General features: G+C 44.7%; 2 protein-coding genes across 6 annotated transcripts; both read left to right on the forward strand.

The window, feature by feature from the left end:
• The first annotated feature begins 6,554 nt into the window (after positions 1-6,554).
• On the forward strand, positions 6,555-30,897 carry ZFX (zinc finger protein X-linked). 5 transcript variants are annotated; one of them, XM_077781651.1, is made up of 9 exons: positions 6,577-6,649; positions 10,978-11,047; positions 12,230-12,318; positions 12,764-13,330; positions 22,530-22,679; positions 22,873-23,016; positions 23,106-23,240; positions 25,349-25,489; positions 26,809-30,897. In XM_077781651.1, the coding sequence occupies exons 3-9, from the start codon at positions 12,258-12,260 to the stop codon at positions 27,993-27,995; spliced, it is 2,385 nt and encodes a 794-aa protein (XP_077637777.1). In that variant the 5' UTR covers positions 6,577-6,649; positions 10,978-11,047; positions 12,230-12,257; the 3' UTR covers positions 27,996-30,897. The 5 variants fall into 5 exon arrangements, with proteins under 5 accessions (XP_021408705.1, XP_077637777.1, XP_021408709.1 ...); XM_021553030.2 differs by lacking the exon at positions 10,978-11,047 and having other exon boundaries at positions 6,555-6,649; XM_021553034.2 differs by lacking the exons at positions 6,577-6,649; positions 10,978-11,047 and adding an exon at positions 6,840-6,858.
• A 27,568-nt stretch (positions 30,898-58,465) lies between these two features.
• Positions 58,466-69,949, forward strand: LOC110483226 (organic solute transporter subunit alpha). Its single transcript, XM_021552936.2, has 8 exons — positions 58,466-58,587; positions 61,843-61,994; positions 62,113-62,186; positions 63,531-63,689; positions 66,219-66,330; positions 67,237-67,383; positions 68,724-68,829; positions 69,314-69,949. The coding sequence occupies exons 1-8, from the start codon at positions 58,509-58,511 to the stop codon at positions 69,499-69,501; spliced, it is 1,017 nt and encodes a 338-aa protein (XP_021408611.2). The 5' UTR covers positions 58,466-58,508; the 3' UTR covers positions 69,502-69,949.
• The last annotated feature ends 1,023 nt before the right edge of the window (positions 69,950-70,972 follow it).

Below are 70,972 nucleotides of genomic sequence, written 5' to 3' on the forward strand. Positions count from 1 at the left end.
TGTGAAGACTACGCAATGGACAAGAAAACCTATTGTCTATTAAGAGTAACTAGGCCTGAGCATGTTTTGATAGAGCCAAAAACTGATTTGAAACTATTCTTAGATAGAAAACATCAGTCTACTAATAAACAGGACTCCAAGAAACTATATTCTTCTAAATACCTCTACCTGCTTCCACTTGTGAAAAGGCAGAGGAGGATTATAAAAGATGGCCTAATATAAATTTCTTTATAGTATAAGCCATTAAATTTCACTCACGCCTTTGTGAATCAAAGGACTTGGACAGAAATGCCAGGAAATGCCATCCAATCTGGAGGTAAAGGCATCACAGGGAGGAAGACCCATCCCATCCACTGTTTTGCTTGTGGTTGATCACCATTTATCACTTAGGAAGCCAAGTCTTTTTTTTGTTCAAATATATCTTGTTTAAACTCCAGCTATCCATGTCTCTCTCTAGACTGAAATGAATTCCTATTACCAAGAAAGGACTATATAGTTAATGTCTAATTTGTTTTTGGTTCTTATTGGTATTAAACAGCTAACGACTTTTTAAGCATCCATATTATTTTATAATTCTTTGTGGCCTCTCCAGTTTTTGGTCTATTTAAAAAACATGACCCAGCAGATACAAACTCACATTATTTCTACTACCTATTCCACTGTGAGCATCCCCAAACAGCACCAGCCCTTTTTGTCCCACATGTACATGAGGCTGTTTTGAGGTGTCTTGTGATTGAGTTCCTTTAATCTTTTCTAAAGTTTCGGCTTTCCAGGATTCAGAAATATCCTCCAAGTACATGATTTGCATTCATTAATCCTAGACACTTAATTTTGCACTTGGACAGATTAAGACATAACATACTAAGTGGTTCAATTTACAAAGTAATCCAGTCTGTGTGATGTTTCTGCATTATCATCTTTTCCTCATCATCTCTATGTACTTATTCCAGCAACTTCATCACAGTCACAAATAAAAACAGGAATGACTCTATGATGACTTCTAGACCACGACGGAAGTTTTGGGCCATAACTAAGGTCCCACCTCTTTGAACAATCCAATTGTTAGGTTATTTCTGCAATGTTATGTTTTTCTTCACAACCGTCAGTCCATCAGCTTTTATGCCATATAACACATGATCCTAAAACTAATGGAGGCAGTGTGTGTAGCATGAAGCACCTTACCCAAGTCTGCTCCATCTAAACAATTTTGTTGTGCTGAAGCTTCTCACCTACTCAAGTGATGAAGTTTGGTGTGTCTGCCAAGATAATTTTTCCCTAAGCCACACTTACTCGTACTAGTTACATTTCTACTCTTTTATTCCTTATGAAAGAAATCCCATGTTTTCTTTTCCATTATTTTAAAAGAACTGACTTTAACATGACAGCCATCTTATTACCCAACTCAGACAAATGGGCACTGGCTGGTATCACCCTTCCTGAAGTGGCTCAAGATTTTTGAGATTTATTGTTATAAACAAACCAGCTACCTCCTCTGCTGACAAAGGCAGGCAGGAGGCATTTTAAAGCACGTAACTCCACATTTCCCTATACTTTTACTTCTCACTAGGCATTTCCTACTGATTAGTGACCAGAAACACTTTATGAGGACTGACAGCTTCTCCTTTGTTGCACTCAACTTTAAGTCTCCAGGGTTATCTGGACCTGCAGATTAAACTATCAATAGAAAGACTCCTTATCCCTCATACTTCCTTCATTTTGGGGCCTATTTTTACAAGGATTCCTTTTCAGTGTAACTGTCCTGAATACACTATGCATGAAAATCAGCAGCTACTACAGTCATGAAGTAGACTTTTATACCACTGCTAGGAGCAATCTTGTTAATCCTCCTTACTCCTTCCTTTTTAGCCCAATGATTGCAGGTAAATATCAGTGCATTTACAATATTATTAACAATCAAAAGAGAACATTATGGGAACATTAGATCCTTGGGTAAAATGGCAGTATTTCCTTTTTATAGACAAGTTTCAAATAGAAGCTAAAAGACAGAAAAATTATTCCAGAATTTCCATGAGAATATATTGACACAGAACTATTCTGGGAGAAATTAGAACAATTCCCCTTCACTTTCTTTCCTACCCAACCTCCACCACTGTGGTTGCATAGGAAAAATATGAAAAGGTAACTTCAGCAGGCTCATGTTTACTGTACAGTGACTTAGCCAGCTCACAACGAACCCTCATCGCCAGCTGAGAGGTTTGTCAAGGTCAAAAAATGGTTACTGAAACATGATCAGGTAACTGCATGGTAAAATATTTAATCTCTGTCACAGATGAAGAAGCAAACACATCTCCTTAAAGATCTTCAAAACAGAAAGCTGACAAAACTCAAGTTACTCTCCTATAACCTGGGGCTTGGCAATAGAGGAGCTACTGCTTAAGAAATCTGGGAGTGTTACTGGGCACAATGGTGTTTGCTACACATGCTGCCAGTACCTGGAAAAGGTAATTCTAATCTAATTAACACACAATTCTAATCTAATTAACACACAAGCAAAAAGGAAGGAACTGTGACTTGAAAATGTCTCATTACATATGTTTATAATTTATTGACGAGTAAATTATCAGCAAGACAGATAAAAACATCAGCCATACTCACTTGGAGCTGTAACCCATTTTTCATGACTCAACAAAGTAACTCCTTTTTAGATTACCAAGCTGGAACCTGATCACAACATTGTAATAGCCATTGTGATAAATAAATGTCCAAGTATTAAATTAGCAGCAGGTATCTCCAGAACTAACTCAATGACTGCTACATTGAAGCATGACTTTAAGAGGAGACTGAGCAAAAGCCACTGACTTCGTTTGCTTTTGTGAGGAAAAAGATATAGCACAGTACCTACTCCTGTGTGACACCAAAATAAACTCTAGGGAAAAATACAAAGGAACAGTAGATCACAAGTAAAATTAGAGTTGGACTGCAAGGCCTGTATTGAGAACAACTGAGCTATAAAATCTAATATACAAGCTGTATGCTCTCTCTGGTGTACCAAACCTGACACAACCTAACCACTAGTGAAGGTCAGAAATGCTACTGCTTACAATATAGTTTTACCCTTTGCCTACTGAATTCCAGAAAAGTGCAAGTTACAAAAACATTTCTGCAGCTAAGTTAACCTATGTTGTCCCAAAGTGGTGCCAGCATAACTATGGTACCAAGTTTCCAAGTGTGTTCTGCCCTCAGATACCTCTGCTGGCTGTGGGAGCAGTAAGGGCTGTATCAGCTGCAAACACGACTTCCTTCCTGGCAGCTGCACCCATGGGAGTTACCCTGTTTCTGACCACACCAGGGTGCCTGTGGCCTATTGGAAACCAGAGCGCTAGGGAAAACATTGAGGTAATGGCTCCATCAAGACCAAAATTACACAAAAGATTCAAAACATGCTGGTATCTTGCTCCCAAGTGGTGAAGAACAAGGGGGTAAATGTGAAACAGTTACATACAGACAGGATGAATGGCCAGCCAGTCAAGAAGTTAGCAAATAAGTTTGCAAAGAAGATTGCAAAACATCCAGCCATTTGCCTTTTAATGGCATTATAGTTTTCTGAAGCTCTTCTCCTGCAATAATATGAAAGCCAGCTATGCTGAATCTTCGAGGGCAATGTGCCCTGCATTCTGGATTTCCATTGCCTATGTCTACAAAACATTGAATAAAACGTCCTTGGAATCAAAGACCTTAGAGTATATTTTGTTGTTCACTGGAATTTTCTACTTTTTTTTATGTTTGTTAGAAAACTGGCTTACAAATCATAGAACTGTTCAAGCTGGAAGTTGTTTCTGCAGATCATCTTCCCCAACCCTCCTGCTCAGAGCAGGGTCACCTATAGCAGGTTGCTTAAGGCTGTGTCCAATTGGGTTTTGATTATCTCCAAATCCAGAGGTTTCACAATCTCTATGGGAAACATGCTTCACTAGTTCAAAGAAATTCACAGTATTAAATTCAAACATAAGGACAAATAAATAATTTTTCCAGTTTTGACTTATCTATACTAGAGTTACCTTGCTGTTGATTATGAACTAACCATCACCTTTCTCTGTTCTTTCCCTTAGCCTCTTCCATACTGGCAAAAGTATTTACTTAAGACTTTTACATTATTATCACATGTATGGTCAAGCTCAGAAAACATTGTGAAGGACCCCTTCCTGAAATCCAAGTCCAGGCTAAGTCTACAGAAGTTTTACTATAACTTTAATGGAATTAAATAAATTAAATTTTTGAAACAGTAATATTATTGTTTCCCTTCTGTTCTAAGTATCACTGTGTGTTGGGTTTATGCAGGTAGGTCTTGGTAGCAGGGGTGCTACAGGAGTGGCTCTTGTGAGAAGCTGCTGGAAGCTTCCTCCATGTCCAGAAGAGCCAAAGCCAGCTAGCTCCAGGATGGACTCGCTGCTGGCCAAGACTGAGCCCATCAGGAATGGTGGGAACATCTCTGAGATAATATATTTGAGAAGGCAAAAAAAACCCAACCTCTTTTTTGCAGGTGTAATTGCAGGCAGAGAAAAGCAGGATGAGAACATGTGAGAGAACAACTGCGACACCAAGGTCAGTGGAGAAGGAGGGGTAGGAGGTGCTCCAGATGCCAAAGCCAAGGTTCCCCTGCAACCCATGGAGGACACCCAAGCTGGAGCAGGTGGACACCTGAGAGGAGGCTGTGAGTCCATGGGAGGCCCCTGCTGCAGCAGGCTCCTGGCAGGGACCTGCAGACCCGTGGCCTGAGGAGCCCATGCTGGAGCAGGCTTCCTGGTAGGATTTGTGACCCTTTGGAAGGCCCACACTGGAGTAGGCTGTGCCTGAAGGACTGCAGCCCATGTGCAGTGTAACCCACCTTGCAGCATTTTGTGCAAAACTGTTGTCTGTGGGATGCTGGAGAAGTTAATCAAGAACTTCCTCCTGCAGGAAGGACCCCGTGCTGGAGAAGGTGAAGGACGCCTCATCCTGAGCAGTGGGAGGAGAAGTCTGTGATGAATTGATCATAACCCCCCATTCCCATCTCCCTGCACTGCTAGGGGAAAAGGAGGTAGAGCCTGGGAAGAAAAAAGAGGTCGAGGGAATGTGGTTTTTAAGATTTTACTTCTCATTATCCTACTCTGATTTTGTTGGTAATAAATTAATATCCCCAATTAAAGTCTGTTTGCTATTAGGTATGTCTTGAGTGATCTCCCCTGGTCCTTATCTCAACTAAAATTAACCTTTGTTATATTTTCTCTTCCCTGTCCAGCTGAGAAAAATGACAGATCAACTTTGGTGGGTGCCTGGCATCCAGCCAGGGTCAACCCACTACACAAGGTTAAAGTTTGCAGGATGCATGTTTATCAAATGCTGTACTGAAATAAACTCCAAACACCGCCCAACTTATATTTTGTGCCTGTGTGCTAAGATAGAAAAGACTAGTGCATAAAATTAAAGTGGAGTCAAAGCTGAACCAGAGGCTGATTGGCAAAATAAAAACGACACATTTGCATCATTTGATAAGTGCAATAACCAATTTCCTTCCAGTTTCCTTAAACGTTAAAAACGCCTCTTGAAGAAATCTCCTGGAGGTCCGGCCCCGCAATTATGCAACCAATTTGAAGGTACCTCCTCATATCCCTGAGGTTACCCACTTAATTTCTAAGGCCTCGAAAACTTTAGGGTACATCTTTCATGGATCAACAGCAACTCTTTCCTTAAAAAAATTTAAAAATTAATTCTTATTAACTTTTATGACAAGGATGAGAAAACAGCTCTAGACAGGCCTTAGATTCCAATACCAAATTATTTCCAATTTTCCATAGTCCCCAAAATACGAACCGCTCCCCCCCCGCCCCAGTACTGCTTTTACGTGAGTGCCAGTGACCCCGCGGAGCGCCGTCCGTGTTCTCCGTGGGGACCCGCGGTCCGGCACCGCGCCCCGCTGCTCTCCGCGGTCCTTCTTGTTCCCAGCAACTCCCGCCGCAGCCGCGCCCCGCGCCGGGGTGACCAAGGCCGCCCAAGCCGCGGCCCTCGCCCCGCGTCCACCCCAGAGCGGAATCCCCGCACCCTAAAACCGCTCCCCGCCGCGCAGACCCGAGGCCAAGCCCGCGGCCGGGCCGCGGAGCCTCGGGCCCGCACTCCGGGGCCGGGCCGGGCCGCGGGCCTGGCGGCGCGGGGGGGCTGGCCCGGGATGGAGGGGTCGGGCGGGGAGGGGGTCCCGGGGCACCGCTGCGCTCCGCGGGCGCACGCCGAGCCCCGGGAGGCGCAGCGCGGCCGAGCCGCGGCGGAGGCGGCGGCAGGAGGAGCCGCGGGACCGAGCGCCGCCGCGCTGCCCCCGCCCCGCCGCCCCGACCGCCGCCTCGCCCGCCCCGCACAGGCCCCCGGCCCGCTCGGCCGCACCAGCCCCCGCGGGCGGCCGGGCGGGCGGCCCGAGGCGGCGGTGGCGGCGCGCTCCCTTCCGCCTGCTCCTGGGCTCTCTCGGGCAGTGACGTGACGTGCTGACGGCGGGCCCGGCCCGGGGAGCTTGGCCGCTTCCACTCAGCTCCGAGCTCGGCCCCTCCCTCCCCTCCCGCCCGCCCGCCCGCCCCGCCGCAGCCGCCGCCGCCGCCGCCGCGCTCGGCCCAGTCGCGCTGAGAGAGGCCGCGCCGAGCGAGCGCCGCCGCCCGCCACCCGCACGGTAAGAGCCGCGGGCCGGGCCCTGCCGCCCGCCCGGCCCGGGCCTCCCCCTGCCCGCACAGGCCGCGGCGCAGGCCGCGAGGAGGCCGCAGCTAGGCCGCGCCAGGGCTCCGCCACAGGAGCGGGCCGCGGGCTCTGCGCCGGCGGCTCCCGCACGCCCGGCGCGGCCCGGGGCGGCGGGGGAGGTGGCGTGAGGAACGCGGAGCGGAGGTGGGTGGCCGCGGGCCCGGGGGGAGGCGAGTGGGGCCGGTGAGGGGCCGCGGGCCCGGCCGGGGGGGGCTCGGAGGTGTCTGGAGGAGGAGACAAAATGGCGGCGCGCGAGGGGGGGGGCGGAGGGCGCCGGCGCCATCTTGAATTAATCGCTCGCACAGCCGGGGCCCCGCGCGGGCCGGGCCGGGCTGGGCCGGGCGGGGCGGGGGAGCCTCGGGGCTCCGGCAGGGACCGCCCGCAGCCTCCACAGCCTCCCCGCCTCCCGCTGCCACACTGCGGGGCGCAGCGGCGCCAGGCGCGTTCCGGCTCGCCGCGGCTCCCTGCGCGGCCGCGCCGGGGCTCCCGGCCGGGTGCTCTCCTGCCCCGCCATCTCCTTCCTCGCCTCCGGCCGGGGATTCGGGCTCGGCAGCGCCGGGAGCTCTCCCGCAGCCGCCTGCGCCCACTCGCCCCGTAAGCAGCCCCCTGATCCCCTTGGGGCCCCTTGGTGTTGGTTCAAAGGTGCGCCTGGGTTCGGTCATGTCCCTAATTTAGGGTTCGTTAAGAATTAGCTTATTTCCTTTGCAATTACTGTCGTCTGGCGCACAACATTCCAGTGAAATCTGGAGAAAACCCTTTTCTTTAACCGGTTTCTGCAAATACCCCAGCACTGAACTACAACAAAGAGGAGAATGACTTGAGGGTTTTTTGGTTTTTTTTTACGGAATCGAAATGAGAACAGCAGCACTGATTCTCCTGCCAAAACTGAGGGAGATGCGTCAGGAAATAAGCAGCTGAACGATCACTTTGTTACACTGTAGTTTTGATTCTTCTGTTTCTCCACCTGGTAATCACTGGGGTTATTTTCAAGGCAGGAATGGAATCCTTATAGAAGTGTAGGGTTTTTTTTTTTTTGCCTTTCGTGTGTGTGCGGCTGAGAGCAGTGTGTGTGTGTGTGTGCCTTGCGTTTCCCACAAGTGGGTCACGTCAGGCGAGCGGTGACACTGCAGCCGTGGCTGGACTGAGCCTCGGGAAGCCTCGGGCTCGGGGTCTGACCCAAATGGGACATGCCAGGCGTGCCGCAGTTTTAATGGGATGTAGCAAGGCACGACGGGAACATGGTTGTGGCTGTACACTAAGTCATCCCAGCGTGGGGAGAAGCCAGCACTTGCACGTGGGGGGATTTTGATGCTTTATGGCTTGATCTGTAAGAGTTTTGTTGCTTGGATATTTGGTTTATGGCCTTACCGCAAATTAGGAGTAGGCAAATAGCTATACTATGTATTTCTTTTTCACAAGGATAGCTTTTCTGAAGTTTCTCCTTTTTTCCTTTTTCCCCTTTTTTTTTTTTTTTTTGTGAGAGCAAAGGAACCGTTTCTGCAGAATATGAAACCTCTATTAATGATCTCTGTTTTTAAAGTTGGTCCTTTAAAACATGACAGCTTGTCTATTTCTTTTTATTTCACCTTGATTACCTTGCTAGGTCTCTTGAGTCAAGGATGTGTAATGTGGCAATGAACTGTCTGCATTGCTTCTCTTGACTCATTGTTCTCATGATCATTTTTATGTTGGAAGATTATTGCTAATATATTAATACCATGTCTTCCATTAATATGTAATTTACCATCTGTCCTTTGACTTGAAAATGTTACTTTGACTTCCGTAAAGCCAAAACCAGCCAAGTCTCTGAGTAAATAGGTAAAAATCAGTTTGTAAAAATTAACTGTATGGACAAAATTAAGTATATTGCAGAGTGGTATTAGCCCTTGATCCATGTGAAGCTGGCATGGATCCAAGCCAAGTAAAAGGTGTAGATGTTTAGTTCTTTTCAAAGGTTATAAAACCTGATTCTGGATCCCTCTGAATTTTTTGTCCAGTGGTAGAAGAGTGTTACCAGAATTCTTGAGATTTGGACAAAGAGCCACATAGTTGAGAAGGACTAACTGTAGGGACATGGCTGGGCACCTGCTTTTCTTGGAGAGTTTGGGTTCCCAGCATGGAACTGAAAATTTGATTATGTTGGCTTTGATGCTAGAACTGGGTCCTAAGTTAAGTGTCAACTAGAATGTTTTGGAAGGCCTGAGAGGAGTTTCTGTCCTTCTTGAAATCTTGCAGAAAAGTGAACAGCTGGAATTGTTTCCTAGCCTTTATGGTAGCACAGAGCTTGGGGTGCTTGCCAGGGAATTGAAGATGTTCTCTGTGGTGCTTGCAAGAAGCAGCTCTGGTATTTCTTGTGTCACTGAGCTGCTGTCACAGGTACGGAGCCCTGTGGTGTTCCTTCCTTTGTGTGGCTGCATCTTGTGCCCCTGTGCTCACCCTTTGCTTGGAAGAGCCAACAGGAAGAAACAGTGTTTTCTCATCTCCTGGTTAGAATGCTCAAACTCTGAAGTAATTTCAGGAATCTTTTTGGGGTTTTTTTTGTTGGTTTTTTTTTTTTTTTTGCCTCAGCCATAGACAAATTACTTTATGCTTTTTTGGACTGCAGATTCTGATTTGGACACTTCTCTTATTTGAGATAGTTTAGTTAATTCCTATTTTAAGTGCCTGCATCCTCTTTTGGTCATCTTCTTGTGGCAGATTTCTGTGGATGTGGGGCCTGTGCCCTTGTGAGCACTTCCAAACTCTTTATGGTCCTGCACAGGGGTAAGAGTTGGCTGGGTCTGTATGCTGAAGCACATTTTGACAAACATTATTTAGTAAGAATAAAAAAAAAAAAGAGAGGAAAAAAAGAGAAAGCAGTGAAATTTTTTTCTACTCTGGAACAAGCACCAAAGCAATTGGTTGACTTTTTAAGACTCAGACTTGAAAGCCCAAGTGCCAGGAAGTGTCTTTGGTTTGTTGGAGCCTGAGCCTTTGTTCTGAGCACATTTTGCCAGTGTAGGTGAGAGGACCTGACCAGCGCAGAAGAGGCCAGAATTATGTGGTGTGCTGGGTTGTCACTGCTGTGAAACTGCAGCTCCTGAACACCACAGGGATATTTTGGGTTTCAAATCCAGAAAACAAGAAAAACAGGGAAGAGATGGTGTCAGTGGGCACTTACAGGAAGCTGGAAAGTAGTGATGGAGACCTCTAAATCTCATGGGTGAAGAGGATAGACAGAAGGACAGTGGAAGAGTGCCTCACTTAGTGAAGTGAGGAATTTAGGGAGCAGATAGGATAGCGAAAGTACAGGCATGAATCATAAGAAGTAGGAATTTGTGGTGGTCAGGTAGGAGGTGAATGCAGGAAGCAGAGAAAATGAATGCCAGTTCTTCAGGTGGTGAACTGACACTTCAGGCTGGTCAGGTCGCAGCAGATGGCAGGCTGGTGTGTGATAATACAGCCCTCAAAAGCACAGGCACAAAGGGCATCTGAACTTTTCCCAGAGATCTGGGCAGAGAGCTCCATCTTCTTACTTGTGTGTAGTCTGAGGAGAGAGGCAATTTTATTTCTGCCAGCCCTTAGTACCCCTTTGCCTCCTACCAAAAAAACACCTTTCCTAATTGCTGATAACAATCTTTGGTACAAATTGATGAGTAGGAGAGGTTTGTGTGGATGATGGGAGTGTGCTGTAGTTAGAAGCTGGAGGGATGAAATGAGCGGGTGACGTAATGGACAAGATAGTGATGCAGGCACACCAAAATTTGGAAAATAAGCAACAGAAGAGAAGAAACTAAACAGTGAAGGCAACATAGAAAATACAAGATGAATAGGAAGGACATTGGCAGTAGACTGATGGGTGGATACCAAAGAGATGGGAGGAAAGCAATTTGGGTATGAATAATTCTTGCCAGAGTTACTGTATGGGATTTTGGTACTCTGTTCTTTGTTCTCTGTTTCTGTGACATGGCAGAAGTTGATTGCCATCAGTCAGGCTATTTCTTGCATCTGAGGCTGAGAAACTCTTTAGCTCTAGGTTTTGAAAAAAAGCATTGGGTGAAGAGCTGTTCCTCTTAATAGTGAGCACTTTGGGTGGAAGTGCTTGCCAGAATAATTGGGAGGTAATTTATGTCCAGTTGGATACCACAATGACTTGTTAGCACAGCTGTCTAAAATACGAGAGCCTTCCAGCTGAGCATCACACAAATACAGAACACCTTGGAAAATTATTAGTGTTCCACTATTTTTCTTCCAGTTCAATATCGGGCTATATTTCTCCCTCAGCTTCTGTAAAAGAGACCGCCCAAGTGACTGCACTGGGGGCTGGACAACACCCCAAAGGAGAGTTCCAGAGGTAAAGACTTGAGAAAATTTGAGCTAAAAAGTGGGGCAAGTTTAGAAAATACTTGTTTTAGATTTGTATTTTGGACTAGTTAATTTTTTCTTTTGTATAGCAATTTCCCTGATAAAGCCTTAATGAATGTAAATGTTAGTTGGTGTAATTTGGAAAGGCTATGATTCTTATGGAAACCTTGGGTAGAATCTTGATATTTTGTCTGTCTTTTGTGGAGGTATCACAGAAATGGGGAGTTGGACTTCAGTGCAAGGGAGTAGTACAAGTTTTTGTTATACTGCATTTTACCTAACTAGCTTTGCCTGCTCCTAACTGTAAAGCACATAGCTAAGCAGCAGAATTTAGATTGCAGCTTTACATTTTTGCCAGTATTTTAACTCTGTGGTCTTGTTTGGTTCTTTCATTAAGAAGACTGAAATCCTAAGTCATTAAGCATTGAAATATTGATATGCTGTTCAAAAATTTTAGTAGAACATGACATTTTATAATTTTTGAGAACTAATTTGTTATACTTATGGTACTTTGTCTTAGGGCAAGAGTTTTAAAAATATTTACAGATCTAGGTTTGAAAACATTTGATGTTATGCTCTGGAAGTAGTTTACATTGATGATTTCAGTTCCTGAAGTGACATAAGAGTGAACTCTTCCTGACTATCCAAGAATGAACATGAGGACATCAGAACTGGCGTGCATTTCAGCTAACGAGCTCTTTGTGTTTAACTTACCATATTGAACCTTAATGATTTCAAAGTTCTATATTCCTCCCCATCCAACAGGGACTTGACTTTCTGGAATAGGAATTTGTTGGATTAAGGTTCTCAAAGGAATATGTCTAGGCTTTGTCTTAATTTCTTTTTTTTTTTTAAGATCATATGGCAGTCATATTTTCACATTCCTTTATGAACTGCTTCTGTGTTTGTGAAGCCATAGGGTTTTGAGAAATGGACCCAGTGTTGGACCCCACACTCTAGTTGAAACAGTATGTTTTGCTCATCCAGAGTATTAGTGCTAGAATCTCAGACTGAGGGACCCCGAGTAAAATCTGATTCATTTTAAAGTCATGAGGTGCTGTGTGTTAGCTTCCATTCACCCAAAATTTCAACTTTCCAGTGCACAGAGAGAGGCAACCTTCTAGAATCGCCTCATACAAGTGAAATAACCTTTCTTCTTTATCTTCTGCAGACACTGTGACTGATGAGAGTTAAAGGCCATGGATGAAGATGGGCTTGAATTGCAGCCACATGAGCCAAATGCATTTTTTGATCCAACAGGTCTGTAAGGAGATAATACATAGATAAGTGTTCACATTCAGTGCAGTTGACTGTTGCTTCTTGTGCCTTTGCTTAGAAGTGCTGTGCTGCATCAATGCTTTTGTACAGAGTAGTCGCTTTTGAGTTTGGGTTGTTTTTATTACTCACAACAATATGAATGAGCTACCGTTCTTTCAGTCAAGTAATAGTTGCTTGGGTGTTGGGGGAGTCTTAAAATTACAAATCTTTTTTTTGGGAGAGAAAATCTTGTTCATCTTAATTATGGTAGCATCTACTGAGAATTTGCTTTATCTACCTGTCTTAATAGTTCATAAGCTGTTATGCTTGTTTTACTAAAGTGCAGCACAGTGTGAAAGTTGAAGTGAAACAGAAGTAATTTCAATTATTAACTACCTCATATGAGATAGTTTTACAATTTAAGTGTTATTTTAATTGTGTTTTTCAGGAGCTGATGCAGCACATATGGATGGAGATCAGATTGTTGTGGAAGTACAGGAAACAGTATTTGTTTCAGATGTGGTTGACTCAGATATAACTGTGCATAATTTTGTTCCCGATGATCCAGACTCCGTAGTAATCCAGGATGTCATTGAGGATGTTGTTATTGAGGATGTTCAGTGCCCAGATATCATGGACGAGCCAGACGTGTCTGAAACAGTCATTATTCCTGAACAAGTGCTGGACACAGACGTAGCCGAAGAGGTTTCTTTGGCTCATTGCACTGTCCCGGATGATGTTTTAGCTTCTGACATAACAGCAGAGACAATGTCTATACCAGAGCACGTGCTGACAACTGAGTCAATGCATGTACCTGAAGTTGGACACGTAGAACACGTAGTTCATGATAACGTTGAAGAAGCAGACATTGTCACTGATACTCTGGGAACAGATGTTGTTTCTGAGGAAGTCTTGGTGGCAGACTGTGCATCAGAGGCAGTGATTGATGCCAATGGAATCCCTGTGGAACATCAAGATGAGAAGGGCAACTGTGATGATTACCTTATGATTTCCTGTAAGTGTTTGGGTAAAGCCATCAAAGTTCTTATGCTATGGGCTTGAAATATATGAGGGAGGGCTTAAAACAATACCCAAAGCAGAGTTTCTGTATTTTTTATTGAAATGTAGATCTCACAGGTGTACTCACATGGAGAGATTTTTAGGAACGTGTACCAGCTAAAAGTTCTGGTGAAGCTAATGGAGAGAAATACTGGCAAATGCATGTCTGATTATAAGTTATTTCTGTAGCAATTTATAGGATATGAACAAAAGAGTAAGAATTCCAGTAAACCATATGCCATATATTTAATAAGAACTGAAAGAAAATTAATGTGACAATGTTTAAAAATGCTTATATGTGCAGGTTACTATGATGACTATCAAGACATTAATGAAACAAAAATATTTCGTGGAAAAGAGTAAAAAACCGTGGTTTCTGAAAATCCAATCCTTGTCTTGTTTTTTTGCTAAGCCCTCACCTCTTGCACTCTATTTATTGTGGATACAGACAGCATTATGGTTTTCTTTGCTGTTAGGATGTGTTTTCTTCTCTTGATTAAGCAAAGGACAGAGGTATGCAGCTAACAAAAAGAGTAGCTATTGCTGCTCATAGCTGGGAAGTGAATATTTTAATCTCCCTTAGGAGTAGTGGCACAATCTGTTTGAATTGTATTTCAAAAGGCTTAAATAGAGGGTGGAGAAAAATAGAGCATATCATCAATCCTTTTTCTACTGAGGATATCCATTTGTGTGAATTAGAGCTTACTCTAAGTATGTTACTTATTATAGTGATTACTCAGTGCAGCACCTAGGAACATCACAGTGAAATAGTGAACATTTATTTATTGTAGAAATAGAAAAGCCTTGATAGGCTGGTTTGTTTAATTGCCATTTCAGGCACTTCACTTTTGTGTGGTGTTAAATGATTCCATTGATGAGGTGTACTTCATGCTCTGCTTCAGTTACCTTTTTTCCTTTTTTTTTTTTTCCCTTTTTCCCCCCTTCTTTACTTTTGGACATATTTTTGAAATGTTTAATAACTTGTTTTAATTTTATATTCTGTACTTACAAATTTTAATGTTGCTTCTCCTTACCTAGGATCACTGCATTTCTTAATTTATCATCTCTTGAGTTCCTTGAGTAACCTTGTTGCAGCCATGTTTTGAGTTTATATGAGGTACAGTTAATTCTCTATTATCTGGGAAAACAATGAAATGGGATAATGCAAAATATGGATCACACAAAATATTGTAAATTAAACTGTAGGATTGTACTGAGGTGAAATAGGTCAGGGGATCTGTCCTGAAATTGTATTGATCCAGACTGATAAATGCACTCCTGTCTTGTGTGGTACAGATAAAACTTTGATTCTGGACCCAAGTTAAGTCTGATGAAAGCAGCTCAAATGTTTCTGAACCTGCTGCATAGTTAGACAACAGACTGGATAATCTGCCGGTGGATAATTGAGGCCTGATTCTGGTGGTGATCCTTCCCTCTTCCCTATCCATGGCTGGAGCTCTTCAAGGCACTGTTGCTCCTGTGTCTGCTCACCCCTCCTGTGCAAGTTTTCCTCCTGCAACAGAGCAGGGCCTCTGGGGCTGCTGCCATGGAGCATTTTGCAAACCATGCCTGTGTAAATGCACAGAGAGGGGTGGTGGATGTGTATCCTGTTCATCCCTGGCAGTGGCTGAACAAGGACACAATGTCTTGGTAGAGGTCATTTTGGATGATCCCTGCCTAGCTGGGAGGGCTTCTTAGATGTACCGGTTGTTCACTTGTGCTGGGGTATTCTCCATCTTCAGTCACGTATTTCTGCAGTTTCATACTTTATTTATTATTAAATGTTTCTTGCAATGTACTTTGTTGAGATTTAGAACCTTAAGTAAGCCAGCATTTAAAATAATCGTTATGCTACAAAATATGCATTCTACTTGTGTTTAATGTTCTACAGTTCATTCTAAAGGGAAGTTCCTACTACCACCTACTGTGTTTAAAGCCTGCTTAACGAGTTCTTCTGGTTGTGAAAGCAGAGTCTAGTGCTTTTCCATCAAGTAAAGGCTGTCTTGCCAAACAGTCTCTTTGTTGTATGAAAAATATTATTTGATTTTTTTTATTATTTTTTATTTGCATCAGCAGTGCATGTGTTCACTGATCTGATGCCTGTCTCAGTTCTTCAGTTGAACTTAGTTTTCAAAAGTAGTAACATCAGCCAATCCAGTTTTGGGTTTTTTTTTCATCCTAACTTGTAAATTTGTGTTTGATTCTGTCAAACCTTCCTGAAATGCAGGGGCAGATTTTGGAATGTAATCTCGTCTGCCATTGCATTAGCCAAATGTTGCTGTTTTCCAGATCTGTGAGCTAGACTGTTCTTCAGAATGCCTTTGCCTGTCTTCTTTTAGATAGGCACTTGAAAAGCAGGGGACGACACTTTGTGTTCTTTGTGTTGTAGGTTTCTCCATCTGTTTTCTTCAGTGGAAACTATTAGCAAAATCTTTTTGCTTTTTCCTGTTTTGTGGCTTTCTATTCCATTTTTGTTCCTACTAAGCTGAGTATACATATATTTTCTTAAGGTCCTTTTCTTAGCTTTATCCTGAAAATATGTGATTTGAAATTACTAATCTGTGTGTACATTTATTTTTAATGTTGTGTTTCTACCTTCTTTGTTGGTTTCAGGGTGGTTTGTCTTTTCAAAAGAGTACAGTTCCTGTGGGTTTCATTCTGTGACTTTGCTTCAGTGAGCTCACTATTTTCATACTTCTTTTCCCAGTTACATTTAATTTAGCTTTGGCATTAATATGCCTTTGCTGTCTTCATTTTCAAGTCAATGCTTCTTGGCACAATTTTATATCACCAGTTACTTTTTGATGCACTTAATTTTTTTTCTTGGATACTTTGTCTTTGCCCTTAAGATTCATTTTTGTTCCATGGTAGATTCGGGGCACTTACAGCAGAGCAGAATCAGACATTCATTCAACTAAGAATGCAAACCTACCAGCTAGTGGCTTGAAAAAGATGAAAGGAGGTTTGATAATTTGTTTTTCCTTTTGCATGTTCCATAACAAGCCAGTTCACGATTTGGGTCAGGAAAGTATAAATTGTGCTGTGACTCACACTGGTACTAATTATTTGGTAGCTTGGAAAACCATTTCTCCTTAAGTGAAACAGTGGTGAGATTAACTGGTGTTTGTCAAAACAAAACAAACATCCTACATTTACTAACCCAGGAAAGCAAAACCCAGGAAGCCCTGTGCCTGGCAATAAGATGGAAATGGATTTTTTTTTGTCTGATTTCATTCTACTTGGCAATGGTAGACACATCTTCTGGCATTAATTGATTCTGTACGATGAAAAGTTGTATCCTGATATACTCTTACCGCAGTAAAAATAGTGAGGCATAAAAGTCTGGCAAGAGGAGTCTGGAAAGGGTAAAGGGCAGCCTCACAAGTCTTAAACTGCAGCTTTAAGAATTCAAATATTTACAAATATGGGAGCTGTGTTATGTCCGTCCATCCACCTGTCCATCCCCTTGCTATTCTCTGAGTTAGACATGTCCCTTGTTTGTTTTATCTGAATTAACACTTTTCATTACAGGAGTCCAAAGCCATAGTAACTCACAGAGAGAGAAATGTTTCACCTAGGCCTATGAAAATCAATCTTTTTTCATCCTTGTTGGATGTTTAAGTTGAAAGCAATGGATCTGATGAACCGAGCCATAGGGTTCATGCTATTCCTTAGGGCCATCCAATAGACTTTGAGTCAACAAAGCAAAATGCTTTTAATTGGTGTTTTAGCTTAAATATCTCCCTCTTTTCCCCTGGAGGTTGCTAAAGATGCAGGAACTCACATTTTTCTTTCTCAGAGGTAGAACTTGCTGCCATGCCTCTGGCTGACCACTGGAGTGGCACCAACAGTTGTTGCTGCTCGGGAGGTTGCCCTGAGAGGTGATGGAAATAAGAGTTACCTTGGGCTGACGTCTCAGAGCTTAGTCTGGTTTGTGTGCTAGGGGCAGAGGACAGGAAGGACAAGTGTTAGATCCCAGTTGGGAGCTCAGGAATTACACCTCTACTAGATTACTACCCTGGAGGGACCTTTAGATGCATAGGCTATACTCCTGTGTGAAGGTAGTGGACTAGAATGAAAATAAGAGCAGATTTCTCTTTTCTAGTAGGTTAGGAAACCTGCTTTGCCATTCAAGAAATAAGTGTATGGTAAAAATAGCTTCTTCAGTGGATTAGAAATTCTCTGCTGTTGAGTGAAGTAGATGTTTCTGTCACAAATAACTGAACAAAGTCGGGAAAACAATGCTTCTAATCTGTTTTAGAGAAAATAGCTGATAATGGTTTTTTTCATTAAGAATGTGTAAATAGGGTTGTTTACTTTGTAAGCAGACAAGTGTCCCATGATGCATATTTTTTTAGCAGCTAAGAGAATCATTTGGGAACATAAAGCCTGACAAAATAGATTATTTTTGTCTAATTGTTCTAATTGACATATTTTTAAGATCTGTGTACCTGGTGTAGATAGACTTTTCCTTAGGTTGTTTGTTTTGGTGTGTTTTTTAGCAATAAACAGTGGGTACTTGAAAAAGGTGGAAGGTGTCTGTGCTTAAGTGAATTTTATTTTTTACAATCCTTTCTTTTCCTCATTAATTCCACATAGAGGAGGTAGGAATGGTAGGAATGAAAATGTTTAAAATATTGTGGAATTCATTAAAAAGAAATGCAGTTATATTTGCATTTTTTAATTATAAATAAACCACTGTCAGGGTATAAAGTCTTTATCTGCCTATCCCTCAAATATCTGATAGAAAAAACTAAAAGCAACTTCTAGGGGAAAGCGTATGTATATGGTTAAACAAAAGATGTTCCATGGAAGCAAATCAGGATCTTGGCATGACATTTATACTTCTGTGTGGGGAAACTGGCCTCAACAGGGCTTTAAGTATGGAGTTTATTATCAATGCATAGGAGCTTGTTTCTGTCCCAAAAACAGAGGAGTGGAGATACTCAAAATAATTGTTCTTTGGCTGTTACTAGTTTATTATATGATTTTTAAAATTCAATTTAGTACTTCCTAGGAAACCAATGCTGTCATTGTGATAGATCACATAGAATCTGTTGTTGTTGTTGTCAGGATCTTTTATTTCTTTGCTTTATTCTTTATTCCTTCCTCCCTTTTTTACCTGTTGGTCTCTTATTGTTGATTTCTTTATAAGTACTAACTAGACAGGTTTTAAATATGCCATGGCTCTCACGTTGTGTGACACCTTTCTCATCTTTTTGTGTTTTTAATCACAATTCTAGCATTATCTTTATATGGAAGCAATTATTGCAACATTGGAGAAGCACATACTTATTTGCTTCTTGCAGCTCATAGTATGCAAAGAGCAGTCTGCTCTAATCAGTGAAGTCTGTGGAGAATTCTGGCAAAATAACCACAGACTGCATACTTGCAATTCATGTAAAATCGTACTGCATCTGATAATTTTTCTGGGTTTTGTTTGTTTCTTTTTTTAAACTCTTGAGATTTAGTCTGTATCCACTTGTTTACTGAATGAAAGCTACCAGCTAGTATAGGGGCAGAAAAAGTCAGACATTTAAAGTTTTTAGTGTCCAGTTCATATCTGATAAAATGGAGGCACAAGGTATAATAGTACTGCAGTAATGCTGGCCTGAACTTTTTTTTAGCATGTGACTTGTGATTAGTTTAGTAATGCTCAGTGGCTGTACTTAAAAGGAAGCGGTCTCTTAGAAGTTTAACTAATTCTTTTTTTTCTTTTTTTTTGGTTGCTTTTTTTGGAGGGGGCTTGTTGTTGTTAAGGTTTTTTGGTTTTGTTTGTTTTGTTTTGTTTTTTTGTTTTTTTGTCAAAGAGGAGCAATATGAAGGAAGATCAGCCATGGATGGTAATTTGTGGGGTCATCACATCGATGGGCTGTGAATTCAAATGAAAAATTAATATCATCAGAGTTCCAGTTTGAAACATTGATCAGTCAAGTTTTTCTGCATATAATTTTATTAGATGTTGAGACTGAGATACATGGAGAATGGAGAAGCTTAGTTAAATATAAAGCAAATTTCATGATACACTGCCAATGAATCAGTATAAATAAATGCTTGTGTAGCCATTGGACAAAATACCTTGGAAATGGTACTTTATGTAATAATACCCATTCTCTTTCACCTGTTTTGTCTCTTCTTTGATTTTTATCTTTTTCCTATCTTTTCCTTTCCACCCTGTTTTTTATTCTGTTACCTGCTTGTTACTATACTGCAAATATTACTGCTTTTCAAACCCATCAGGGACTTCAATTTTAAAAATATTACAATGTGTCAGGTGTGAATTTTTTTCCTTTTGGATGAGAAAAGTTGGCCTCATACCTCCTACACATCAATTTCCTTACAGTTTAATGACTGTAAAACCAGTTGTTAGATTTTTAAAACAATGCTGAATATAAAGGGAATTCAGGTATAAACAAGCTCTAAATTGTATAACTTTTTTTTTTTATTATGTTGGATAAAATAATACTTAGAATCTTGGAGAATTTATTTCAAAGCATGAATAGAGCATGTTTTTAAGACCTTGAATTCTTCAGTTGTGTGGAAGTTATTAATGGATACTTCCAGGTATAAATGGAAATAAAAAACTGGTTTGCGTAAAAAAAATGGGCCTGTTTCACATCATGCACATAGGTTTGTTTTCTCTCTGATTGACTCAGGCATGATTTTCTTTCCTTGTCGGTATGTTCCAGCATCAGTTGATCTTGGTGGCAGACTTCCCTTTTGGCTTCAGAGGTGTAAAGTCAGTCTACACTGATTGAAAGCCTTCCAAGTAAATGTGCCTGACACTGGAAACAGCCAAGTTAAGGGAGAACAGCTACATAAATGTAGTGTAGGAACAAAAGCAAGTTTTCTTTTTTGTCAGAGTTCCAGCGGCATTTGGTATTTCACGGATATGACAAAGAAGTCATGAAAATCTGTTAGTAACTGAATATGCACACTGTGGAGCTACATTGTTAATGTGATTCAAAAGAATATCTTAAGGTTTTTACTTTTAAATGCTTTGGGGTTCAGCTACAAGGTATTATGTTGTCCTATGACACAAAGTAATTTTTTAAACATCCTACTGCTTGAAACAGTCTGTATCATGGCCACTGATCATGATATTGGCATCCAAGTATTTAGGTTTTTCTGTTGTTCTTTTGGTAAGGAGAGAGATAGACTAATTTATGTTAGTGCTTTATAATTTAATGTTATTCATAATTTTTTTGAGTAATGAAGCCTGATTGAGAAATTGCACTTAAATACAGTTATGTTTGATACGTGAGACAGAACATGTGATAGTTTATCTAATTCAAAGGCTAATTTATTGGCTTCATGGCAGGAAAATAATAGTAATAACATTTTGAGCTTTTTAAAAAGTATGTATTAAAATAAATTTAAGAATGCAGTTACTGAGTAGTAAAGCTATGATTTATTTATGAGGGTAGTTCAGTGAGTGCTAGTAAAGTAAGCATACTTTGTGAAGTATTTGGTATGTCCTAGGCATGGTAGTTAAAAATTCTTCACCATTTATAGGGCAGTTCTTAAACTTCTGTTGGCATAAATTCCATGTCCTTCTGTCATGAACTGAAGTCATACATGACTCTGAGGGAGTGACAGTAAAGTCACAAATTACAAAAGTATTTTGTCATGTTAAGAATTCTTAAATAATTTCAATACTGAAGAAACATCTGGGACTTTTGAGAATTGGAAAATTCTTCAAAGGTCTTGAGAGCTGGATTTGATTTTTGTGAATAAATACTATTTTTTCCTTGAAAACCTGTTCTTGGTAAAGTAAGATGGGGGAGGTGCCCATGTACAGTATACCTCAAAAATCCAAGTGTGTTCCTTGTAAAGCTGGCTGTCAGCCATGGATATGTGGGATTCTGGGCAAGTTTCAACAGCTCAGCCTGGAGCTTGGTGTGGGTGCCCTTCGGGGGGCAGGAGAGTGAAGTTTGGGAATGCACAGGGCTGCAGCAGGAATGCAGTGCAGGGTCCTGCAGGAAGGACACCAGTGCACAGGGCCGCAGCAGGAATGCAGTGCAGGGTCCTGCAGGAAGGACACCAGTGCACAGGGCCGCAGCAGGAATGCAGTGCAGGGTCCTGCAGGAAGGACACCAGTGCACAGGGCCGCAGCAGGAATGCAGTGCAGGGTCCTGCAGGAAGGACACCAGTGCACAGGGCCGCAGCAGGAATGCAGTGCAGGGTCCTGCAGGAAGGACACCAGTGCACAGGGCCGCAGCAGGAATGCAGTGCAGGGTCCTGCAGGAAGGACACCAGTGCACAGGGCCGCAGCAGGAATGCAGTGCAGGGTCCTGCAGGAAGGACACCAGTGCACAGGGCCGCAGCAGGAATGCAGTGCAGGGTCCTGCAGGAAGGACACCAGTGCACAGGGCTGCAGCAGGAATGCAGTGCAGGGTCCTGCAGGAAGGACACCAGTGCACAGGGCCGCAGCAGGAATGCAGTGCAGGGTCCTGCAGGAAGGACACCAGTGCACAGGGCTGCAGCAGGAATGCAGTGCAGGGTCCTGCAGGAAGGACACCAGTGCACAGGTCCCCAGCACTGCAGTGGGAGGGCTGTGCTCGGGTTCCATCCCCAGCTGTAGAGGGCATGAGGAAAGGGGAGGAGTTTCTTCCTGGAGTTGCCGTTCAGGTTACCTCCTGGCAGCTGGAAAAGCATCGGTGCCAGTGCTTTGCAGAGAACCAGGTCTGAAGGCCAGCAGTAGCACCACTTCCATCAGAGACAGGGTTGAGCAGCAGATAATGCTTTTGAAAAGAACAGTTGATATCTTATTAGTTGTGAAGGAAAACACAATTAAAACTGAGAATAAGTGAAATTACGCCACAGAGTGAAGTATTTATGTGTACTTTCTTCCTACCATCATCTTGATGCAGATCACAGTTTCCTTATTAGCATTGCCTGGTATGGTGTTCATGCTTCTAGTTCTGTCACTGCAGCATTCTTGCACTTCCACCTTAACTAGAAGATAACAGCTTGAATTTATTTTGAAATTATCACTATTTTCAAGGATATGGAAAAAAATTAATGGGTAGGTTCTTTATCACAACTTTTTAATTTTAAACTGCTTCCAAATTTGAGTAATAAATTAATAAATATGTATTTCATACATGTCTGTCAGCATATGACTGGGTAATTGTAATAACTTGTTTTTGTAGTGGATGATGCTGGTAAGATAGAACACGAAGGTTCTGCTGAAATTACCATGGAAGCAGAGTCAGAAAGTGGATCTTGTAAAGTGGATGGCATTTGTCCAGAAGTCATCAAGGTCTATATATTCAAAGCAGATCCTGGAGAAGATGATTTAGGTAAAATACACTTGTTTGAGAATACTTCAACGTGACACTTGAAATTTTGCATGAGACTGTGGTTTCTCTCAAGTGGTATGTGAAGACCTGTGAGTCTGATACCAAAGTGTTGACAAACTTACAGTTTTTTGTGGTTTAGCATAGATTTTGGTGAAGTGTCTTTAAAATATTTTGCTCTGGTCTTCCTAATTAGGGGGCACAGTAGACATTGTGGAGAGTGAGCCAGAGAATGACCACGCAGTTGGATTGCTCGATCAAAATAGCAGTATTCGTATTCCAAGGGAGAAAATGGTTTACATGACTGTAAATGATTCTCAGCATGAAGACGAAGACTTAAGTAAGTAGGTGGCTTTCCTTTGGGAGCAGGGATTTTCACTTTCAGCAGTGCAGCATTCCTATATTTTTTTTAACTTCTTTTTGTCTTAGATGTTGCAGAAATAGCTGATGAGGTTTATATGGAGGTGATTGTAGGAGAGGAGGATGCCGCAGCCGCCCATGAACAGCAAATCGATGACACCGAAATTAAAACTTTCATGCCCATAGCTTGGGCAGCAGCTTATGGTAAGTAATACTTGAACTAATTACTCTTTGGTGACACAGCAGCAAACTACCAGGGATTGGTTTTTGAGGGTAGTCTAGAGTATTTGTGCTTTTGTGTTTGTTTCTAGAGTTTTCGTTTAAGAATGGTTTCTTAGCATAAAGAGTCTTAAAAAGAAAGGAAGAGGGAAGTTGTAAGGCAGGCTTCTTCTTGCTTCTATTTAACAGGCATTTTCCTTCATATTTTCACGATGTGAAAGGAGAAATACATGAGCTTCCGGCTGAAAAATTGAATCTCAAGTACCTCTGTTCCTCAGATTTTTAGGACACAGTGAGATTTTGCTTGGGACTAGAACTGAATATTTTTATTTGAGGGGGGCAATAAAAAGAAAGCAAATGGGAATATGTAAGACTCAGTGTAGCAGAGAAAAGCAACACTGAGGTCTAGCTTGGTTTAAGTGCTTTCTAGAAGGCCCATATAAACACACGATTTCACTAATGGCAGTAACTGATTAATAAAAAGCAGTTGGAGGGAGATACTAAAATTGTAGCAGAACCTTGAGAGTATTTCCAGCATGCAAAACCATTTTTCTTGACTGTTGATATGTGAACACAACTGGTGCACAAACTGGTTTCCCAAACTCTTGTAAGCTTAAAACCAGAATTTCATCTGAAAAAATGTTTCTGTGTTGCCCCTTTCCCCTTCTAAACAAAACTAAAGAAATAGTGGAGTAGAGGACAAAACTTACATGTCTTCATGATGTGGATTGTGGTGTTGGTGCCAGCAGACAATTGTGCTGGGAATACAGTGGGGGCTGGAATCTTGGACATAAGCCAGGAAGGGCAAGATTTCAGGGAGCAGTGTGTTTAAAAGTTACTCAGGGGATGGATGATAGTGCACCCCAAAGCCTTATCTTAGGCCCTATACTGGTGAGCACAGTTTGAGTGAGAAGGAAATAACATAGGCCAGTCTGAGTGGGCATTAAAAATGAATTTGAGTGAACTTGAAACAAGTTGGATACTAAACATTCAGTGATTTTGGAGGAGGGGGAGAAAATTGAGCAGAATGTATTAAAAACAGTGAGATGTAATTGAAAGGAGAGTTTAAGAATGTGGGAAATAGTGGAGTGGCTGCATTGTCAGCAGTAAGCAACCTAGCATGAGAATCTTCAGGCTCTGCACATGTTCCTGGCTCTGAGTCTCTACATTAATCATGAAAATTAATGCTCAGCTCTCTGTACCAAAGGAACAGCTGTTGATCATATTGCACTTTCTTGAATCTTCCTGTCATACTTGTGTACTTTGCTTTCGCTAGGAAATGTTGGCTTTTATTGATTCAAGTAAATACTTGACCACAAAATTTTTTATTATTAAAAGTTAACTTATGCTCTTAAATCACCAGTGTTAAACTGATTGCCAATAAATGTATTTGAATGTATTTGTAATTTTCATGTTTGTTTTACATACAGTGGTACCATTTGTGTATTAAACACAAATCTCTGTGAGGCAAAGACTCTTTCCTTCTTTCTGTTACACAATACTGAGCATGTTCTTTGTTGCCAGTAGAAAGAATTTGTAAGTGCTAAAGCATCAGGTGTATAAATAGTAAGTAGTGTACTTTGTTTGCCACTTTATGTGCTGTTCAGAAGGATTCTTTGATCACAGCTCCAGTTCAGAAACTTGGGTGTGACAAACTTCAGTCAGGTGAACTCAGACATACTGAAGTGAATGAAAGCTCGCACACAAATGTATTTCAGGATTGAAAAGAAAATCGGGCATAGTGAATACTGTGACATGCTATTATTTAATAATGTTAAACATTTTGGATATAATCATCAGTCAAAAAGATTCAAAAAATACTACATTTGAAGGAGAATTCTCTGTGTAATGAAAAGCCATTAATTCCTGTACATTATGTACTCCTGTAAAATTAGGTTAACAAAGCTAATGCTCATTATAGCAAACATAATTCCTAAGTTACATGGTGAGACATTTTCCAGCTTATGCTGTACATGATTACAGTTTGATTAAATGTCCAGATAATCGTTTATCATTTCTGTTACTACCATTGTAGAATTTGTGCTTGAATTACCTGCAGTGTTGGTAGGTAACTGTTTGACTTACCTTGGTAGGTAATAATAACGATGGCATCGAAAGTCGGAATGGCACTGCAAGTGCTCTTTTGCACATAGATGAGTCATCTGGACTTGGGAGACTGGCCAAGCAAAAACCAAAGAAGAAGAGGAGACCTGAGTCCAGACAGTATCAGACAGGTGGGTATGTGGTGCCTGGCTCTTGTTCATCCAGGCACTTGCTCATAAACAGATGCATGTGGAGAGTCTTGTAAAAAGAGGGATTTGGGGAATTACTTGGTTGACAACACTTCTGCTTTATAAATGAGTGCATATTTTATTTTACAAATTATAAATACATGTGTGATTTGAATTGTGGCAGGTGTTTTAAAGGAAGCCATCTCTGACATAGGAAAAAGTATGATAGCAAAAGGTTAAAAAGTTAAGTATATAACTTGCCACACCCATTTTTATGTTTTATATAACTTTAAAAGGTGATGTTAGATAAATGGTATTCTATAATCATGCCTTTTAAAACCCTTTTTTATGTCTTTATCGAAAATATGTAGAACAACGCATTTCATTATAGCAGCTCAGTAGGTAACTGGAAAGTGTGAACATTTTGTATTAATTTTCAGTAGTGTAACTTTTATACCCTTTCCTGTTTTAATGGTGAAATAAAATTGCCTTGACATTTGTGCCTATTTTTTTCCTTTCATTTGTGAGAACAGAAGTGTTCTATGGCAAAATTTGTTTTCTGCTGTTATTGTGTTACAGTCAGAATATTTGTCCGGGTTGATAAAGTTGACAAAACACAACGTTTTTCTTCACTAGCCCTGCCTTAAATAATACTAGAAGTTTTTATCCAAATTGTGACTTAACTGTAGGAGTTCTGTTTTGGTTAGCTTGAGTTAGTAAACTGTGCAACTTAAAGTTGGCCTTTTCTATTTCCAGCTAGTTAGTTCTTCTAATAAAATATTTTTTGACAAGACAGCTTTTTTTAACATGCCTAGGCAAATTCAGGGTAGACAAATCAGGATGACGGATGAGTGCAAATAATTTCCAAAGCTTTGAGGTTTCTGTATGTGAAACATGTTTTTATTGATTCTTGCTTGGTACCTCTTCAGATTGTAGCTGTAACAGATGGCATAAGAAGGAGGTGTTAGTTTCAGGGCATCTGAATTGTAGTTAGTGGTAGGTGATTAAACTACAAGATTAAACTTTATCTACCAATTTGTGGAGAGTCAGGAGAAGATTGCATACTTTGCTTACTAGATGATATTCAGTTTAACAAGCTGGCTGCTGTACTTTGCACCAGCCATTGGTTTCTGCATGTATTTAATGTGTGAACTCAGTCAGACTTATTCAAAATAGAATTAGTTGAGGTGAAGAATATCTGTATAGTAAAACGTATGTATCCCATCTTTCTCAACAATTCATCTTACTGTTAACATCTGATATTTACTGAAGTGTAGTATTGTTGTATAATATTGATAAAGGGTTTTTCTGTTGTTTTTCAGCAATAATCATTGGCCCTGACGGTCATCCATTGACAGTTTATCCCTGCATGATTTGTGGAAAGAAATTTAAATCCAGAGGTTTCTTGAAAAGGCATATGAAAAACCACCCGGAGCACCTTCTTACTAAGAAGAAATACAGATGCACTGACTGTGATTACACTACGAATAAAAAAATAAGTTTACATAACCACTTGGAGAGTCATAAGCTGACCAACAAAACAGAAAAGCTTATTGAATGCGATGAGTGTGGGAAAACCTTCTCTCATGCAGGAACTTTATTTACTCACAAGATGGTGCACAGGGACAAAGGAGTTAATAAAATGCACAAGTGCAAATTCTGCGATTATGAGACAGCAGAACAAGGGTTACTGAGTCACCACCTTCTGGCTGTCCACAGCAAGAACTTTCCTCACATTTGCGTGGAGTGTGGCAAAGGGTTTCGCCACCCGTCGGAGCTCAAGAAGCACATGCGGATCCACACTGGCGAGAAGCCCTACCAGTGCCAATATTGTGAATACCGATCTGCCGACTCTTCCAACTTGAAAACCCACGTAAAGACTAAACACAGTAAGGAAACGCCGCTGAAGTGCGATATTTGTTTCCAGACTTTTTCAGATACCAAAGAGCTACAGCAGCATACACTTATGCATCAAGAAAGTAAAACACATCAGTGTTTGCATTGTGACCATAAGAGCTCAAACTCGAGTGATCTGAAACGACACATTATTTCAGTCCACACAAAAGACTATCCTCATAAGTGTGATATGTGTGATAAAGGCTTTCACAGGCCTTCGGAACTGAAAAAACACGTGGCGGCTCACAAAGGTAAAAAATTGCACCAGTGCAGACATTGTGACTTTAAAATTGCAGATCCGTTCATTCTGAGTCGCCACATACTCTCAGTTCACACAAAGGATCTTCCATTCAGGTGCAAGAGATGTAGAAAGGGCTTTAGGCAGCAAAACGAGCTGAAAAAACACATGAAAACACACAGTGGCAGGAAAGTTTATCAGTGTGAGTACTGTGAGTATAGCACTACAGATGCCTCAGGCTTCAAACGGCACGTGATTTCCATTCACACAAAAGACTACCCTCACCGGTGTGAGTATTGCAAGAAAGGTTTCCGAAGGCCTTCAGAGAAGAACCAGCACATTATGCGACATCATAAAGATGTTGGGCTGCCTTAAAGTCTCTTTCACAGACTTATGGCTGGAATTATAAAGGAAATTTGCCTTTCAGGCATTTAGCTTATTTTAAAGCCAATCACCTGCGATCACACACACACACAAAAAAAAAACCACAAAAAAAAACAAAAACAAAAAAAATACTGTGCATTTGATTTGTTGCTGTATAAAAATAGGATTATTGCTTGTAGTTGACTTTTATACCTTTTGTTCAATAGCGTGTTCTGAATTCTATTCAGTTTGTTTAATAAATGAAGAAAAGATGGCAACAATAAAGTTGCATTTAATAAAGTAAACCCTGTCTCTTACTGAATTTTTCAACCGTAATAGTTTATTTAAGTATATTTATCTTACTGATCTCGTTGATACTCACAGTGTCCATGTTAATGCAGTTTTGTCATGAATTTTGAAAATACTAAATTTCTCTTGATAAAATTGTCAAAGGTGTGTATAAAATGAGGAATTGTCATGTTGACAGTAAAGTCACTAGGGCCCACCTTATTGTCCTGTTTTAACTATACAGACTTCATGGCAGGTTAACTATTTTCCGGTTGAGGAGTTACAAGTCTCACTTTGTATTTTCATTCTGGTTTCAGAGAGAAAAATAATTTTAAAAATGGTTTGGGGCGGTTTTTATCTTTCCTGGGCAATTTCAAAATATGCACAAATATTACATTTATTGTTCTGTGCTTCTTTGTCTTTGAAAGGTTTTGTGTGTTACAAGACTTGGGGTTTTTCCACTTTATTCCTGTCTTAAATGTTGGAAACATAAAATACTCTTGTTCCATTTGCAGTTAACAATAGATCACAACTGTCTGTATGTGCTGGTAAAAGTACCTCAAACTCTATGCTTTTATGTATGTTGGTATTTCTTTGAAAGAGCAGTTTGTGGTTCAAGTCACATTTTTATTGTTAGTTGTTTTAGACTAGAGATTAAGACCAAGAGATGCCTTGATTTTGGAAACCACATATTTACAGTGAGAGCTTAGGAAGGGAATAGAGTGGAGTAGATGATTTCATAAGGAATAGAGGTGTTGTAACATAGATATCCTTAATAAGAAAAGTAACTTATGATAGATGCAGTTCTGTTACTAAATTAAATGTTTTTTCTGAGACATTAGTAGCTGTGTTCAGCAGCTGTTTAATAATTAGTACTGTATCCAGAATTAACCCAGTTCTTTCAATCTGTTTATAAACAGCTGGGAGAATATTACAATTTTTAGATGCAATTTTGCCACCTGAAGACTCTTATAAAGTAGCTCCACTTCATTTGCTAATTGCAGTGTAAATGTACCAAGCACAAAGTCATGTACTTTAACAACAAACTCGGAGCAAAAAACCCAGACCATTTTAATTACAGGCCAGATTTTAGGACATGGCCCTGCTCCCCTTGCCTAAATTCCCATCCCAGCCACTGATGATGGAGTGCAGAATTCAGTCTCAGCTGCCTGCCAGATTAGGATAGATTTGTAACCAACAATTCCCTAATGAAAAGGCTTCAGAGACTGGGCCAGTGTTAATTCCTGTTTCTAGGCAGGTGAACTTCCAGTTGAACAGGAATTTTAGTGATAGTTTCAAGTCTGGGGTGATAGAGGGAAAAAGGTTTCCTTTCTGGATGTGCATCTTCTAGGCCTTTTGTATTTTGTCTTGTTACCAAGCCCTGCCCCTACTGCTTCATCCCTCCTGTCTCACTGTAAGCTGAAATTCTTGTCTGTAGTGTGCAGTTCAGGAGAGCCCAATGCCATGTCACTGCCTGTGATGTAGGATGGTTTTTTCTTTCTCTGCCTGCTTGCAGTGCCCCCGGACTCGCTGGGTGTGCTCTTGTGTAATATTGCTACTACACGACCCTTTAGCGTGTAATTCCTGGCTGTGCTGCGTTGTGCCTTCCTCGAAATCCCCGCTGAAGCCAGTGGATTCCTACATGGCCGTAGTGTCGTTGCCTGCTGATGCCAAACCAGATGTAGTAAAACCCAGCAGAGATTCCCACTTGCTTCTTGCAAAATACTTGCCTGTGACTACTTTTGTTTTCCTCTCTTATGTTCAAACATTTTCTAACTGGAAACCTGGAAAGTGTACAAAATCTGCAAAAAAATCCCATAGTAGTGCTGAGGATTTTAGCCATTTTGAACTTTATTTTTTTAAATAAGCTGAAAGACAAAGAACACAATTTTATGCATTTTCTTTCTCTTACGTAGCCTGGAATCATACACACTTTTTTTTTTTAAAGCACAATGTTGAAACTTTTTTTTTTTAAATAATTAAGGGTTTGGTCAAGTGGATTTTGTAAAATGTATTTGTCTGTATAAAGAGAAAATGAAGTTATAGTTATTGTTAATGTACTGACATTAGTTACAGGTTAGTTTTAATTCTTAAATAATTTGCTTAGCAAATGCTATAAAATGGATGTTTCAGTTTAATGTTTAAAAAAGGTACAGATTTTTACAAGGACATAATATAAATTATTGTTCTGTAGAAAATACCCTGTTAAATATTGTATATGTCCTTCCCTCTGTACACTTTGTAAAAAAGACAAAAGAAAAAAACAAAATACATAGAACCATATAGGGATGTGTGACATTATTGTAATTGTGTACTTGATAATAACGTGAAAAAATAAAATTCAAAATATTTTCCTTTTAATGAACGCTTAGTCTATTTGATGCCAGTTCTGAGGTGGAGCCTTGTTTCTGAGGGACACGGTCACCTGCAGCTCGCCTGTGCTTTAACTTCCCTTCTGCTCCCTGTCTTCAGCTCATTTCCTGCAGTACTGGGGTGGGAGCAGCTCAGTCCCTGCAGTGGCTGAAATGTTCCTTTACCTGGAAGTCTGCAAAAGTGAAAGGGGTGGCAGGTCTTTAAAATCCATTTTAATGCCTGGTTTTATATTAAAGAATTCACATCTGATGAACTTCTGACAATGCCTTCGTGTTTTTTCAGCAAGGTGCTTACCTACTAAGTGTTACTACGCTGTCCCCAAACACCCCACCAGACCTTGAAACAGGAGGGGCACTGCTGGTGTTGGGACTGGATCAGTGGTGCCTCTTTGGCGGTGTGAGCCCCAGCAGACCCCCAGCTCCCCCTTCCCAGTGGCAGGGTGAGCGTGGCACAGCGCTGCGGGGAGGGTCCCTGAGCTGGGCCGCTGCCCTGCCCTGCCCTGCCCTGCCTCTGCTCCCTGGGCAGGGCAGGCAGCGGCCGGCTGGGGCAGCTGAGGGCGTGTGGCCCTTTTCCCCACTGCTCTCCGAATGCTTTGGCCCAGTTAAATCCAGCTGGGCAGTGGGAGCTCCTCTGGCAATGGTCTGTCTGGCACAGGCCATCCTGCGTTGACAGCCCGCAGGTCCCACAACTGGCAGAGGTGCTACTGGATGTCACTGCCCTCTGTCTGCACCTGCCCTCCCAGGGAGGAGGCACAGGTACCTTCAGGACATTTATACCTGTTAGTTCACTCTCACTGGTACCTTTAGGAAATGCTGACTTACTCCTCATCTCAGTGATTCAGCCCCACTGAATTGGGACATTGGGCAACTCTTCACAGTAAGAATGTGTCTCACTGCAGAGCCAGCAATCTCCCTTTGGTTTGGTTTTGTTTTTTGCTTTCTCCATCTACCTGATGTCCCTCAACCACTCATCAGGAAATTGTACATTGAGTACCAGAGACATTCAGTGCCCTAAAGAAATGCACCCAATTCTGCATCATTCATCTGTGAAGAAGGGCCAAGAGCAGTTACCAGCTCTAGGCTCCTTCACATTACTAAGTCCCCCACTCCTCTAGGATCTCCCCTTCTTCCTCTTGGATTTCTGTAGCTGTGGAAGCCTCACTGCTCTGCTGAAGGACCCTCTACTTGCCCAGGTGCCTGCAGCCCATATAGGTGATTTCCCCCTCAGTGGGACACAGTAGCCAGGGCACCCATAGCCTGGATGCCAAGGCCAAGAGCATTTAAAAACTACAAGCACAGGTGGTTCAGAGGCCATGTACCACTCAGACTTTTGTGATATTTACTGGAAATCTGCAAATAGGGAAAAAATGTTACTGTTCCATTGAAGACAAAAATTTGAGAATCATCTCGGCACAAGCCCAAGCAAAATCATGATAAAGAATTACAGAATTACAAGTAAAGAAGGAAAAAAATAGTTAAAACCAACAAACACAATCCTATATTACAGTTAGAGCATGTGTGCCCTAGCTTTGAACAGACTCCTCCAGTGCTGTGGTAGTGCAGGGTCATGTGCTGGGCTGTCCCTGGTGTGGCAGCACAACTCTCCAGAGCCAAGCCCCATGTACCACCACTGCTCACCCCTGCTCTGTCTCTCACCTTATTTCCTGCTGTGGTTTAACCAGTGTTGGAGGTTTATTTTAACCAGCTCCACCATGGAGCCAAGGGTGGGGTGTCAACAGCTTCAGGTGACTCCCATTGTGGTGCCTGTTCTTGCCTCCTGGCTGGGAGATGTCTGTCAGACCCACTGCCCTGAGAGGCCAATGCTCCTGTGCTGGTCAGGGGCTGAGGACTCTGAGTGAGTCTCTTTGGAGGAACCAAGTGCTTGAAATCAAGTTTTTGATGGAAAAACTTGTGCTGTGTAATCAAAGCCCAACACAATGCACCAGCCCTGACTAGAGTGTCTCCAAGAGGGACCACAGAGGTGCTCCTGCCCTAGGAAGCAGAAAGCCACATTTTGAGAGTTTTAAACTAAAGTCTAGCGAGTTGGCTAGAAGCTCAAAGAACAACCTACAAGCGCAGGGTCCAAAATCCTGCTTTGTCCTATTTAGATTTCTTGGTCTTAGTTCAGTTGCTCACACCCAGGCACAGAAGCTGCCTGAGACTGATTGTCTTGTGAATCCCAGGTGCTACACAGGTCCTGAGGGGAATCTATGCCTGATGGTGTGCCCAGAAACAAGTACAGATCAAAAGACACTTCATGACTGACAAAAGAAGGACGTAACACAGACTCGATTTTTCTCTTGCACTGGCATGAGAATTTTTTTTTTTGTTAATCTGATACTGTAAAGTTAGCTCTAAGAAAAATAGGACATATTTTGTTTGACACAGCCCAGAAAAACAAAGAATGCCAGAATTGTATCCATTTGAAAGCATGAATCATAATTAACAAGCACTCACAGGTACAGAAGCTGGGATGTTACAGCCAGTCAAATGACTGGCAGAGGCAAAGAATGCTAAGAATAAAGAAGTGCTTGAAACCAGGAAAATGAATATATACTTTATATATTTACCCTATTTTAAAATGTCACTATGGTATCATTAATACCATTTTGCCTATCTTGGCTTACTAAAAGAGAACTTTCAATTCCTTATTTCTTAGGCTTTTAGTGCAGCAGTTTTGCTGAAAAGTTTCTGGCATGGAGCAATGTGAATTCTCTGTGGCTAATCAGAGCAATGCCAGCACTTGTCCAGACTCACTGAGCTCCTTTGCAGCAGTACCCAAAGCTGTCACCACACTGGACAGTTGACCAGTATCACAATAAACCTAACATGGATGCAGGAGAAAACACCCCACAGCCCTGTATTGCCATGCAAAAGATCTTCCTGTAGTACAACAAGCACCTTGCAAAAAGACCCCAGCAAGCCACGACACCATCTCATGGTCACTGCAGGGCAAGAGGAGCCCTGACCCTCCTCTCGTTAGAGCAGCTTGGGGCTCAGGGCTCTCACCACAAATTCAGATACTCCACATGTGCAGGCACAGAGGCTGGGAAGGATCAGAAGAAGCTGACTGCTGCAGAAAGACACACAACCTGTGCTGCAAGTGTCCTGTGCCAGCATTTCTGTGCCAGCCTGAAGAGAATTCCAGCAGGAGTGCAGGATTGGCTCCTGCGTGAGGTTGGGGATGATGGATCCATGCTGCTGAGGCCAGGTAGCTTTACCTGCAAGTGCAGACCAAAACCTCCCCCACAACTTGGATATTAAGTGCCTGCTCTGCCAAGGCTGGCAAGAAGGATCTCAGTTTGGACACTTTCCCAGGAGTCCCAACTTGTGCTGGACCATGGGGGCCTCCTGACAATTGCACACAGAGATGGAACCAGCCCCCTCTCCCCCTCTGGCTTTGGCTGGAAGGAGGAATGGCTGCTGGGCTGCCAAGAGTGGCTGAGCAACAGCTCCTTTTCTGACTAGATACTCCTTTTCTTCATTGGGAGCTTTTGAAATGAGCTGAAGACAATGAAATGAAACCTAAGTACCAGCCTGGCCAATTGCAGGAGGTCAGTTACAGAAAGGACTGGATAAAAAGAGATTTCCTTCTTGCATCAGGGAGACAATGAGGCTGGGAAAGGTGTACCAGCAGCTAAGCACCAGCTGCCTTTACATTTCCCTATGTAAGAAGACCATTAAAGGAAAGAGAAAGCCCTATACATGCAGGATCATATCTGGCTTCTCAGGGAGGGGAAGGACTTGATTTACCATCTATGTTCAAATAAATACAAGTGGGACGAGTGATGTCCCACAGAATACACATCCATCTGTGAAATACACTGGCACTTGAAAGACAAAAAGGTTTGGCAAGTGATGTCTCTTCAGTATGACACAGCTCTTACATAAAAGAAAACTAAATTAATGTGATCTTGACTCTGAAACTTGAAAGTGATTCCAGATTACAGAGCAGCCTCTTAGAGTTGAGATCCAAGCATCTAAAAATAACATTTGTTCCCCTTCCTATTTATTTCTTTATAATTTTTGGAAGAGCATGCAATGAGATGTAATGCAAATGGCAGGTAACATGCAACTCGTCCTGACAGCTCTGCCTATACTAATCAGGAGGCTGGACACCAGAAGAGCACCTCTAAAGGAGAGAATCAATGCTGAGGATGCCAAATCCATCCTTCAGTCACCCTGGTGGCTTTTGAATGAAGATGCCCAGGGTCTCTCCTGCAGTGCCACATTACCCCAGCAGTGCTGGGGATACCATCTCAACCACTGAGCCCCGTGCCAGCACACCCTGCTGCTTCCCTGCAGGTGGGCTTTTCTTCTCCATTGCAAGAGAGAGTAAATTCTTGTATTCAAAGCCTTATCAGAGCTGCCGCTGCTTGGCTTATTAGTACTAAGAGGCTTGTGAGTCTTAAATCACTGATCCTATTAGTGGGATTAATACAAGGAACCGATATCAGGAGTCCTGTTCCTTCTCGGGGGTGCCAAGTTGAAGGGGCATAAATCATAGAGTTTCCTTTTGGTTGGCATAACCAAGATCAAGTTAAATTCTGCCGACCAAGCAAATGATGGCCGCTTCAGGAGCGCTCAGCTTTTCCTCCTCTGTCACCACGGAGGAGGCTCCATGAGTGCGTGATGCTGCAGAGAGCGGGTTTGAGCACCAAACCGACATTTCAAGAGCTTTGGGGAGAGGTGGTGAGGGATGTCTCCAAACCAGAGGAATGCTGGGCAGCTCTCCCAGCTGATGTCTACTTAGAAAGCCTGTGGCGCTCCTGACCTGCGGTGCCCCTCTTTGAGGCCGGCGAGAGGCAGAAGGGGCGAGAAGAGGGGAGGGCTCCGGCGGAGCAGGGCAGCCAGAGCTGCCTGCTGCAGCTGTCCCGGGTCACCGCGCTGTTGTTCCCTATCTACTACACCGTGCCAGCCCCTCCGCGGCGCCCCGAGCTGCTCCGCGGCCCCCGCGGCGCCTCCCCGGCCGCCGGCGCCGTCGGCAGGTGGCGGTGCCGGATAAGGCCGGGCCGGCGGGCAGGGAGGGACCGGCCCGGTCCGCCCGGAGCTGCGGGCACGGAGGGACCGGCCCGGTCCGCCCGGACCTGCGGGCAGGGAGGGACCGACCCGCTCAGCCCCGACCTGCGGGCACGGAGGGACCAACCCGCTCGGTCCGGACCTGCGGGCACGGAGGGACCGACCCGCTCCGCCCCGACCTGCGGGCACGGAGGGACCAACCCGCTCGGTCCGGACCTGCGGGCACGGAGGGACCGACCCGCTCCGCCCCGACCTGCGGGCAGGGAGGGACCGACCCGCTCCGCCCGGGCCGGCGGGCAGGGAGGGACCGACCCGCTCGGTCCGGACCTGCGGGCACGGAGGGACCGACCCGCTCCGCCCCGACCTGCGGGCAGGGAGGGACCGACCCGCTCCGCCCGGGCCGGCGGGCACGGAGGGACCGGCCCCGCTCCGCCCGGAGCTGCGGGCAGGGAGGGACCGACCCGCTCGGTCCGGACCTGCGGGCACGGAGGGACCGGCCCGCTCGGTCCGGACCTGCGGGCACGGAGGGACCGGCCCGCTCGGTCCGGACCTGCGGGCACGGAGGGACCGGCCCCGCTCCGCCCCGACCTGCGGGCAGGGAGGGACCGGCCCGGTCCGCCCCGACCTGCGGGCAGGGAGGGACCGGCCCGCTCCGCCCGGACCGGCGGCAGAGCCGCTGCCCGGGCAAACACAGCCCCGGACCTGCGGCAGAGCCGCTGCCCGGGCAAACACAGCCCCGGACCTGCGGCAGAGCCGCTGCCCGGGCAAACACAGCCCCGGACCTGCGGCAGAGCCGCTGCCCGGGCAAACACAGCCCCGGACCTGCGGCAGAGCCACTGCCCCGGCAAACACAGCCCCGGACCTGCGGCAGAGCCGCTGCCCGGGCCTCGCTCGGCTCCCCGCATCTCGGAGCGCCCCTCTGGGGAGCCCCGCGGGCGGTGGGAGCCGCTCCGGCCGCTCCCGGCACCGGCTGCCTCAAACCAGCACGGAGCTAAACACGGGCGTCTGCCCCGAGCTTCGTGCTCACTGTGACTGGTGTCCCGCCAAACCCCCGCAGCCGGACAAAACCCAAAAATGCCCACCCTGTGGGCGAGGAGAGTAGGACAGCCAGCCCAAACCCGAGCCGCCGATTCCTCCGCCAGGGATGCTGTTCAAGGCAAAGGGAGGACGGGATTACACATTGTCTCCCTCACACTGACAAATTCCTTCATCACAGCTACTGTTGTTACAGCGAATACCAAAGAAATTAATAATTCATCATTTAATTTCCTCTTCCCCTCCTCCCTCCACCTTGATTTTGCTTTAATAAACTGGTATGGAGCCAACTGCAGCATCAGGTTAATAATGACTTTAAGCACCATTTATGCTGCTACCGTGGCAATTTAAATTGTCACTTTCTATTAAAAGGTCTAACTCCAAATGGGTTTAGCTGAAAGCATTGGCACTGACAGTGCAATTAAATAACAAAACTCTTTTCTTGGGATGTCAGTGCAAACGCATTTTAAATAGGGGGTCAGAAGCACCTAGCTAATTTAAACTACAGTATAGCTTTCTTGTGAAGAATAATACCCGATGCAGGGAATTTTTTCCATGCTGTGTGACACTGTTTGTTGTGATTGTAAGAGACTTAAAAAAATTATGTGTCAATGAAGTCCAGTAGCCTTTGAAAACTCTTGTCTTCATGATAAGTGAAGTGCTACATAAGCAAAAGCCATCATTTCTCAGCAGATACACATGGAAAGATATTGATTCTAAAGGACACCGATTTACAATCTTTATTTCCTCCAGACAGTTTGTACAAACAAATCACTTTACTGGGCATCCATCTGATCCTTTGTCTCTAGATTTACTGCTTAGCTTTCAGAAACATATGCATGGTGCACCTTGCATGTCTCACATTCTTTTTATCTGTGGCTCTAGAGTAATTTATGAACCATATTGTTCTGTGGGAAAATACACTTCTGTGTATAGGATTTTTACAGCTCGCCTGTAAAAATCACATCCAGTTCCTCAACTGGCTGCAAAACAAAAGCTCTTTATTTGCAAGCTCTGTGTAGCAGCTGCAGTGCCAGTGCCAGGCTGTCCAGCCAACCCCTCCTGCCCTGCCTCAGCTCTGCCCCTCTCTGGGTCTGGCCCTTTCCTCCTGCACAGGACATAGGCTGGTCCTCCTTTGCCAAAAACCTTCTGATCTTCAACTCTACCCAACATGTTAAGCTGTTTATTGTTTTGGTATTGATGCCTCAGGTTTTGGCTGTTATATTTTTCAGGTTTTGTAGTGCTTTGCTGTATACTTCTGAGCTTCATATTAAGGGATGGTGAGCTCTTTCCACAGAGTAGGGAAACAAAATAATTCCTTCTCTAGCTGGGGACCAAGGACAAATGATCCAAATCTCAGACCCAAGACCATAAACAATGTCAGAATGAAGAGAGAAAAACAAGAAGGATGGGACTTAATAACCTAAAGCTGTAATTGAACAATTAACTCCAATATGCTAATGAACCAGAACTTATAAAAGTGAGAGATCTCGTGACCAGTCATCTATTTTGTGGCCATTTTGGTTCATCTTGGGTGTAGCCCTGGCTGGGCTCTTGTGCTGCCCAAGGTAAATCTATTGAGACCTCCTAATAAATAACTGCTTTATTTAGCTCCATCTAGCCTCTGTTTTAAGTCAGCCTACACAAGGCATCAGTATCAAATAAAAATCCTTTTGCTGCAAAAGGGAGACTGAGACTATTTCATGTGTAGATGTTTAATACCTGATCAAATTACCTAGCATGAATATTATAAATCACAGCACCACAGAAAGATGCCTGCTCTGCTTGTGTTGATTTTCCTTATCCCTAGGAAGAGGCAGCTTGAAAGCATGGCCCTTTGCTAGACATCACACAGAATAACACAACTGCCATCCTCAGTGTCTGTGCCTTAAACAGGAAGCTAAATTTAAAAAAAACTGAACAGCTTTAATGGCTTGTATTTTCATTTTAATGGCTTTAAAGGTTCTCCAGTACATGACAATGTCCCCTAAATTATGACCACTGTGGTTTTTCTGAAGTGCATTGCATGTGCTGGGAATAAATGAGTGATTGGTCATCACATTTAAGCTTCCCCCATCCCATTTTCATTTGCTACATTTATTACTCTAAAGGATCCAGAAACACATCTTGGAGTAAGTATTCCTAGGATGGCTAAGGATATGATATTTATGTCTACACCACTACACTTCTAGCTATGGAAACTCCACTTTTTACCACTTCATAGAAAAGAAAAAAGGAAGTGGCAGTTTGATTTATGACTGGCCCTTACAAAAATAAGATGCAAAAGAATAGGATCAAAAGTCAATTTCTTTACAAAATTACAGATGTTATTCTCTTGTTTTGTTTGGTTATCTTTTTTAAAGAAAAGGAGAACAAGAAGAAAAATATACTGGCATTCTGAGGAATGTAAGAAGGAATGAAGAATTGTAGAAGGGAATCGAGAGTACATGCTGTTAGAACTTTTAACTTAATAATTTTGTCATCATAAATGCCACATATTTGTTTAAGTGAAATCTTTTCATGAAAACAACCCTGTCTTCCAGTTTCAGTGGAGCTCACATTGTGTGCTATGCCTGAACTCTGCCTTTCTAAAACATTTGTCTTCCTTTTCTGTCTCCAACCTTGCTGGACACGCCTGGAGCACCCTGCTCTCAGTGCCCCTGCCCTGAGCAGGGGAGCAGAACAGATTCTCTCTGAGGGTGCTGCCTGTGCTCAGAAGCCCTCAGCCAGTCTGTAATTCTGTGAAATCCAGCATGACAAGAGGTGTTTCTTCAAGCCAGCATCACCTTCTGTTCCCTGGGTGTCCTGGTGATAGGGCTGGGTGGAGAAGGGGCACTGGCACGTGAGAGCAGTGAGCTTCCTGGGCACAGGCTTGGTTCTGATCTCCCGAGGTGACTTCTGATTCTGCTTGCTCAGGGAGCACTCAGCTCCTCCTAGTTTTACGCAGGGCAAAAGACCTCCAGTGGGATAGAGACTGCTTCCACAAATCTACCAGTGGCAGTGAGAACTGCAGGAAAAAGTGAGTGAAGGCAAGGGAGACATCCCTTCTTCCAGAACTGCAGGGGCCAGGAGTACATGTGTGTGTTTGGGAGCCATGCTGAGTATGGACAATGCTGTGCTCTATGGCCATTTTTAAACATGAGGCATTATACCTGGCTTTTAAAAAGGAAACAGGTTTGTCAAGTGTTGCAAAAATAGCCAAGAATTATTAAAAATATGCTTTTGGTTTGAATACATTTTCTCCAGTATTCTAGTTTATTGGACTAATACAAACCTAATTCAGACAACAGTGAAATTTAAATATATACACATATACACATATACACATATACATGTACGCATATGTATATATACTTCTTTTACAGTGTTCTGTTAAATTTTTTTGGTTGTTTGTTTTGTTTTGTTTTTTCTTTAGGTATAGATTGCATTTTCAATATTTTTGGGACAAAAATATCTTTTACAATTGGACTTTTATTTTGAGTGAAATCTAAGATTTTTCAGAAAATAAGACTTGAAGAAAATTTTGAATTATTAAAATAATTTAACACTTAAATACCAAGTATTTTGAGGTTTCTGTTTTTTCTACAGAGATAACAGTGTAGCTTTTTGCAAGCATTTCACTGAATTCGCTTTACTGTCATGAATGTTTTCAGTCATAGTAAACTCCAAGCAATTGTTGACAAATGTTTATACAAATTACTTTCTGGACATGCATATGCTTGCACTGCAAAAATTGGCCCCTAAGTATTACCTGTCAGTCAGACAAGGTAATAATTTTCTGTCGTGAGACTTGAACACCTTCCCCCTACCCCCAAACACACAGCTTAACATTCGGGTGGAACTTACTCAAATTCTTGCTTCCACTTACAAAGTCAGAATGAATTGATGGGGTGTAAATATCAGAGAAACTGTAAACTGACTAGGTAGAATTGAGAGAGAGAGGGAAAAGAAACAAAGGGCATCAGAGAAATTTTCCTCTGAAAATTATTATGCAGGAATGACAGTTCTGAACCAGGACAGGTACCACATTATTCAGCTGTCAGCAAGAGCTGAAGGATGCTGGGGGAGCTGTGATAGTTGCTGTATGAAGGTGCTAGTCAACTTGTCAGATGCTGGAAGAGAGGAAATTGGTGGCAAGAGGATATAATAGAAGAGGCAAGTAGAGATAAATCAGAGAGATGTTAGACTAAGGGAGAGATAACAGATGCTGCCATGGGAACTGCCAAGCAAGAGTAGAAAAGCTGGCTTGGGTCTCAGATAGACCACACACCCTGCAACTCACACATTAACATGAAAAATGTATCTTGTGAAACAAAAATATATTCTAAGAAAATAAAATTATGAGGGGAGGAGAGAAACAATCTATCAGGAATGCAAGAAGTATCTGGAAATATTTAATGAATTTGTCAAGACAAGAGAAAGATATATTGAAAAGTTCTCTCTATAGTCTAGCTCACTGTGTTAAAATTACTTCTGCCCTTTGAGCTTAATTGCTGCCTAAGGTTACAGTGTGATCCATGTCACTGACATGCACACTGCTGCCTCTGATGGTCCTTACATCTAAAAGCTTTCCTGTTTTTTCCCAGTTTTCTCAAGTCAGGCTAATAAAATGATCACTTCCTACAACTTTGCCTCACTAGCATGCAAAACATCTGTTTCTCTTTCCTTTTTTTGTTTTTTCACAATCTCTGTATAATGATTTTTGTCCCCTCAGGAACTCTGGAATATATCTATTCCCAGTCCCGAGCTGATGAAATGTAAGAAGAATAAGTAACAGCTGTTTTGAAAGTGATTCAAGAAATAAGGAGAAAGTGCCCAGCAGTGCAGTTCATAAATTATCTCCTTCCTTCCTGAAACAGATGCTGATGGAATTCACCTTGATCCAGTACGTGCATTTGCATCGGTAGAGCAGTGTCCTGAGACAGGGGTCTTTGGTTTTACTTTTGCCCACCTAATAAACTCATGCAGCTTTAGCCCAAAGACCCGTGCCATGGTCAGCTGTCCCAGCGTTCCTGGGAATTGCGGAGCTGGCAGGGACGGTCCCACCGCCGCTGCCCAGCACGCCAAAGCTACAGCGCTGGGCAGCTGTCAAACAGCAAGAAACGGAAAACAGCTTTTTTCCTGACTGTAACTTTCAAAAAAAAAAAAAAATTAATTATTTAGAGGGGGAAAAAAAACAAGTAGGAGCTTTAAGTTTTTTCACAGGCTGTCTTTATGTGAGGGTAAAAAGTAGAGTTTCGGCACTGATTTTGTAGGTAGGCAGTGCAGGATTTCACCCCTGCCTGGGCTGCTGGCACAGGCAGTCTCACTGCCATGGTGACTAAATCCCATGCTGACAATATTTTGCATTCATACACATTCTCCTTGATTGTTGGTGGCTGCTCTGCTTGCTCCACAAAACAGTATATCCCTAGTTTTGGAACATGTTGTGGTTTGGGTTTTAAATTATATTATAATATTTTAATTATAATATTATACTACAGTTTTGCAGTTGCGTGTGTGTGTTCTGGTTTTGAGTTTGGTTTTGGTTTTTTTTTTTTTTCTTCCCAGTAATAGCAGTACAGGGAGAGCAGAAAATATTTCTCTCGTGTTGTGACCTGCTGGAAGAAATGCACGATGTGTCCTGCCCAGCACCTGACTGTTGTGAAAAAAGCAGTCTGAGTCATTAAGGGCAGAGTGCCTGAAAAACCCCAGTCAGATTAACATCAGTAACTTCTGAAGAGATCCCTGCTCTCCCCTCCAGGAAACTGCTGTAAACCATAATCTCCAGCATGGTTCTTGTTGGAAATAAAGGGCCAGGAGACCTTGTGCTCCTTTCTTGACAGGCCTTTATTATAAAGAAAGCCTATGGGGGTGGGGGCTCGGGGTTCGCGACGCCGCCGCTGCTCCCAGTTGAGTCGACGTCCCGGAGGAGGGGTAGACGATCCTGTCGACTACGGCAGAATCGGAGTCTGCGCCCTCACGGGATACATCCCGAGACTCGTTCGTAGCTCGCTGGTCTAGGGGTCTCTTTGTACTCTTGCTCTCTTAAGTTTATGGCGATCACCTTCAGAGTTCTTAAGAGTCCCCTCCAGTCCTCTGAAGGTTTCCCTACAGGTGTGTGTAGATTATTTGGTCACCTTTGTCCTTGGCTCGTTGTCAGAGTCCATTCTGTTGTGCGTAGAAGTCCGATAATTATTAGTCAACGCTCGCTTGGCCCTCTGGGAAATCGGAGGCCTCCTCTGGGAGTGGTTTTCTGGGAGCAGCTTTGGAAAGGCCCGACGCAGTGGGAAAAGGGGACTGAACATACTCTTAAACTACTAAAGGCAACAAATTCGGTAAGTTGACAGAACGCTCATAACAGGAGAGGGGTACAAAGACTCGGGGAGTTAATTAGGGGAATACAGTCTGGATATATATATGGGGTAATTAACAAGGGATCTCTGAACTGTGAGGAGATAAAACAGGCAAGAGATTAGACATTAAATTTTATCCATAACAATTCCCCCCTCTCTTATTTTGACCGGGCGTAAGCCCGCGTCAATTAGCCACTTCTGGCTCCTGAACATAAACCCTTTTTAGCTCTTTGGTATTGCTCATATGCTTCTTTTGCTGCTTCCTGTTCTGTACTTTTTAGCATCATTACTTTGGTCTGCTTATTATTTTGAGAGGTTTCTAGGGTAGTGGGAATCATATAGCTAGATCGGATTATTGATATAATTATTTTGCTTAAACAGGGTATGAGGCAAGGAAGAAACATTAATCCAACTAATCCGGTTATAGCAAAGAAAGCTGCTTTTTTCCACCAGTTACTTTTCCAAGACCAAAAATTGTCCCACCAGTCTGAATTAATTAGTGGGGTCCACTCCTGGGTTCCTACATGTGCAATTTTTCTAATTTCTTTGGAGATGTTACGAATGACTTCACTTCTATCATTTATTTCAAGGCAGCACTCAGTAGTGTTAAACTTCCCGCATATTCCTCCTTCATCCGCCAATAGGTAATCAACAGCTAGCCTTATCTGATACACTACTGTTCGAGTCTGGGAGAGTTGGTCACTGACATGTTCTAGGGCCAGGGCTGTCCTATTCGAAATAGTTTCTATCACGGCTTGTAGTCTTATTAGACGATTTAACAGATATATGGGGGTTCGATACCCCCACGAGCCGTCTTGTGCCCAAGTAGCGGGCCCATAGGTGTTGATAATTTTCTCTGGTGTCCAGGTTTCTCCTTTCCATTCTTGGGTTGCTCCTAGGTTAATAAGACTTCTTTTCTTTCTTTTTGTTGGATTTTCTAGATTATCATATAAAGGGACTCCCAACCCTGGACCTGCCTCTTTGGGGAGTAGGAAGAAAGCTGGTTTTATAACTCCCATTGTGCAGCTGCCCGTCCAATCCCCTGGTAGTTGGGTATAAGCTGCTTTCCCGCAAATCCAGAAGAAGTTCCCTGGAGCTCTCCAGAAACTTTCATCAGTTATGTGTGGAAGCTCCCAATATTTTGATATGGAGCGAGTTCCCTTGAATGGATTTGCTCCTTTTTCTGCACATTCGAATAAACGATAACCTTCGTGGTATATGCACCCTCTCTCCTTTTTATTTAAACTCCAGTATCTGTTGGGTTCTTGGGGAACCCATCGAGTAAGGAAAGGTGTTCCTTTTGTTAGCAAGTATCTTTTACAGGCTAACCTGCCTACTGAGGTGCGAAACCGGCTTCCCGTCCGTAGGATACACTCCTCCCCAATCACATCGCCTTTCAATTCCCACTTTTCCTTTCTTCTATAGCCTGACATCATTTGTTCCCCCCGATAGTTGGATTTCTAAAATTTCCCGAGGTTTAAGGCTTATGCCTTCCCAAGGCCATACATCTGACATTTGTGTACTCCCACAAACCCAGCATCTGGTAATGTTTAGTTCTTTGCTGATCTTTTCCATTAAGTCAATGAATAGATTTTTACCACTTAGATCTTCCCACTCCCTGTTACTAATTGTCATATCCACCTTTCTTTCTTTAATGATGTCTATTTCTCCTTTTATTATTCCTCTCTTTTCAAAGCATAACCAAGTATCTTTCATGGGACACTCCCCTAGGATCCGTTGCCTAAACGAGGCTGTGTTCTTGGTGATCCAATAGATCTTCCCTCCCTCTTGGCAGGTCTCTAATTGTGACTGATTATAGCAGGAAGGGCTCAGGTTGCTGTGTACTCTAATCAGAGATTCCAAGTTCTCCCCATCGTACAATGGATGGTAGCACTTGATACAGGAGTCTATTCCTCCCGTGCCGTAGAAGCACATTATTACTATTATTAGTGCTTTCATGGAGGGTTGACCCCTTTTTCTCAGGAGTCCGGTAGGAGCCATTATCCTCGACCTCCCCCGGTCTTGCCTCCTGGAATTGTCTCCTGGGTTTTGTACTGGGGAGCCGAATCCTTGTCCTCCCTGCTTCCCTCCCGTTTCTCCCTCTTTTGGAATTTGTTTTTCTCCTGAGGGGTACTTGTCCCAGGAAAGGTATGCGATATACTTCTAAGAAAGTGCAGCTGTTTCTTGGGGGTTTCAAACACTAATAACAGTTAGAACATATTCGGAAAACTTACGAACTTCCTTACTTATAACTAGTTCTGTCTGTAGAAATTATACTGGTAGCAGAAGTTACTGGCGTGGTTTTGCTATTATCAGTTCTTAGGGGTTTTTCTCAGTTTCACCTTTAGAGCTCCAGCGGGAAAAGCAGTCCAGGTTGGGGTGGTTTCTGTGGAATCGGTGTCCTCACTCGGGGGTTTCACAGGCCCTTTGACTCTCGAGATGTGTGTCCACCCCTTCTCCAGAGTCCTAACCGCAGTATGAGTGGTGAGCAGGACTTGATATGGTCCTTCAAATCGGGGAGTAAGAGGAACATTATTCCATGATTTAATTAAAACCCAGTCACCAGGATTAATGTTATGGGTGCATACTTCTAAGGGAGGAGTCTGAGGGAGGTACCCCTTTTTCCTAAGTTGTTCTAGCGTTTTTACAATAGTTTCTAAGTACTTCCGAGAGGCTTCCTCCCCTTCTACATATTGAGCAGTACTATAAGGGGAGAGTAAAAATGGGAGGCCAAACAACATTTCATAGGGGGATACTCCGAGGTCTGCCCTAGGGCGGGTTCTTATTTGTAGTAACGCTAGAGGAAGGCACTGTACCCAATCGAGGCCCGTCTCTAGAGTTAGTTTTGTAAGGGTGGTCTTGATAGTCTTATTCATTCTTTCGACTTTGCCAGAGCTTTGGGGGTGCCACGGGGTATGTAACCTCCATCGAATGCCCAGGGCTTCAGTAATATCATGCAGAATGCGGGCTGTGAAGTGAGGGCCTTGGTCGGAGTCGATGTTATTTACTAGCCCGTATCGGGGGATAAGGTTCTCTAGTAATATTTTTACCACTGTCCCTGAGGTTTCGTTGCGAGTGGGGAAAACCTCAGGCCAGTGGGTCAGATGATCTACGATTACCAAAAGGTGTTTATATCCCCTTGCTGGGGGCATCTCTGTAAAGTCAATCTGCACATTCTGGAATGGCCTCTCGGCCAGTTCTCTCCCACCTGCTATAGGTTTCCTCATTACTTTCTGGTTTACTTTTTGGCACGTTATGCAGCCCTGAGTGACAGCTCTCGCGATGTCATATACCCCTTTACACGCATAGTTTCTCAAGAAATGATCACAGAGCCCTTGGGTTCCCCAATGGGTAAGTTGGTGCATTTCAGCTAGGAGTCTCCGTGCTAGGGCCTTACATATAAACTTTCTCCCATCTGGAAGTATCCACTCCCCTTGGGGCCCTTGTTGTAATTTTAGATCTTTTATTGCTTTTTGTTCCTGCTCAGTAAATATTAGTTTTTCTTGCATGGTATTCTCTTCCCTGTTTGTCTCAGTTGCCCGGGTTAGTTTCAGGATTTTGATTGACTCCTCTGGGTCTTGAGCTGCTCTTTTTGCCGCTAAATCGGCCGCTCGGTTCCCCCTTACTTCTAAGGAATCACCTTTCCTATGTCCTCTCACATGCACTACCGCAATTTCTTCAGGCCCTTTTAATGCTTCTAGGAGGGATTGGATCATCTCCCTGTGTACTAGATCTCTTCCTTTCGAGTTCAAATAGCCCCTTTCTTCCCAAATTTTTCCGAAGGTGTGGACTATACCAAAAGCGTACCGAGAATCGGTAAAGATGGTTCCACTCTTCTTGTCTAGGAGCTCTAACCCTCTCTTTAGAGCATATATTTCACATAGCTGTGCTGACCACTGTGCTGGCAATTTCCCCTTTTCTAGAACCTCTAGATCTCCTTTACTAGATACCTGCACTATTGCATATCCTGATTTCCGTGTTCCATCTACTACTCTTGATGACCCATCACTGAAATATATTTCCCCTTGTTCTAGGGGTATATCACTTAAATCCGCTCTCACTTTCGTCTGCAGGCTAATCACCTCCATGCACTGATGTTCAAAGCCTGATGCCGGTTCACCTGACAAAAACTGGGCCGGGTTTATTAGCTTGGTGGTCGTTAGCTCTAGGTGGTCTGAGCTCATCAGCATGATTTCATACTTCAATATCCGGGCGTCTGAGAGCCACTTATGCGCCCCTTGGCTAAGGGTTCCCTTGATGTCATGGGGGGTATATGCCCTAATTTTCCCTTGAAATGTTAGTTTGTTGGCTTCTTCTACAATAAGGGCTGTGGCTGCAATGGCTTGGAGGCAAGTGGGCCATCCCCGAGCTACTGGATCTAGGAGTTTTGACAAATAAGCAATGGGCTTCTTAAAACCCGCCCACTCCTGAGTTAATACCCCATGGGCTATCCCTTCCTCTGTATTGATAAATAGATGGAATTCTTTTTTCAGATCTGGCAGTCCCAGGGCTGGCGCTGAAATAAGTGCCTGCTTGAGCCCTTCTAGCTTTTCATTATCTTCTTTTGTCCATCCTACTGGGTCCGGGAGAACTAGCTTTTCATATAAAAATTTGACTTTTTGTGTGTAACCTTCTATCCATAATTTGCAGTAACCAAATAGGCCTAATAATTTTCTGATGTCCCTCTTCGTTTTGGGGGGCGGGAGGGAGGTAATTCCTGATATCCTTTCAGGATTTAGTTTCTTGTACCCCGGTCCAATCATATGTCCTAGATATATTACCTGGGGTTCCATAAACTGCAATTTATTTTTTGATACTTTTAGCCCAATTTCCCCCAAATAATTTAATAACTTTATGCTAGTCCTTCGGACCTGTTCTTGATCCTCCCCAGAGACTAGAAGGTCATCTACATATTGTAGGATCTGGACTCCTTCTTCTGGGGCAAATACTTCCAATATCTTTTCTAAAGTTTGCCCAAAAAGGTTAGGGGACTCGCAGAAGCCCTGCGGCAACCGAGTCCATCTCAGCTGCATTCTCCTACTCCCTTCGGTGTTTTCCCATTGGAAGGCAAACCAATCCCGACATTCCGGGGCTAATGGGCAGGCCCAGAAAGCATCTTTCAGATCTACCACCGTAAACCAGGCGTGGCAACAAGGAATTTTACTTAGGAGGGTGTACGGGTCTGGTACTGTAGGGTGTTTTGTGATGGTCCTCTTGTTGATCTCTCTAAGATCTTGTACTAATCGATATTTTCCTTCTGCCTTTCGGACGGCCAGAATTGGGGTGTTATGGGGTGACATGCAGGACTCTAGGATCCCTTCACTCAGCAAGGATTCAATAATGGGCTCCAGCCCCCTTCTACTTTCTAGCGATAGTGGATACTGTTTGACTTGTACGGGGGGTCCTTCTGTCATTTGTACCTTCAAGGGAGGAATGTCTAATTTTCCATATTTCCCTGTCTCAGCCCAGACTCCTTGATCTATCTCTCCCAATTCCACTTCAGTCAGCTTAAACATTTTTACTACCATTCTCCCTCCCTGGGGAATTATCCCTATTCCTAGTTGGATTTGGATGTCCCTCCCCAACAGGTTGGTATCTAGATCTGGGAGGTAGACCAGGTCTACTTGGCTTATTTGTGAGTTCCCTCTTACCAGTACTTTCTCTAATACCGATGCAAAAAAAGGTCTGCTTTCCGCCCCTACGAGCTCACATGTTTTATCCCCAATTTTTACTCCGCGTGGAACTGCATTTATGCTAGATCGATCTGCTCCAGTGTCAACTAAAAACTCAAACTCTTGAAAGTGGGGACCTACCTCTAAAGTTATCAAGGGCTCTATAGGATGGTACACGGGGTCCCCTAGAACGTAGAGCCCCTGACACCCCTAATCTTCCCCTCTTAACACTTTTTCCAAGGCTTCCTGTTCTCTTATCATAACCTCATCTCGGGCGGCTTTCTCACACTCCCTCCTAAAATGTCCACTCTCTCCACAGTAATAGCATTTTAGATCTCTGGGCTGCCTAGGTTTCATATGGCCATGTGCTGCTGAAGCTTTATGTCCTCCAGGTGGATTCGAACTTCCCGCTCCCCCTGCTGGTTCCTTCTTTATCCCTACACTTTCCTTTGTCCCCACACTTTCCCTTGCCACCGCCACCATCATACGGGCCTTATTCCTCATCTTCTCCTCCTCCCTACGCAAGTACACTTTCAAAGCCTCTTTCAACAACTCATTAATCCCTTTCTCTTGCCAGTCTTCCAACTTTTCTAGTTTCCTCCTGATATCCGGCCATGCCTTGGACACAAATTGAACTTTTAGCAGTACTTGGCCCTCTCTACTCTCTGGGTCTATGGTGGAATATTGCTGGAAACTCCTTTTCAATCTCCCTAGCCAAGCCGCTGGAGTCTCATCCTTTTCCTGGCAGCAATCGAATGCCAACTTTGAGTTGGTTCCTTTTGGAACAGCTTCCCTAATTCCCCTGATCATTAACGTTCGGTATTCCTCCATATTCCGTCTATCCCGCTCCCTATTGGGGTCCCAGCCCGGATCATTGACTGGTAGCTTACACTCTGCAGTGACCCCGGTCTGATTCTCCCTGTCCCAAATCTTCACTGCTGCTGCCCGAACTAACTTCACCTCTTCCGGACTAAACAGGATTCTTAAAATGGAGGTGAGCTCCCCCCAGGTGTAGATATTGGGACCCAGGAATTGATCAACCTGCTGTGCTACCCCGACCGGATCTTCTACCAGGTTACTTAGCTCCTTTTTAAAACTTCTTACCTCTGAAGAGGTTAGAGGTGCATTTACATACCCTATTCCCCCGAGGACTCCCCCCATGGGTACCTCTCTCAGAGGGAATAGTCTGTCGGTCTGCAGGGTCCGAGATCGAGTATTGCAATACGGGCCCTTGTCTAAACTCTCTCCTGGGATTTCATTACAGGTCTGAGGTGGTGATGGCTCTTTAGGTTCAGTCTCGTTATTCGCTACAAGCTGAGATTTTTCCCATAGTAAGGGAGGCTTAGGGACCACCTTCGGTGAGGGGGATTGAGACATCTGCGTGGTCGATTTCGCTGATAGATGTCCAGAGTGAACTGAGGGACTCGGGGTATAAGGGGGAAGGACGGGGGTAGAGAGAGGATCGGTGACTAGGGAAGAAGCTGGGGCTTGGGACTGGTCCTTAGGAGTTAGGGGAACAGAAGTTATGGGAGTGATAGGTGGTGGGGGTGAAAGATGGGGAACCTGAGAAGGGGAAGAGAACATCGGGACAAGAGTTAGAGCAAAAGGCGTCTGGGGAGCAGAAGGAATCGCCTGAGGTGGCGTAGCAGGTATTGACTGGTCAGACGGGGACGGTGAAAAATTGGGTGAAGAAGAAACATGGGTTAGGAGTGGGATCTGGGGTGGAGACAAAGGTACGGGGGTAGAGTCCGGAGGAGGGGGTAGTGGAATGGGGTTTCGGGGTCGCGAGGGAGGTTCGAGGGGAGGAGGCAAATGATCCAAAGGATCCCAGTTTCTACTTCTTTCCTCCCTTTCCCCTTCTTCTCCCCCCTTATGTTCCTTCAATTTACACATTCTTGCTGACTTCACACCAGGTCTTTCCCTTACCCAGCATTCCGCATACACTAGTTGGTCCCTATCTGGTTCGGGTTGGCTACTTAAGCCTTCCTTCAATTGATTGCACATCCAAACATCTGCTGACCCGAACCATGGCCACTTGATACCTAATTCTGGCCATATTTCCATACAGAAATGAATCATTTTAATCTTGTCTAAGTCCCGTGTCAACTCATTCCTTTCCCACTCATCTAACATTCTCCCGAGGGGGCTATCCGGGGGAATGTTCCTGACCTTCTTAGCTCTCTTTCCACGGGAAGACTTCTTACTCCCACACTGTCCCATCTTAGCAAAAAAGAAATCTAACGTGCCCCTACCCGAACGTAAAACAACTGACGGGCAACACAAATGAAACTAAACTTATTCCTTTTACAACTGATTTCCAACAGAAAAACTTATACCTCCTGTGGCCTATCACTGACCGGCCCACAGAAACTAAAAACCCGCAGTCTCCCGTCCCGGGGCCTCTTCCCTAAGGAAACTGCCTGAACTTAAATAAAACCCAGGGGTCCCTTCCCACACCCTTTTCCTCGGGTTGGGTCCCAGCGGCTACCCCTCGGTCGGGAAGCTCTTGGAGTGGGGTTCAAACGGGCTAATCCCTCCCCCAGTCCGCAACCCCCCTTCCCAGGAACCCAGAGCCCGATCCCAGCGGGGTCAGCGCTACCCCCTTTCGGCCGCTCCTGGGTCCTGACCTATGAGGCCGGGTCCTAACGGAGGTCTCGGGGGCCCACCCTGGCCCCTACTCCCTCCCCGTACCTCCCGTGAGGCTCGGTCTTAGCGGGGGCCCGGGGTCCTCCCTCCCTCCACCTCACACCGTACACAGGGAAGCCACCCGGCTATCCCTGGAGGGAGACGTCTCACTCGCCTCTCTGGGCCCCGAACCGGGCCTCTTTCGCTTCCCCCCGTTCCCCTCGCGGGAGTCCGGAACCGCGGTACTAGGGGGTCCCACTCGCTTCGGGGGTCCGAGCTGCCGGCCCCTGTCTCATTCACTCACACACTCGCTCGTCTCCCGTATCCCGCCGCCGGAGGGTCTCACCAGTCCGGCGCTCGTTGGTCGTCGACTCCTCCTCCGTAGGCTGTCCTCGTCGTCCGGATGGGGCCAGCTGTCCCACGAAGGCTCGAGGAGGGTGGCCAGTCCTCTCCGGTCCTCGTAGGCGTGGCCGATCCCGGACGAGCCCCCAAATTGTTGGAAATAAAGGGCCAGGAGACCTTGTGCTCCTTTCTTGACAGGCCTTTATTATAAAGAAAGCCTATGGGGGTGGGGGCTCGGGGTTCGCGACGCCGCCGCTGCTCCCAGTTGAGTCGACGTCCCGGAGGAGGGGTAGACGATCCTGTCGACTACGGCAGAATCGGAGTCTGCACCCTCACGGGATACGTCCCGAGACTCGTTCGTAGCTCGCTGGTCTAGGGGTCTCTTTGTACTCTTGCTCTCTTAAGTTTATGGCGATCACCTTCAGAGTTCTTAAGAGTCCCCTCCAGTCCTCTGAAGGTTTCCCTACAGGTGTGTGTAGATTATTTGGTCATCTTTGTCCTTGGCTCGTTGTCAGAGTCCATTCTGTTGTGCGTAGAAGTCCGATAATTATTAGTCAACGCTCGCTTGGCCCTCTGGGAAATCGGAGGCCTCCTCTGGGAGTGGTTTTCTGGGAGCAGCTTTGGAAAGGCCCGACGCAGTGGGAAAAGGGGACTGAACATACTCTTAAACTACTAAAGGCAACAAATTCGGTAAGTTGACAGAACGCTCATAACAGGAGAGGGGTACAAAGACTCGGGGAGTTAATTAGGGGAATACAGTCTGGATATATATATGGGGTAATTAACAAGGGATCTCTGAACTGTGAGGAGATAAAACAGGCAAGAGATTAGACATTAAATTTTATCCATAACAGTTCTGGCTCGGGAAACCTTATTCCATAAGGAGGTCCTCAGCTTTTCCTAAGGCCTGGTGTCCTGAATCTAGTTGAAAAGCAGAAATTTGCATTAAAAAAAAAATCAATGGATTTGTGTGTAATTTCCTCACTTTGAAACATTGTGCTTTTATTTACATTACTTTTTAATTTTGAGGATTTTCAAAATGTTTCATATTTCAAAATTTGCTTTGAACAGCAGATGCAAAACAATTCCTGTAGGAAATGTCAAGTTGAAATGTTTTTACATAAGCCAAAGTTACAAAATATCTTCCTGACAATAAGTCTTTTAAAAATCACCCTTCTTATCAGAAGCCTCCCTTCAGATGAACTGGCATTTTTGACACAAAACGTCAAAATTCTTGACAGCCCTGCTCTAGAAGTTGGGGGTTATAAATCAGGACTGGAAAAGAAAAATCGACAGAAATTCACCCTGGAGACAGAACTTCTTAATCCTTAGCTATTCCTTTTGATGCTCAAGACCTGTGAGGTTTGTCTTTGCCCATCAGTGCCCTTGGATACATGTGAGTTGCTCTCAGAGTGGCGTTTACTCGGTCCTTAAGGCATATTTGTCTTACTGCTCATCAACACTCCTTTGGGGAAAAACTTCTTCCATTGCTGAAAAGCTCTGCAATCAAATATGTGTACTTTATCAGAGCAATGGCAGGGAAAATGCACTCCCTGCCTCTACTCTCCCTCAGAATGCTGATTGTTGGCTACCCCCCTTACCACTAGTTTGGGGTCCTAATTTTATAAAGTTCTTTCAGCTCTCTGTTCTACTATGAAGTACTGTGAATTTCCTTTATGTTATTCTACTGATGCAGGCAATTGCTCATAAGTTACTTTCAAAGGATAAGACAGGGCAAATAATTACTTTCAACTGGGGGAAAGTGTAATAATACATTAAAAAATTAATAGTTTGATTCCGTCTCTGTATTTTTCCCCTTTATTGACTGCCAGAAACTGATCTGCTGCTTTGGAAGTAAGATAAAATCACACTTGTTAGCTTCAGATTTAATGAACACCTCTCTCTTTTCTCTTTTATTGCTTCTGTACTGATAAGAGTCTTTGTCTAAGCTTTCCTCTTAAGAACATGAAAGCTTCTGGCACACCTGATATTCTTTTTAATGTAGAAATTTGTCCACTTCAATAAGCACTAAAATTACAATTCAGTTTTGTTATCTTAATTTATTTCATTGTCATGACTATATTTATTTCTTTTTATAGTTGTTGTCATGATCCAGATAACAAAATCCCTTATTAATTTCTTTTGCAGTGATATAGATGTTCCTTTTCTTACATTAATGATTCACCTTTCCTGAAATGGTGGTTGGTGAAAAATCCAGAGATTTATAGTGGAAAAGGCTGACTTGCATGTACATCCAACGGTATATTATAGTATAGCTGAAAAACAGGATTTAATTTAATTATTAAACATGTACATTCCTTTGAAATCTGAACAATTTTAGCTGACTCTTCTGGCTCTTATCTGGGTATCCAAACTTGTGAGAAATGTGATGTATAGTCCCCTATAGCACTGAAAATTGATAACTTCTAACACAAATTTGTCCTGTTAGCTTGAACTTGGCTGAACAGGACAAAAACTCAATAAGTTGGTTTTCCTTCCCTGTAATTTCATCCCGTTCCTCTGGATTTTCACCTACTGCTTCACGTTTGACTAAAGCATACCTTTGTTTAGGCAGACCAGACCACACAGAGGAGATCTAAATTTCTTCTAAAGGGAATTGGAGATACCTCTTTTCCTGAGATTGAATGAATTAAGTCTAGGTTTTGGCATTATTTTAAAACATCAGTTAGTATTATATTTCCTCTCATATTTCATTTTTTTCTTTCCTTTCTGGGAATGTTCCTTTTCTTTATAGTTATCTCTTTTTGCTTTCTGTCCATCACAAGGATAAATGAAAGAAGAACCAGTTGCTTTCATTGTGTTGAAATATTAACCCGAGTTTAAAGACTCCTTTACATAAGTTTTTACTGACATTGTGAGTTTCTTGCATGAGTATAGATCCCATCTTTTCATATAAGTATAGTTGCAAGTACTTCTATAGTGCTCCATGGGGCCACACTCTAGCAGAGGTACTGTTGAAGCTCTACCTCCTTTTCCATGAAATTAGTGTGCAAATGCAGCATTTCAAATCCAGCAACAGCACTTAAAAGGATAATTACCTCTCCCATTAATGAGAGTTAGGCTCATTCTGGGATGATTCAGTTTACTGCCCTGCATCAGTTGGCCTCCAAATTATCTTAAGCAAATGCAGTGGGAGGAGGTTAAACAGTTCAAATAATTTGTCTCTGTCAAACTGGCTGATTTATCTACGTGATTGGAGGTCCATGACCAGAGCTGTCAGCAGAGGAGAATCAGGTAGGCACAGTAACCTTTCCTTCTGGTACCTCTGGAGTTTGTTCATCTACACCTCAAATCCTTTACTTTGTACAACTGAACCTGAAATGCCTACCTCGTTTTTTAACCCTACTTAGCAAATGCAACTGCTCCACATACTGGTATCTGTCCCTGGAGTTCACAGCTGTTGAGGCCCTTTCAGAATCAGCTGAACCTTCTCCAGGTCATGTACATTTTCACTGACTAAAGGAATGTAAGGGTTTTGAAGTTTGTGTACCCCTCCAGGAGCTGAGTTAATCTTGCCTCAGAACTGTTTGCAGTGTTAGGTTTGTGGATGGACTCAATCATCTTAAAGATCTTTCCCAGACCAAATGGTTCTGTGAAAGAGGCTGCATTTCCCATCTCCCATCTGTACTGATGATGCTGATGTCTGCTGCACTTCCTACAACCAAAATGCAATAGCCTATCCTATGTATTCTGTGCAATGCAGCTTTGAGTTTGTCCTGTGAGATAACCTGCAGGATGTTCTGCTGTTCAGTTTCTGAGCCAGGGCTGACATCAGGTGTTTTGTCTATAGGCTTGGCCCACCAGCATGGGGTAGAGGGGCTGTGTCACCTTCTGAAGGCCAGTGTTCTTCCTTCAGGGAGATGCCACCGATGGCATCAGCTCCTCTGGACCACATGCCATGGGGCAATGACCACAAAGGGCGTCCTGTTCCACAATGCTGAGAGGATCCAGTATTTCTTGAAGTGGGTGAAAATGAAAATGGAAGAAAAATAAGCATCTGCAGTGCTCTTTAAAAGATGAACACAAGTAGAAGCAAAGGGGCAAACTAGAAGCAAAGGTTTCTTGAGAAGAACAAGTCTGAGCTGTGCAGTGTCTGGAAGGTGGATGAACCACAAAGAACTTGAAAGCCCCTGGTCAGCATAGGAAGGGAACTGTGTTCAGAGGTGGTTTTTAGTCTGACGACCTGTGACAACCTCTTGATGCATCTAAATTGGATAGGTGATACATTTATAAATACTCATCCAGTGCTGAAGGTGGCTTTGGGGTTTGGTTAGTTGGTTGGTTGGTTTTTCATGGAACATACAATATATTCTACTAAAAGGTTAAACCAAAAATTTGAATAGTGAAGGTGGGAGGAAAACATACTTGGGTTTATAGGAATTTAAAGGATTCACTGTTGATGTAGAGACACAGCATTTGGCTGAGAAAGCAGAGCAGAAAGGGCACTACTGAAGAGTCTGGTCTAAGAAAGTGAGCACAGAGCAGCAGACCTCCAGCTGTGGTAACTGAGGGATCATGGCACATTCTTCAGTTTGCTTTATTACGTTTAAACATTGTCAGGCAAATATTGTTGCCAAGTCACAGTCCAGAATGTGAGGAAGAGGTGATGCACACTCCCTCCAGAACATATGGCAGATTTTAAGAAAGTGGGTCCAATGTTTGACCCAAAATGGCAAATGGTGTTTCTAACAAAAAGGAATCAGAGTAGATCTCTGGTTCTCTTTTTAGACTCTATTTTGCATGAGATGTTCCAGGAGAAGAAGAGAGTGGGAGAGCTGGACCCCTATAGCACCAGGTGGGAATTAATCCTTAACCTCAAAACTTCAACCACTTCAACCTGTTAATTTTCTATAGGTTTGAGACAGGAAACTCTCTAATGCCATGTTCAGTGTCTGCTGCAGTATTGGTTCCAGACTGGCATTTCTGAATGGCTTAAATATGACTGTCAAATCCAAAACTCTTATTGAGTTCAAGGAATTCTTGAGTCTCTTACACTTAGTGTATTAATTTAGTTAACACAAGCATTGCCAAACCTGCCTCATTCAGAAAAAGGAATTCACAGGTGAGGGGGTTTTATTTTTAGCTTTTAGGGAATACAAGGAGCTGGCAACCAAAATAGCAACAGATGGGAATCCTGTTGTGTCTGCTCAGGAAGAGCATTCAAAGACCTTGGGCCATCTTTAAATCTCAGCAATCCTAACGAGTCTTTGGCCACATTTTGGAATATGTGACCACCTGAAAATAGTTGGTTAAAAAAAATTCAGCAAAAGATGTAGAAAATGAATGGTCTTTTAAGGTCATTTCCCTCTCTAACAACTGTTTCTTCAGGATGAGAAAACAGACTTTCAAATAGAAAATAAGCTGGAATAGTGTTTTCATGGATTTTGCCTGTATGTTTCTGCAGCTGGGCAGCAGCAGATGTGCTGGGTGGAGAATGTTCCAGGCAGACTGTGAGAATTGGGCAGATACCACATTCCAACAGCCACTGACTGGCACATCCCTTCTGGTGGAATTGGAAAGCTTTCATCCTCACCTCTCAATGCAGTGAAAACAATGTCAGCAAAGCCAAGAAAGACTTGAAATAAATTACTTTGATCTGTAACAAAACTCTCCTGACAGTAAAAGAGCAGGCTGTCAGTAGCCTCATCTGTCTTGTTCCCAAATCTTGCCACTCTGGAAGGAGCCTGCCTTCTCTCAGTTGGGTACCTCCTGGTTTTAGACAGCAAGCAGTCCCGTTCTCCCCTGCATCCTTGTGTTCCTACTGGAAGTGTTTCTGTGTTTGGCCTGTCCTTCCTGTAAAACCTTTGAAATCCTGTGAAAACTGCAAGATGACAGCTCTTACCACAAATGCCCTTGGTGCTTAAAAATGCCCCTAAATTTCTCACCTCCTCACTTTGTTCAACTTTCTAGAACACCACCGTGGTGAAGGGAGCCTCCATATGTATTTTAGCTGTTTTGTGTATTTCCTTATTTATCTACAAATTTCTCACAGTCCTTTGCATTTTGTCCCATGCTGATTCTCGCTGCCATTTTTGAAGACTGTCCACTGTGCTCCCAGGATCTTTTTCGTGAGTGGCAATCGCTTATCACTGCATAGATAATTAGGACTGTCCTTCCCCCCGACACCAATCTGCTCATTGTCACAGCGTGTCCCTGTCGTTTTGTCACTCAGCGCAGTAACCATTAGGGTTTAGCCGGCTTTGAGCATCCTGAACAACCTGGTGGGTCACCAAATTCCATCATTTCAGTACTCATTCCCTTTTCCTGGAAACATCCTGAGGGTGCTCAGGCTGCAGAAAGAATCCTTCCAGCTGACGAAGCGTGTGGGGAAGTGGAGCATCTCTCGGTATATTCCTACCCTCACTGCGCTCCCCTTCCGCGTCTCACCTCGCTGCAGCCAAGTGGATGGGGAAGCCTTTGGTGAAGGGCTCCATGAAAAGTCCCTCAAACACCGGCCCCACTGATAGAGCAGCTTCCGCCCGTGCCCTGGGGCTGGAGCGAGGGCGGACACGTCCCTGGGGATCCCGGCCGCTTCCAGCGCCCCCTCGGCTGCCGAGCCCCGGCTCCGGCTGGCCGCCACGCCGGGGCTGTGAACATGGGCCGGGGGAGCGCCGGCAAGCAGCTCCGCCGTGCCGGGGCCAGGGCGCCAGGAGGCAGCGCGGGGTCGGTCCCTGCGCCGCCCGCCCGCCCCGGCTCCGGTAATCATTAACCGGGCCCGGCCGCGGGCTCCGCGCCGCGCATCGCCGCCCGCACTCGCCCGGGACCGGCGGCCGGGCACGCACCGGCCCCGCCGCCCGTCCGCAGCCCCGCGCAGCCATGGAGGGCGAGGCCAACGGGACCCTGAACCCCTCCTGCGGCTCCAGCGAGCCGCCCTACTCGGAGGAGCTGCTCCGGAGTAAGTGCGGGGCGGGAGCAGAGGGGGCTGCCCGCCGGACAGCCGGGGCGCAGCGCCCTCGGCGCCCGCCCGCGGCGGGATGGCGGCGGCTGGTCCTGCCCCTGCCCCTGCCCCTGCCCCTGCCCCTGCCCCTGCCCCTGCTGCTGCTCTGCCCCTGCTGCTGCTCTGCCCCTGCCCCTGCCCCTGCTGCTGCTCTGCCCCTGCCCCTGCCCCTGCCCCTGCTGCTGCTCTGCCCCTGCTGCTGCTCTGCCCCTGCCCCTGCCCCTGCCCCTGCTGCTGCTCTGCCCCTGCCCCTGCCCCTGCCCCTGCCCCTGCCCGTCCCCTGTCCCTGTCCATATCCGTCCCCTGCCCCTGTCCGTATCCCTGTCCCTGTCCGTGTCCATCCCCTTGTCCCTGTCCGTTCCCTCGCCCTGTCTGTGCCCCTGTCCCTGTCCCTGCCCCTGCTCATCACTGTCCCTGTCCCTGCCCATCCCTGTCCCTGTCCCTGTCCCTGCGTGTCCCTTCGCGGTTCTTCCCCGGAGAGGAAATCCCCGAGCAGAGGCCGGCACCCGCCTGTCCCGGCCGCTCCTCCGCTGTCTGGGGCCGAGCTGGCTTCGGGGCAGGGCGAGAGCGCAGCGCGGCCCCAGCCCCGGGCCGGGCTGGCCAGAGCGGGGCTGGCCAGAGCGGGGCTGGCACAGAGCGGGGCTGGCACAGAGCGGGGCTGGCACAGAGTGGGGCTGGCCAGAGCCGGGCTGGCCAGAGCGGGGCTGGCCAGAGCGGGGCTGGCCAGAGCGGTGCTGGCCAGAGCGGGGCTGGCCAGAGCGGTGCTGGCCAGAGCCGGGCTGGCACAGAGCGGGGCTGGCACAGAGCCGGGCTGGCACAGAGGGGGGTGGCACAGAAGGGGGCTGGCCAGAGCCGGGCTGGCCGGAGCGGGGCTGGCCAGAGCCGGGCTGACACAGAGCGGGGCTGGCCAGAGCGGGGCTGGCACAGAGCGGGGCTGGCCAGAGCGGGGCTGGCCAGAGCGGGGCTGGCCAGAGCCGGGCTGACACAGAGCGGGGCTGGCCAGAGCGGGGCTGGCACAGAGCGGGGCTGGCCAGAGCCGGGCTGGCCAGAGCGGGGCTGGCCAGAGCGGGGCTGGCACAGAGCGGGGCTGGCCAGAGCGGTGCTGGCCAGAGCGGGGCTGGCCAGAGCGGTGCTGGCCAGAGCCGGGCTGGCACAGAGCGGGGCTGGCACAGAGCCGGGCTGGCACAGAGGGGGGTGGCACAGAAGGGGGCTGGCCAGAGCCGGGCTGGCCGGAGCGGGGCTGGCCAGAGCCGGGCTGACACAGAGCGGGGCTGGCCAGAGCGGGGCTGGCACAGAGCGGGGCTGGCCAGAGCGGGGCTGGCCAGAGCGGGGCTGGCCAGAGCCGGGCTGACACAGAGCGGGGCTGGCCAGAGCGGGGCTGGCACAGAGCGGGGCTGGCACAGAGCGGGGCTGGCACAGAGCGGGGCTGACACAGAGCGGGGCTGACACAGAGCGGGGCTGACACAGAGCCGGGCTGGCCAGAGCGGGGCTGGCCAGAGCCGGGCTGGCACAGAGCAGGGCTGGCCAGAGCCGGGCTGGCCAGAGCCGGGCTGGCACAGAGCCGGGCTGGCCAGAGCCGGGCTGGCCAGAGCCGGGCTGGCCAGAGCCGGGCTGGCACAGAGCGGGGCTGGCCAGAGCGGGGCTGGCACAGAGCGGGGCTGGCCAGAGCGGGGCTGGCCAGAGCCGGGCTGACACAGAGCGGGGCTGGCACAGAGCGGGGCTGGCACAGAGCGGGGCTGGCCAGAGCGGGGCTGGCACAGAGCGGGGCTGGCCAGAGCGGGGCTGGCCAGAGCCGGGCTGACACAGAGCCGGGCTGGCCAGAGCCGGGCTGGCACAGAGCGGTGCTGGCCAGAGCCGGGCTGGCCAGAGCCGGGCTGACACAGAGCCGGGCTGACACAGAGCCGGGCTGGCCAGAGCGGGGCTGACACAGAGCCGGGCTGGCCAGAGCGGGGCTGGCACAGAGCGGGGCTGGCACAGAGCGGGGCTGGCACAGAGCGGGGCAGGGCGAGAGCGGGGCTGGCCAGAGCGGGGCTGGCCAGAGCCGGGCTGGCACAGAGCCGGGCTGGCCAGAGCCGGGCTGGCCAGAGCCAGGCTGACACAGAGCGGGGCTGGCCAGAGCGGGGCTGGCACAGAGCGGGGCGCTGGGGCAGGAGGGGCTGCCCGGGACCTGCGGGACCAAGCGCTGAACCGGCCCCTGGAGCTGCGCCGGGTCTCAGACTCCGTCCGGTGAGATTTAAGGATTGGAGATATCCACTGAGACGTGCACTGCCCTGCCTGCAGCCAAGTCTGGAACTGCCGGGGGTTTTTGAAGCAGGTTAGAATAAAGAGGCTGGGGCAGAGGCTCTGCTTTGCCTTCAGATAGGCTGCAGGTCCGGCAGGAGTTAGTACTGATGATGAGCATGAACTTCTTAATTAAGCATGATTCCACTGCGGTGCCTTTTTCTGTCTCTGGAAACACATCCCCTGGGAGAAAATGCACTTCAGCCGTCAGTTGGGTCAAAGTTGATACCCATACCCAGTCCTTGTCAGAGAAGCTGGGGTCCAGAGCCAGCCAGGGGACCCCACGAGGCTTTTGATATGACACCAGTGTCAATGGAGACATAAAACCTATCACCTATGGGTAAATGTTGAAATGTTTAAGGGAGAAGCAAAAAAAAAGATTTTGGTGAAGACACCAAGTTTTATCTCAGGCTTGGGATATAAGAGACTTTTCCTTACATTGCTTGCGTGCCCTACAAAATTCCACCAAGCTTCTAGTAAGTTTGCCTGCCTAAGGAAGTTACATGTTACATGCCTATGAGCATATGATGGAAGCAGAGAACTAATGAATACATGTTTGCTTGTAGCCTACCTGGAAAAGTTCCCAGATTATGTATTTATTTCTGCTACATATACATTCATACATTCATACAATCATCTCAGGATATTTGTCCCGGAACTCCCCTTTTCTGAAATGGACTGTTGCATAATGCTTTCAGAAGGTGAAAGTGTATTCTTCCTGCCTGCTCTCCATGGATCCTGGAAAGATTTGTCATGAACTTCGGTATTTGAATGGTTCTGTGGAGCCGGTGGTCTGCCTGTGTAACTAGGAATGAGTGCAAGTATTTGCAGGAATAAGGCAAAGAAGGCCCTCAGAGATGGTGTTGTTACATTAATATTTGACAAGCTTATGAAATAAATCAGAACTGTCTGCTTTCTTCTCTCTCTCTGCAGGCCTTGACCTACCAGGGAGATTTCTCTTTGCAACCTTGACTCTGATGACGCTCATTGCCATTCTGGTGTTTATAGAGGAAGCAGTCTACATCTACAGGAAAATCCCCTCCTCCAAAAGTTCAATCATAATTTGGATTAATGCTGCAGCTCCAGTAAGTTAACATGAAAACAAGATAAAATTTAATGCTGAAAATAAGGCTTCCCTGAAAATCTACAGGAGCCACATGAGCTCTCTGCCCTTCATGCAACCTTCCTCCCTTTTCTCTGTAGGTGATCTCTACTACTTCATGCATTGGCATGTGGGTTCCTCGCTCAACGATGTTTACAGATTTCACAGCAGGAATGTGAGTATTCTGCTTGTTTCTAAGTGTTGCTCCAAGCCCTGAATTTCTTCCCTTTAACCAGCTGCTGCTCTTGGTAACATAGTAGTTCTGTAAATTTAACAATTCCCTAATTTCTTTGTTTGAGTTGAAATCTCTTGGCAGTTCTTTCCTGGGAGGTGGAAAATGCTGAAACAGTTCCCAGTGCTACAGTCCCCTAGTGTGGGAACGTCAGTATGAAGGATCTGTGACTCACATGTAATGGATTCCTTGGACTGACAGTCTCTTTGGAGCAGTAGTCTGTCTTTCCTCTCTCTGCATGTCATTTGGAATGAGAATCTGGCCTGTGACTTCTTCCCTGCACTTTTACTAATGATGATCTGTGGAGGTCTATTATTAATGGTGCCAAGCGAGCCCCTAGTGAGCACATCAATGTAAAAATGTTCCACAGTTGTCCTGATAAAAGCACTTTATGTGTGAGCATGACAGCTCTGGCATGCCCAGAGAGGAGGGAGAAATGTGGTCCTTGTTTTCTGGAGGTGTCGGCACAGCCCTGGAGGGCAGGACAAAGTAAGGGTATGCTGTGGCCCTGAGCACTCCACATCTGGAGATGAGTAAAAGAGTAAAAGAATAAAAGAGGAGGGACAACACAGTAGTAGGGAATACTCTTGGCATGTAGCAGTGTGTACAGGAGGTGCAGATTGCCAGAAACTTCTAACAATCCAGTCTTGTGGCACTTCAAGCATATTTAAACTCCCTCTTCTCCTTTGCCCAAGCTACAGGCAGTGCAGCAGAGGACCTCTTTTCTTGATTGGATTTCCATGTTTGGTGGCATAATCTGTAGTTCCTGGGTAGGGTTGAGAATGTGCAGCTGGGGAAAGAGGGATAGGTGGAGTTGCAGCAGTAGGTGCTTTGTCTGCAGAGGAACCACACCCTGCCTGGGCCAGCACATTCAATAACAGCTATTTATGTGACCCTAGCCATGTTTGTTGGTTGAAAGCCATGTCTGAGGAGCAAGAGGACTTGTTTTAAAAAGTTCTGACTAGTGAGAACTAGATAACTTATGGAAAAATACAGCCAGAATGACTGGGCCAGGAAAGCCTGTGCTTTAACACCAACTCTGCCACCAGCCACCAGAGCGGCTTTGGGAAATTCCACATGTGCTCTGTGCCTCAGTTTATTCCTCTTTCAGTGAGGGTTGGGCAGTGCTGCTCCTCCAACGTGATGGAAAGCAGACGGTGTCTCAAAGACAGAGCTAGAATTTTTGTTGATTGCTTTTACACAAGCTGTAAAAACCCTGTACACTGGCCTGCACAGGCATATGAGACACACAGGCAAGTTAAAGCTGGAATTCTCTTCCTCCCCTAGATTTTTTGCCATAGTTATCCACAAATTCCTGATGATGATGATTAAAGAGTGTGGAGGGCAGAAGGTGCTCCTCAGACGGTTTGAAAATGGTCACTTCACCATCTCCACCGGCCCCTGCTGCTGCTGCTGCCTCTGCCTGCCCCGTGTGCCCATCACCAGGTGAGTCACCCCTTTAAGATTTCCCTTTCAGAAGCCTGGAAACGGCTGCTGGAATTCAGCCAGCTTGGCAGGGCCAGGCTTACAGCAAAGCTTCCCAAAAGTCAGTCTCAAGATGTCTCAAACTGTTTCTTTTAAACAGCATCATCACTTTAAGGCTGTACACCACCACTAATTTATTTAGTTTCTATAATGCAGAGGTGTATGGGAGGAGAAATTCCTACTCTAAAAAACCTAATAATTGACAATTCCGTTTTTAATTCCAGAAGGGAACAAATATCTTGAGATTGGGTATTTTTCACAAGCAGAATTATCAAATGGAGGCTCTCTTGATAGAAAATTTCTCTCACTTTGATAAAATTTAAATGTTTCATTGTGATTTTGACTTTAAAACTGTTTGAGATTAAAATAAATTTTAGAATGAAAAGTAGATTAAATTCTTATAAAGCTTTGTTCTCAATGAAATGGCATCATCTGGTGAGGCAAAAGCAGATATTTTCTTCTTCTAAACTCAGTATTAAAGCATCTTTGAGAAGGGGGTAAGGATGGAGAGCTGCAGGAGCCAAATACTGTCATAAGCAAAATCTGAGGGACTGAAAAGAGACTTTTCTATGGACTTTAGTGTCAGATGGTCCTAGGGAACTGTACAATCTGTTTAGAGAAAACCATCAAACAGAAGAACACAGCATAGTGGTTTTTGACGCATTTTCAAAAATTCTAAATTTTTATTACAATATTTTTTCCTTAAACTGACTCATTTGGTATTAGAATTAAAACTTTAGTTTCCATAATTTTATTTTAACAGAGTAACACTAAATATTTACATGGAGGAGCTATGAAGAAGAAGAGGTAGTAAACCAACTAAAAATGCACCTTTATTTGTTCTTCCCATGTCTGTTACCCTGTGTATAGGTTGTAGCAGCTGGGACCTTGGGAGAGGATCCCCTACTCTGCCTTCTGTGGTTCAGCCCAGTGGCAGTTTATGCAGGATGATGTCAGCTAATATGGGCTAATTTCAGGAGCTAGACAGTGCCTATTACTGCTGGCAGGAAGGACAGCTGGCTGTTTAAAAAACTGAAAAAAAAAAAAAAGGCTTTTTGCTCTGCAGAGGGCTTAGGCCTCCTTCTCCAGTGTCTGTACCACTGGGAAACCCATCTGCTCTCTGCTTCTAACCTCTGGCCTTCTCCCATTGCAGGGTACCTTTTTTAAAAAAATATACTGGCAAGCTATATGAGAGAAAAGTCAGTCTCACATTCCTTCCATAGGTATCTTATGGGGAAACAGGGAGCTATCCCAAGGGAGGGATTAATTCTTAAAAAAAAAAAAAAAAACATCCTGGGGAAAATAACAAGATGAGGCAGTGTAACAATCCATACAACTGGGAGAGGTGTGGCAGAAGAGATCTGGTGATCAGTAGAGGTGGGCCTGTGCTAACAAGGGAAACAACTTATGGCATTGCAGTGACTGCACTCTTTGTCATATGTATTATTCTTTAAAGTTCTCTGGGAATAATAAATCTTTGGAAAGGTACACACTAAGTGGCTGGTCCATTGCAGGTCTTTCCACATGGGTTTGTGCTGTTGGTAATCCTGTGATTACTAGCTATATTCATTGAGCAATTCCTGTAATTCCTGGTTCATGGTTTTATCCTTTAGCACACTAAATGGCAGCCTGTTGTCTGTGAGACATCTCTGATGGCAAGGCCCAAGGAATTCCAGTGAAAACAACACTGAAAATATGGGAAATAATGCACAGTAACAGACTGAAACTTGAGTCAGCTGTAGCAGCAGCAGCTTCCCCTGTGAAAGCTGAAGGAGAGCTCAGGTCAGTCAGCTTTCATGCCCTCTGTTAGAAAGTTCATCTGCCCCTCTCTTGGTGGCCTTCAGTGCTGGCTGGCCAGGTTACAGGTGTGTTCTGCAGCCACTTTATAGTGACAGCAGTGAAGGAATCCTGAGCTGTCCTGCTGGCCTTGTGCAATTTGCCCAGTGAGAGACTGTTCCTTTCTTGTGTTAGGCTACAGAGGGACAAACCCAGATGCCAGACCCAGTACCCAAACATGGTACTCTTCCACTGCACTGAAAAACCACCACCAGTCTGCGTGATCCTCTTTCTTGATCTGCCACAGGACCAAGAAGTGGCTGAACAGACTGATTTGTCCAATTTCATGGGAGGACTGAAATAATAAGGCAACAAGGCAAGAGCAAATGGCATCATTGTTCAGAAACTGGTTATGCAGCTACTGTCTCCCTGGCTGGCTTCAGGGGAGAGAAAGACATCATGTTTTGCCCAGCCTTGGTTAGTATGTACTTGTTGCAGAGCAGGAAAAGTACTATTTTTGTAGAGACTTTATTAAATAAACATTGGGAAATTCTTGGAAATATTTTCTAATCTTGAAGCTGTTCCTCCCCAGATTTTAGCCACATACTACAGGAATGGAAAAGTTTTGCTGGTGACAGTATCCAGAAATTGTTATTAAAGTTGCTAATACGATCATGGCCATGATTTTTTTCTTTTGCTTATTTTTTTGTCCAGGCAAACCCTCTTTTGGCTGAAGCTGGGCACCTTTCAGTTTGCTGTCTTTCGGCCTGTGCTCATATTTTTATCAATAGTGCTTTGGACTAATGGCAATTACGTTCTTTACAATGTAAGTAACTATTTTAATCAGAGAAGGTCCTCAAAATCCATAGGTTTCAGGGCAGATGTAACTATCTTAGCCTACAACTAAACTGTGAAATCTGGGACCATTTCCAAGTGAGTCCTTACTGCATTCTTTTGAGACCAGAAGCATATAATTTCCTGACAGCCTCGATTTCTGCCTTCCTCAACTCTCTTGGAAAGAAATTGGGCATCAGGGGGGATGGGTATCAGATTATGCTCCAATATATTTCCCAGCTAGTATGGTTAGATTAGCAGGACTGCAAGTTGTCCTGTGGGATGTATCTGCCCTGTGTTTTGTAAGGTACAGCCTTAAGAAATAAGTGTACTGGCATGTCAACAGGAAGCCTAATTCTGTGTTTTTCAGCAAGACACAGTGATTTTTATATCTGTGCAAAATGAAAAGATAGTACTATACTTCTGCTTTGTAACCATGTAACCTGCAAGATGATGGAGAAATCTGTATCTGATAATAATTTGGCACATCTTGGATAATTCAGACTAAAAGTAATATTTTTGTTGTTGTTTTCTGGTATAAAATGAACGACCCACCTGAGATGTCAGGTTGAACATGCTCTCATGAGCTCTTGAGCATTGGCAGGTGCTGCTGGGGTCTCTGAACAGGCACACGCTCCATGGCTGGCAATTGCACCATTGAGGGGTTGTGTCACTTGGCACCTCCCCAGGCTGAGCACATCTCCCTGTTGGTGCCTGCAGGAGCCTGTGCCAATGCTCCAGTTGGTACTGGGCAGTTTCCCCATTTAAAACCCTGCAACTGCTGCTGCCACCAGCTTTCATGGAGATAGAACAAAGCATTTTAACATCATCCACTTCACAACTTCTTTCTGGAAACATTGAAGTAAGGTTGTTTAAGGTTGTGTGATTTGCTTCTCAGTTGTCTCCCAAAGGACCTGCACTATGGATCAGCTGCTTCATTGGTGCCCTCACCCTTTGTGCTCTGTGGGCAGTAGGAATCATGTTTCGAAAAGTTAGGATTCTCCTTAAGTGTAAGAACATTATCCCAAAGTTTGCTCTTTATCAGGTGAGAAGATTAATATTTCTGGTAAGAATTTCTCTTAACTGCTGATACTATTCTGCTTCTCTTGTTCCTGCTCCTTTGTTGAAAATTTATGGTATTTTTTCCCATTAAATGCACTGTGCAAAGCCATATTTTTACCTGATTAAAGCTGCATCCCTTTGAAGCACTCTCCTTGGCTGCAGTTCAGTTTCACTTGGAGCCAATTTACCTCTAGTCTTAGGAGTGCTGGAGACATGAAAGCCATGTAAAATCTATTTTTAGACCACTGAAATCACAACAGCGCTTTCCGTGGGGCTTGAAGGAAGTTTTGTAGATGTGGTATCCTGAAATGCAACGCTAAAATGCTGGTGTGTACCTCAGAGAGGAGATGTTGCATTGTGCAGGCAGCTGTTGTTTGAACTGTTTCAGCATTCCACAATATGCTGTTTTAACAGTATTTTTCTTGGCCATTCTGCATTTCGGAATTAGATAATAGTGAAAATACTGGCTGCAAATCATTAAACAGTACACACAGGTTAGATTGAAAAAGCACAGGGACAAAAAGCACATCACTGAATAGAGTCCAGCAGAATCCTTGGATATGTATCTTGAACTGGACATGCATCAAGGCTGGTGCACTGAGGTTAGGTAAATTATTAAGCACTAATAAAGGCAGTAAACAGTATGGTCACACCTGCAATGCTGTGTGAGTGTGAATTCAGGTTTGGGATTGCAAACTCTGTTGATGTGAGGGTTTAGATTCAGGCAGTAACACCAGTAGCTACAGAGGCACTTGGATAACTCCATGACAGCAAAGGTTTGGCTCAATGTAATGTGATGAGCAAGTGGTGGTTGCTGAACTCAAGCTGTGAAGAGTCCCTCATACCTTCTGGCAAAAAAACCAGTCTCATATAATCTAGGGATCACAACATCTCCCTGCTGTGGCAAAAAGAGGAGACAAGAGGAAAAATTTTCTTTGAGTCTTTCTTCCACTAAGGAAGAACATAAGCTCATGGATCAAATTAACTGGCATTTTTAAAACATTGTTACCTATTATTCAGAACTCAGTATTATTTGAAATCCCTGCTGGGAGGTCTGTGTATAATGTACCTCCCAAATGAAGGCCTGAAAAGAAATACTTTTCAAGTCCAGGATTAATTTAATACTCCTATTCAGAGCAATATCATCCTGACCTTAAGATGAATTCTGCAGAATGGAAGGCACCCTGCTGGTAGGTGGGGGGAAAAGGAGGGCATGCAAGGAGGAATGAGGCAAACAAAGTTCTGTTATCAAAGCAGAATTGTTGTGTGAACTGTGAAAGCCTTTCTGGTAGCTAAGTCATTTGTTTTCCCTTTCTGGTGCAGTTTATTGTCATTCTGAACCACCTGCAGACCACTATTATCAACATATTCGCCACACAAAAAATTATTCCCTGTGCTCCACCACTCTCCTCTACAGCAAGAGGATCATGTAAGTTTTCTGGGGGAAGAATGTTCTTCATTTATTTATAAAAGTACCCGTTCATTGTTGCTAATGGCAATCTCTGGTGTTTTCCCAGAATACAAATCTCATGGTATCACTAGCTCTAGGAGAATCTAATTTTTTAGTTTAAAAACAATAACAAAAGTTTCATAGCTGTCATGATTGTAGAGAACAACTTGATAATAAGAAGAGTTGGCATCAGAAATGAGAGGAAAAGAAATCAACATGCATGATTACTGTTAAATCTCTTATATTTTGGATACATAATTCATTGCATTCTTCTTGATGGGCCATACTGGAATTCTGTAACTGATGTAATTGCTGAGGGTGAGAGACATGGGGACAGGATGATAGAGTTTGTTCCTTTTGCACAGGTGAAAATTAATAAGCCAATTATTCATTTTCTGTCTGATAGTAATTTCCCCTTTTGTGGGGCTTGTCTTTGTCTCCCCTATTTTTTTTTTTTTTTCAGACATTTCCCAGCAGCTGCTCATCATGGAAATGTTTCTGATAACTGTAATCTCGAGGGTGGTCTATCGGAGAAAATACCACGACCTAGAGCCTCCAGAGTGTGTGACTGAAGAACCCAGAGACAAGAAGCAGGCTCCTAAAATTATCCTGAATGGTGCAGTTGTTGAAGATGCATTGCCAAAGGTTTAGAAGCCTCCCGTGCTCCTGTTTTGCAGGAGCTGTAAGATCAGCTTCAGGAATTTGTACATCCTTGCACCAAAAACAGCCACTGTTCATGTCAGAACATGGCAGGAAGGTCTGTGAGCTGCAGTACTGAAAGGACCAGTAAGGATAATCCTGTTGATTCTCCAGAGATGTGTGCATGGTGTGAGGGTTTTCACACCATGTAATTTACTAAGACTTTATACCATTTTATACTGTTACTGAGTACTTGATGGTGTCAAACTGTCTTACAATATGATTTCTTTTTATTTTTTAACTATTAGAATGGCTGTGATTTGGAGTTAATTCAGACTAATTATTTTTAATCTTTTTTTACTTTTAAAAGTCTTATTTCACCCTGGATTGCTGTCATATGTCCAACATAGCATTTTTCCATGGTTCCTCCATTACAATAGATAATCTCTCACTCTACACCACCAGCTCACCATAACTAATTTTGATCAGTAAATACAGTCTCATATTTGTTCTGAAATCCCCAAGTTCATGTGGGCTCTCCACCTACATAAACAACAATCTCTCTAGGGCAAGACTTTAGATTCCTAGTCAATTCACCTCCTAAATTGGTAAATACACAGTTACTGTTTGTAAATATGGCAGGTATTCTTCCTCTGGACAGCAGGTTCTCTGTCACTAGCCTGGAAAAGGAAAGACAGAGTCTGGGATGTCTTCTGCTCTGTGGTGTTACACGGTGCTTTGGTTCTCTGCTGTAAATGGGGATAACAACACTCAGGATCCTTGCACTAACAGCGTCTGCGAGGATGGGAGCGACTGACAGGACTGTCGGGCTGCTGGTCACCCGAGAGCTGAACATGAGCCACCAGGTAGCCAGGAAGGCCAGTGGCACCTGGCTTGTATCAGTCCTAGCGTGGCCAGCAGGACCAGGGCAGCACTGTCCCACTGGTGAGGCCACACCTCAAATCTTTTGTTCAGGTTTGGGCCCCGCATGACAAAGAGGACATTGAGGTGCTGGAGTGTGTCCAGAGAAGGACAAGAGAGCAAAGCTAGGCAGATTAGAGTCACAGTGCACTTTGGGTTGCCTTTAAAGGACATCTAGTCCAAGTCCCTGCAGTCAGCATTTTCACCTAGATCAGGTTGCTCAGAGCCCCATCCAAACTGACCTTGAATGTTCCAGGGACAGAGCACCTGCCACCTCTCTAGGCCACCCATTCCATTATTTTACACCTCTCACTGTGAAAAGTATCTTCCTTACATCTAGTCTCAATCTATGCTCTTGTTGGTTTAAACCTTTATCCCTTGTCCTATTGCAACAGGCCCTGCTAAAGAGTGTCTCCAGCTTTCTTGTAGTCCCATTTAGGCACTGGATGGCCACAGTAAAGTGGCTTCTTCCCAGAGCCTTCTGTTCTTTAGGCTGAACAGTCCCACCTCCCTCAGCCTGTCTTCACAGGCTGAAGTGCTCCAGCCCTCTCATCATCTCTGT

Source organism: Lonchura striata, chromosome 2 (assembly GCF_046129695.1).
Source record: "Lonchura striata isolate bLonStr1 chromosome 2, bLonStr1.mat, whole genome shotgun sequence".
NCBI classification, from domain to species: domain Eukaryota; kingdom Metazoa; phylum Chordata; class Aves; order Passeriformes; family Estrildidae; genus Lonchura; species Lonchura striata.

Excerpts from the sequence above, each read along its gene's own strand:
- ZFX (XM_021553030.2), top strand. The coding sequence starts at position 12,258 with ATGGATGAAGATGGGCTTGAATTGCAGCCACATGAGCCAAATGCATTT. Across the intron at positions 22,680-22,872 it reads TCCTGGAGAAGATGATTTAG|GGGGCACAGTAGACATTGTG; the intron begins GTAAAATACACT and ends CTTCCTAATTAG. Across the intron at positions 23,017-23,105 it reads GCATGAAGACGAAGACTTAA|ATGTTGCAGAAATAGCTGAT; the intron begins GTAAGTAGGTGG and ends TTTTTGTCTTAG.
- LOC110483226 (XM_021552936.2), top strand. The coding sequence starts at position 58,509 with ATGGAGGGCGAGGCCAACGGGACCCTGAACCCCTCCTGCGGCTCCAGC. Across the intron at positions 61,995-62,112 it reads GGATTAATGCTGCAGCTCCA|GTGATCTCTACTACTTCATG; the intron begins GTAAGTTAACAT and ends TTTTCTCTGTAG. Across the intron at positions 63,690-66,218 it reads CCCCGTGTGCCCATCACCAG|GCAAACCCTCTTTTGGCTGA; the intron begins GTGAGTCACCCC and ends TTTTTTGTCCAG.